This window comes from Mercenaria mercenaria, chromosome 16 (genome assembly GCF_021730395.1).
Source record: "Mercenaria mercenaria strain notata chromosome 16, MADL_Memer_1, whole genome shotgun sequence".
Taxonomy (NCBI): Eukaryota; Metazoa; Mollusca; class Bivalvia; order Venerida; family Veneridae; genus Mercenaria; species Mercenaria mercenaria.
The window spans coordinates 33,580,917-33,632,564 of NC_069376.1; the positions used below are offsets into that span (position 1 = coordinate 33,580,917).

At 35.8% G+C, this 51,648-nt stretch overlaps 2 protein-coding genes across 3 annotated transcripts; one reads left to right on the plus strand and one right to left on the minus strand.

Annotated features, from left to right (window-relative positions):
• Positions 1-2,246: 2,246 nt before the first annotated feature.
• On the minus strand, positions 2,247-18,267 carry LOC128549604 (14-3-3 protein homolog 2-like). Its single transcript, XM_053526652.1, has 5 exons — positions 17,877-18,267; positions 10,673-10,796; positions 9,064-9,227; positions 8,337-8,432; positions 2,247-6,494 (listed from the first exon to the last, which is right to left on the minus strand). The coding sequence occupies exons 1-5, from the start codon at positions 18,177-18,179 to the stop codon at positions 6,444-6,446; spliced, it is 738 nt and encodes a 245-aa protein (XP_053382627.1). The 5' UTR covers positions 18,180-18,267; the 3' UTR covers positions 2,247-6,443.
• Positions 18,268-18,474: 207 nt separating this feature from the next.
• On the plus strand, positions 18,475-47,026 carry LOC128549605 (mRNA turnover protein 4 homolog). 2 transcript variants are annotated; one of them, XM_053526654.1, is made up of 7 exons: positions 18,475-18,526; positions 33,095-33,153; positions 33,704-33,807; positions 35,385-35,534; positions 37,676-37,904; positions 46,038-46,158; positions 46,904-47,026. In XM_053526654.1, exons 1-7 carry the CDS (start codon positions 18,478-18,480, stop codon positions 47,011-47,013), a joined length of 822 nt encoding a protein of 273 aa, XP_053382629.1. In that variant the 5' UTR covers positions 18,475-18,477; the 3' UTR covers positions 47,014-47,026. The 2 variants fall into 2 exon arrangements, with proteins under 2 accessions (XP_053382629.1, XP_053382630.1); XM_053526655.1 differs by lacking the exon at positions 18,475-18,526 and adding an exon at positions 29,444-29,583.
• Positions 47,027-51,648: the final 4,622 nt, after the last annotated feature.

Sequence of the window (51,648 nt, forward strand, 5' to 3'; positions counted from 1 at the left end):
AATTTTTAAGTACAAAAAGGGCCATAATTCTGACAAAATGCAGGTTAGAGTTATGGTTCTCGGCCTCCATAGTCATCTAATAATGATAAACAAGTTGCAAAGTTTCAAAGCTGTAGCTCTTATAGTTTTTGAGGGAGGCGGGCCAAAACAAAAATTTTAACCAAGAAACTAAAATTTTCTAAGTACAAAAAGGGCCCTAATTCTGACAAAATGCAAGTCAGATTTATGGTTCTTGGCCTACACAGTCACCTAATGAGGATAAACAAGTGTACAAAGTTTCAAAGCTGTAGGCCTTACAGTGTTTGAGAAAAGGTGGACCTAAACGAAATTTTAACCAAGAGACTCAAATTTTCTAAGTACAAAACGAGTCATAATTGTGACAAATTGCATATCAGAGTTATGGTTCTTGGCCTACACAGTCACCTTATGATGATAAACAAGCGTGCATAGTTTCAAAGCTGTACCTCTTACAGTTTTTGAGAAAAGGTGGACATAACAAAAAAAAAATAACCAACGCTGTTGCCGACGATCAAGTGACAATACCTCGTACATCTTTTTCAAAAATCAAACGAACTAAAAATGGTATGGATCGAATAGGAAATATTACTATTTTACGTCTTTGGGTGTCCCTGGTCTTGGACCTGGCGAATTAGATCATGTGCATTGCACGTCCTCTTGATGAGGTAGGGCCTAAACAATTGCCGATACTTTTACAAGGCAATGGCTCACATGAGTAAACCAGATGACCAAATTTACAGAAAATTCCGACTGGGTTGATGTTGATCAAGTAGAAAATGCGACCTCTACAGTGTTAACAGGGTTGATCTATTGTCATACTTTTTGCTACAACCTGGCCTACATTTCACTGTGGTAAAAAATGACAACGGCCAAAAAGTCATCTTTCTTAGTTAAGCTGGTTAGTTGAAAATGTAGTTTCTCAATGTTAAGCAAAGTTTTTCTACGATTTGACCTAGTTTTCTACTTTTCAACCCCTCATGACTCAGTAAACAACTCGTCATTATTTTATAGTAAACATCTGAACTTTCATCCAGAATGAGCTGAAACTGTGACCTCTAAAGTGTTAGCAGTTAAACTACTGCTAACAGATGACAGTAGACAAAGGGCTGTTGCAATAGCACATATTAAAGACTTCCTACTTGCATGAACTCGAAATCCTTCCAGGGTTTTAGACGATACTTAACTTTATATGACCTTTGACCTCAGTGTGACCTTCACCTAAGACCTAGTGACTTCCAAGTGTGACCTTGACCTTAGTGATTGCACTCTAGACGTCTGAAATATTAAGAGATGAACAACTGATGCTAGTTTTCTAAAATCTTAAGCAGGTTTTGACATAAAATGTGACCTTGAACTAGTCAAGGTTGTAAGAATATACCATCACATTACAGTGTCTAAGAAATAATATGTCCCAGGCAGTGATTAGGTCATGAATAAAATCATTGTCTGGAGTTCAGATGCAAATGCGCGAAGGAAATGCATCAAAAGGCTGCAACCAAAGTAACAATAATAATATGAACCTGAACGACAATCTATGATTTCCTTCACGAGTAAATTACTGTTCGCGTTATATTATATTCACATTCTAATCCTTTGAAGATATTCAGAAAAGAAATTGCCCGTTCTGTGGTTTTCTTTTCCAGTGCTATGCTTTGACATTATATCGATATATAGACACGACATGAATTACATTACCATTTTTAATAATAGTTTCATTTATTTAATAAGGAGACAATAGATTTGTGTTAGAGTAGTTATTTGTAATCCAGTTTTCACGATAAGCCTCAAGAAACGAATTGCACCAAAAATCACCAAAGACTTAAACATAGCCTCCATGTACAGTACCCTTAACCCATATCATGCCGAACACATTCTCTCAAACCAGAGGTCTACCATGGTTCCCCGGATGTTCGTCTCGGGATTTTGACGAACCTCTGATGGCCGAGAATGGCTGGACATGATTAATTCTGCCTTTGCGACCAGTGTAGATCATGATCAGCCTGCACTTCCATGCAGTCTGATCATGATCTGCATTGTTCGCCATTCAGTCAGTATCTTTTTGGTAAGCACCCCCTTTAACAATAAATAGTACTGTCCAAATTAAAAGATGGACAAGTTCATTATAGAAATTTAGCAGGGTAAGGGTTAAATACATTGTATATTTGGGGTAAAGTAAGGGATCTTATGTCATCAGAAAGGACGCTGAAAGTATACAACAAGTCTAAACATAAATGGAGAAATGTTTTATTGCATGTCCATACAATTACGAAACTTAAAATACCAAACTAGATCTATATAAAGCTTGTTATTTCCATACTACATGACTAAAACATGGGCGAAAAACTAAACTGGTAACAATGGCTTTCTGCCGCTACACTGTCTATTAAAATACAGGGCTTCACATGTTACCAGGCGATTTGTTTAATAATCCGGCCACTCTTCAGGTGAAAAAACGTACATAGCACTGCGAAATCTTCAATTCGGAAAACCGGCATGCCTGAGCGCATGTTCACGCCACTTATGCTGCTAGTAAAACTATCAACATTGAAATATAAATATTGTCCCTGTGGAAAATAATGAAAAAGAAAGACTGTTTTCAGGTTGGTTTGTAAAACTGATGATAGAAATTATATGTCTTTGACAAGAGTGGAATGGAAGTCACAGTCTATCTATCTAATCAGCCAAAAAACTCGTCAGACATCAGAAACTTGCAACATGAAAAACCCTGTCCTTTCCCTATGTGTTCACATAGTCTAAAACAATCATAAAAAATAAGAGTTTAAACTCCTTTCACATTGAATCATGTTATAAATCACAAGTGTTATGGTAATAACTTCTTATAAAATTATGTCCAATCTCCATCAAAAAGTAAAACGTACACGTCATGTGACATTACATAAAAATACTTTTGTGTGCCTAAACATGGAATTTGGTTTAAACAGCATTATCTAAACCCCTTACTGCCAAGAAAATCCCTTTTACTAATACCAAATTGTTTTTTTAAATTTAATCCCTCCCTGGTCTTAAACTGGCTCGTTAAATACGTGATCAAATTATTCACACTACCAATTTCCTTGTTCAATGTGGCACCAGGATACAAGGTTTAAAAAATAACAGCATTTTTCTCATATCTACTGCTATGTGCAGATTGAGACAAATACTACTTTTTTTTGCCTAAAGAATCCCTCGAAACAAAAGCAAGGAAACAGACCAACAATCACACTTGGTGGGTGGGGTAACAATTCAAACATTTATACTACAACAATGCAATACCGATGTTGAAAACGTGTTTGCCAGTATATTGAAGTTTAAAAACTACGGCATGCAATGAACCAGGTTAACTTCTATTACAAAAGTTATTTGTTAATACCAATAAATAATGAAAATATGACCAGACATCTGAAATTTTTTATGTATTCTGGAAAATTGCATTCAGAATTTCTGATTTGAAACATATCTGTTTTATTAGAAAATAGTTTGTTCCATATAATGTGTACTCGACATCGTTACACATCTATTTCATTCTATCAAGAATCATTTCATAAAATTCTAAAGCGCCATTTAAATTTGTATTAAGTTATTTTCAAATAAAATGTACGTACATACAGCTGGAACTTGGTACTTAAATTTTTTTACATGACTGGACAAGATAATCTAAACTTGACTTCAAGAAATGAAACAAGTTTAAAAGTATGCTAAATGTATACAGTTTTTATACTGCTAGTATTAAGAAAATTGAAATGCAACTTGATAGAATATGAAATCTTCTTCCAGATAATCAGAATTTCAAGACAAGTCATTTCGAGATACCAAGCTCCAGTTGTTCTGTACAAACTAGATAGGTGAAAAAATATATCCTAGCACTCAACCTTAGACAAAAGCACATTCTTGCTTAACACATTTCATGCAGTGAAACACATAAAATCAAAAAAGCGACAGACTTCATTCCTTTTGTATATAGAAAATTGCTTCTAACATTCTATCTTCTTTCTTACTATCAGTAACAACTACTAGACAATTTGTTTATTCAAGCTTTTAAGTATTGATTACATTGAAAAGTAAGTAAATTTAATAACTCAGGGCACGAGTATAAGCTTTTTAGCATAAAATGCTAGTGATGTGAAAAAGTTCAATTTAATTGATTTCCCAAATCTAATGTAATCTTTCAAGTATACATATAAGTAACTTAACTTGCAAATTCTTTTACTATACAAAATGTGTCAAACTATAGTTTAATAAAGCAATTTTTTTCCTACAATGCCTATAATCACCAAACAAATTTTATCAATCTTCAAAAAAAAAAAAAAAAAAAAAAATCCGATAAAAGTATTGAAAATACTGCATATAATTCTCAAACTATGCGAAAACGTCTTGATTAAATACTATCTAACATGTGATACTGCTCTATATAAATTATAAGGAATGAACATTATGCCATGACATTGTGTCTTATAGAACCTGGACAAGTTAAAGGGGCATATGCAACGTTTCCACTGAGATAGCTTCAAAGAAGACTTTAAAACGGTAAAACACGATGGAAATCGGACCACAAACAAATAAGATGCAGGCTATTAAATGTTTACTATGTTATGAAACTGCAGCCCATATAACCAGTGATTCAAACATATTGAATATTTTTGTGTTTGTAGGCGGACTACCATAATTTTTTTGCCAGTTGTTATACTTCACTAATCTCTTTCTAATGAGAAATGTTTTCAAATGATGTGCATATTCCCCTTTAAGGAAAGAAAACAAAATGCAACCACAGGTATGCAAATATTTATTTCCAATCTAACCACTTCATCCTGTAAACCCCTATTTCATGAAATAAACTCTTTCAAGTTTAGTTCTCACCTGAAAACTTCCAGTTCTCACAAAAGTTGTTTTTATTAATAACATTGGTGGTCTAAATAATCAAAATTTCTGTTACAAAATGCAAAATTGTTATGGAAGTTAGCATCTTTTGACTTCATATAGAAATTTTAACATGTTGTTAGTCTCTTTTTAAAACATTTAACTTCATGTAGAAACAAAATAATTTTTCAAAGGGTTTAGGCCCATTGGAAAATACACTAAAAGAATTCCTTTTTGTGACAAAATGGCCTTTACAGCGGAGTAATCTGAATTAAGGGGAGGTAATAATGTATGTTTTCAATGATGAGAAAATTTATATAAAAAGCTAGCGAAGGGTGAACATAATGTGAAATGTGGCTTTGAAGCAAATATCGAAAATTAGATCTGTTCACCACCTGATGAGAACTGTATGGATCACACAACACAGATAAAAGAAGCTTAATTTCACAACAGCTATTTTGATTTGAAAAAAAAAAAAAAAAAAAAATTAAAAATAGCCACACATACCAGTACTCTTTTACGGCTGCTGATAATTAATATAAAAGTATGTTTTTTTACATCTACAAGTAGTTACCGATTACAACATTAACAACAACACATGTATTATATAAGGCTGGTCTAACACCGGATTAACCAGAACATACATTAACAAGTCTTTGATATATATGTCATATGAGAAACGTCACATCAAAACTGACCATTGTGTAGAATGGATGCATTTTTTTTTCCTTTTACAGAACAAATGTTGACCAGTTATTCGACATGGCATTGTTCTTTCACAGTCAATTCACAGTTAATTCTTGAAAACGCAAGAAAACGTGTAACAACTGACTATTTTCTCACAAAACAATCAACATCAAATTTATGAAAAACGGAAAAAATATCAAAAGGGTCCTTTTCGAAGTGACGCTTCATATATCTTAAGCAAACTATACCTCGTATATAATGTTACAGAGAATAGACAACTTGACAAGGTAATAGGAGACATTAACAAGAACAAATAGAAAAAGAAAGTCGCATCAGTAAAAAGACAGCTTCAAATCACTTATCAAGTACATGAAACACACGGGATGAGATTTTTTTTAATGCACAAGGGCTATCTAACTTAACATATCCTGCAAAATGATAAATGGAAAAACTATATTCTGTAAGCTTAACGTCTTGCCTCTACTACGGTATGTACTAAATTCTGAATTCAAACTTAAACCAAAAAAAAAAAAAAAAAAAAAATGAAATCCCTCATCTAACAGAAAAATTAACTAGAAAAACATATGATACATTGAATTACTGTACCTGTAACAAAAAAAAAAAAAAACACGAATATTTCAACTGCTACTGAAGACGCCTTTTAAGCAGCGATCACTTCGTTACATGTCACATGACTTCTATTAATCTACGTGTTCCCGTTAAACATGAACTTAACTAGCACTATCCTCATGCTAAGATGGATAACCCTTGTTAACTAAAATGTCAAGCTCTATGACGTATGAAAGTGTTTCAATATAACAATGATACTAGTAATAAATCAAATGTTCACTAGTGTTTAAATAGCGACGAGCTATATTCCTCTATCAGTTATTGTCATCTGGTTGGTCGTCGCCTGCTGTATCTGACGTCCATAACTGCAATGATAACAAATATATATGTAAGTATCACATGCAGATGAGGTTGACTTCATTTTTCAAGGGTTCAAATTAAAAACCTTATGCCATACATAAGTGTGTGATATTTCATATATATTTTCATATGATGTGGGTGATAAGGTGGAACAATTATTTTAAGTTTGAATCAAATCCATTCAGAAATAACTGAGATAGAGTGAAAGTGCATCAAAATTTTAACCTGGAATTCTATGGAAAAGGGGGCATAATTCATGAAATATTGGTACCAGAGTTATGGACCTTGAGTCATATGATGTGGTTGATAAGGTGGAACAACTATTTTAAGTTTGAATCAAATCTGATATAAAGTGAAAGGGTATCAAAACTTTAACCTGAAATTCTTAGTAAAAGGGGGGATAATTCATGAAATATTGGTGCAAGAGTTATTGCCCTTGTGTCATATGATGTGAGTGATGATGTTGAATAACTATTTTAAGTTTGAATCAAATCCATTTAGTAATAACTGAGATAAGAGTGAAAGTATGAAAACTTTAACATGAAATTCTAGGTATAATGGGGGATAATTCATGAAATATTGGTGTGAGTTATGACCCTTGTGCCTTATGATGTGGGTGATGATGAGGAATAACTATTTTAAGTTTGAAACAAATCTATCATGTAATTACAGAGATAAAGTGGAAGTGCATCAAAACTTTAACCAAAGTGCGGATGCGGAACGACGCTGGACGCCGGGTCGAGTAGGACAGCTCTCCATACTTAGTATAGTCAAGCTAAAAATCACTGGACTGCAACACCTAGATAATATACGCATCTCATCTTGATAGTTAAGCTGCCTATGAAATATGGCTAAATTCAAACCAGTGGTTGCCGGGACAAGAATTGTACTATAGTATATTACTCAATTTACTGTAGAATAATCAAAGGGCAATAACTTCACCTGACTGGAACATGAAGATGGTATGTGCATCTCCTCTTGATAGTGAAGCTTCCTATGAAGATTTGCTAAATTCCAGAGAAAAATACTCCGGACAAGAATTGTACTATAGTACTATTGTACTAAAGTATACTATTTTTGAATGATCAAAGGGCAGTAACTGGGTTGAAAACCAACCGACCAGAACATGAAGATAACAATATGCTCTCCTGTTGATAGTAAAGCTTTCTATGAAGTTTTGCTAAATTTCAACCAGTGGTCACAGGTGGCTAAGAAATACTCCAAACAAGAATTGTACCTTTAGAAGTATACTACAGTTGAATAACCAAAGGACAATAACTCTGTGAAAAAGCATCCAACCAGAACATAAAGAAAATATGCCCATCTCCTCTTGATATTGAAGCTTCCTATGAAGCTTCGCTAAATTCAAACCAGTGGTTGCTGAGAAATACTCCAGACAAGAAATGTGGTACGGACGAAGCTGAGACCATAATTATGCTATTTTATTTTTGAAAATGGGGAGAAGGGCACAACAAGAAAATACAGATAAATCTGACGGATGCTTGCTGAAGTATAATTATTGTATATTAAAGCACAAAAGAGGAATTCATCGATTGGGCACACACCTAGTCTTAGTAGTGCAGCTTTCAAAGAAGTTTCTTAGAATTCCAGCAAGAAGTTGTTGAGAAAAAGCACAAACAAGATATGATATCCTAAGGTAAAGTTACATCAGCCAGTGGTTGCTGAGAACAAGCATTCTGGGATGGACAGACAGACGAAGTGGCCATGTATATGCTTCCCCTTTCGGGGGGGGGCAGTATAAAAATTACAAAACTGGCACTTAAATGATGAACCAAAATTTAACTTAAACAGCTCAATTCATAGAAAGATGTGTGAACTATACATACAGTAAGGTTATCTCTAAGAAGCTGCATGATCAGAGTACTGTCTTTGTAGGACTCTTCATTTAATGTGTCCAATTCTGCTATAGCATCATCAAATGCCTGAAATATACAAAACAATATGAGAACTTCACAAAATTAGGAACATACAAAAACTATATACACTACATGATTGTGCACAGTTTTTCTAATAGTGAATCTGGAATCATCCGTTCCGCTTTAGCAACAAATCCATGTGAATTACAAGCATTCCACATAAAAAATGGTATTCATGTCTAGAATCAGCTCAGCTTTGTCCACTGAAGTCTTGCCACTCGTAAAGACTGCAGCTGCAACATTTCTGCTTACAAATGTATACAAGTTTTTTGTCAAATCTTACTTTTGGTAATTGTTTTCTCATATTTTTGTCAAAACATTTGACTATTTGTCCTATCGTCTATGTCGGACCTCCCCATTTTTTGTCGGACAGGTCCAACGTTCCGACAGGATTTCACCGTGACTGCCGTTCTCAAATTTTTTTTTTACTTTTGATACTTACAACCACTTTTGAAAGATCAACTGCATTTGTAACATGAAGTTATAAAGGTCCACATCACAGACTCTACTAAAAATGGTGGGTTCATTTCTCAACCTTTAGCAATACCCACTGAAAACTTCAAGCTGCAATTCGTAACAACTTTTTTTTTTAGAAAGCATATATTATATATTTCATTAATGAAACTGTATAACATACCTTTTTTGCCAATTCGCAAGCCTGTGTTGGACAGTTTTTAATTTCATAGTGAAATACAGAGAAGTTTAAGGCCAAGCCTAGACGTATAGGATGTGTTGGTTGCATTTTTTCTGTAGCAACAGCCATTGCATCTTCATATGCCTGACAAGATTTGTTTACAACTTCTGTTAAAGAGAAAAGTGTAATCAGTTAAATCAGTAAGTTTACACGTTTTTGACAAATTTATTTTTCTTTAAAAAATCTGAACAAGTTGCTCACCTACCTTGTAGAGATAGTACCTAAGTTTTTCAAATCATAGGTTTGGAGTTAAAAAGCTTTGAAATGAAGAGAAATGTCCATTTCCATTTCTCAAAAACAGAAATATAGACAATATTTTAACCAGAAGTGCGGAGTTATGAGCATTTAATATTTTCATGATAACGAAAATTTTGTGATCAAGGAAATGTAACTCTTCTTGAACATGGAGAGCATAAACATCAAAGGGACATAATATAGTCAATATTTTCTAATTGGGTGCATTTGATTTAACATTCAACTTTGATCTGGATTGCTAAATACTGATCCATGATACTGTGTGCTAAAAATTTAGAACATCTGGAACAGTCTATTAACAGCAAAACTATGCTTTAGCAGAATCTAAATAGTTAAGCTCTAACTGGGACTCGAACCCAGGACCTCTCACCCCTAAGGCAGACACTCTACCACTTCCCTATAACAGCAGTAGCTAATAGCTATGCAGTTTAATTGCTGGATTACATTGCGTGAACTGGAACAATAATCGGTGAACTCCGGATTATCGGCGTATTCGCTTTGTTACCTAACGGCAATTTTTGTGTAAAGAAAAAATATAATCCAATGCTGCCAACGTCATAATTGGTCAAATCTGCCCAAATTTCTCTGACCTGTTGTTCAGAGTATGAACTTACTAACTGGCAGTACCAGTGAAATATTACTTACACTGAATCTTTTATATTTGCCCTTTTTGCAGCTGCCGAACGGCAAAGACGATGAGATTTGTCCAAATATAAGTAATTATTTTACCAGTTTTGAGAGGATTTCAATTGATGGGAAATTACAGTTACAAACTAAATACCTTTCTGCAACACATGGAGTCATTAGCATTCACTGTCAATCAGTATTATGACTGAGATCGACTGTCATTCATTCATTTCAAAGTTTCATAGACAGAGTCCGTTGTTTACATTTTTATCGTAACCGGTGCACTTGTAAAAATCACTTTAGTTTGAAAAATCAAAGTATGCGAAGAGCTATGGTACGGTCTCTATACCTTGCCTATTTGTAGTATTTGACCTTGAAGATATGTTTGACACACGGAATAATGAATGGCAACAATTTGTGCTCGGTATAAACTAGACCTCTCACTAAAGATAATAAATACCCCTAGACATTGTTTTGATACAGGGAAAATAAAATTTTGTTATCTTGACATTAGATTTTTATGTGTGACCTTGATCATATACCAAGTGACCTGGGTTGATTTTGCACGTTTTCTTGAAATGGTTAACAACTGATTCTTATTTTATGACATTCATTCTGTAGTACATGTAACTGTTTAAAGTATTATCATTTCTCAAACAAACATACATACCCTCTCTATTTGAGGACTGGCTAACCTCAGCTAGGTATCGGTGATAATCTCCCTTCATTTTCAGATAGAAAACTTTACTCTCATCCTGGTTTGTTTTTGGTATTAATGTGTCATCAAGTAAACTCTGCAAACAGAAAACACAAATTTATCAGGGGCGATAACTGCAGACTGAAGTTCAAGCTTTAACCTGCTAAATTTCTGTAATGGACTTGTCCATCTTTCAACTTGGGACAGTACTATTAACTGTTTAAAGCGATGCTTACTAAAAAGATACTGACTGAATAACAAACAGTGCAGATCATGATCAGACTGCATGGATGTGCAGGCTGATCATGATCTACACTGGTAGCAAAGGCAGAATAAATCGTGTCCAGCATGATAAGGGTACTGTTAAAAAAGACAGTTTGGAAAGCCTTATTTTAAAACATACTATCACTACCGTCCTCTCCTGTACTAGGATGTGCAGTATTACAGATATAATAGTACACATTATCAGGGCTTCGGAAATTTGCCGGTTTGTCGGTTTTGGACCGATTTTTGACTTTTCAGACCAATTCGTGAAGTGAAAAAACGAAAAAAATCGGTCCCGTAAAAATGGAGAAAAGGATAAATTTCGGTCTGATATCTCAATACACGATCACCTGCCAAGTAGGAAATTGTTGGTCGCACCTTCAGATAATCAATAAACGTGTCAATCGGTCTGATTGTCACTTTGATAATCAGTCCTTAATTAGCGTGTGACGCAATCAGTGCTCGCGCGGCACATCCTTTAATGTTTGCAGACAGCCGACTGCGGTGTATTAAACATTTTTGACTGGTATCCTTACGTTTCTGACTGGATCCAAATCATTTCAACGGGATCCACTTCTTTTATTTAGAATCCGACGGATGGTTTATTTCAAAAGGCTATGTTTGACAATGGTCGCTGCATTTAATCAAAGAGCTATAATTGTACATTATAGGTCTTTGATTTAATGAGACATCACACGGAAAACCGATAAAAATAATTTTTATAATTACTTGATTTGAAAAAAATACATGATTCATTTGTTGGGGCTCCAGTTGAAACAAATGCAGAAAACCGTCTTTGCAACATGACTGTACAAAAAAGAAAAAAATGGACGGGCAACCACGAATGATAAAGAAAACTGGAGTGGCACTGTTTATCAAATCGGTCTTTTAAAAAACGTTTCAAAATGAAATTTTGTTTACATCAGAAGAGAACATATAACTTTATAAAATGTAGTTGCTTATTGAAGTACAACGTAAGTGAAAAGAAATATCCGTGGCCAACCCGCGTGACGTTTTGCTACTATACATGCGGGAAATTCGATCTCAGCGTTCAAATAACGTACACATTCGGTCCGGGGCAGAGTATTCTTTAAATACTGAGGCTGTTTAGCAGAGAATATGTGTCGTGTAACTCACTTTGACGCATTGTATTTTATAGAATTCCGTCAAAGAATGAGGAAACATCACAAAGTATCTGCCGTGTATACGGTATCGAAGTCACGTGCGTTGGCTTTTAGACTAGTTACGCACACGGTGTCAATGCCTCGTATTATCTCGGAAAAACATCGAAATTTAAACAAAGTAACGATCACACATAACACTGAATAACTGTCTTCATTGTATGGTAACGCGCGGTGACTGGTAACTCAGTTTTAATGCATGACATGCTTATTTCTTTACCCTATCACGTTTTACAAAATATGTAATATTGGGAATGCGGTGGGTGGGGTAGCGCCGATGTCAGGATTTTTGTTTCGGACCGATTGAGTTACCAAAATTTCCGGAGCCCTGCACATTATGATCTGCTATAAAAAGATCCGCATCACTTTTTAACCTTAAGCCGATTTTGCCTTTGCTACCAGTGCAGACCAAGATCAGCCTGCACAGATTATGGTCTGCACTGTTTGCTGTTCAGTCAGTAAATTTTCAGTGAACACCCCTTCAAATAATAAATGGTATTGCCCAAATTGAATGATGGACCAGTCCATTTAGAAATTTAGCAGGGAAAGGTTAAATTCTGTTATTACGCATTATTTCATCAGTATGCAACCGATAATCGGTTGGAGTTCTCCAATCAATGTCCCATCACTACCTTAACTTGTCTTTTCTTAATCACTATTCATTTTTCATGACTGTACTTTCCATCCTCAATTGTATCAAACATCACACTAAAAAATGTGTGGGATTTTTTTTTTTCATTTTCTACATCCTGTGATTTTTTTAGTGTGGGACTGGGCCATAATTTGGTCCCAATTAAAAGACAGTCCTGAAACATGCCTCCAAACATATTGTATGTAAAATTTGCTCTAAAGCTTCAAAATAAACAGTTGACAGACTGCTGAAAGATGCTGATGCAGTGTTATTATAGAAACTTGCAGATCTAGCCCAGTATCTGCCTTCTGGGAAAACACTATTGATTCATCAATACTGCACAAAACACGCTTTATTCACAGTAACAGAAACCTCGAGATCGGTCTGTTCCCTGCAGTTTGTTTGTCTCACTTCTTTTAAGGTAACTCGAAGATGATGATACATGCATAGCTCTAATGCTATGCCCTTTCCAAACACAACCACAGACAGATTTTACAGCCAATAATCAGTCAAATTCCCACTAGGTCAAGGTATCTCCCCACCCCATAAATTTGTAATGATATATTTTTATTACATTTCTGTGTCTGCAACTGAATAAGAAATCAAACAAGATCTGCCCGGAAGACAGCCAATGCTCGACTAAAAAAATTTTGTCCCAGAAGCAGGAATATTACCCTAAATGTTAAAATATCTATAGAGTTTCAATCCTGTTTCTGCATTAGTTCTGGAGATAGCAACTTGCATGTAAACTTTAACCAGAAGTTTTTAAATGTGATAGGGGACATAATTTTGCAAAATACAGGTCAGAGTTATGGGACTTGATGCTATGACATAGGTTTAACATGTGAATTTTCAATTTTATATCTGCATTAGTTTTGGAGATAGTAACTAGCATGTAGGACTTTATCAACCAGGATTTTCTAAGTCCAAAAGGGGAAACAATTTGGCCAAAATGCATGTCAGAGTTATGATCCTTTGAGGTTTGCTTTTGTCCTAGAAAAAGAGAAATTAAGTTTCAAAGCTACATGTCAAGAGTTATGGGACTCAATGCTATCACCTAGTTTTATATCCCTGATGCACATGTGATGTTTCCATTCAATATCTGCATTTAGCAAACCTTTGAGCAACTGACCTCAAAATCAACAGGGGCCATCTGCTGGTCATGACCAACCTCCCTATCAATTTTCATGAACCTAGGCCTAAGCGTTCTTTAGTTATCAGCCAATTGGTCTACGGACCGACCGACATATTTTTCGCTGAAAATATAAGTATTTTAAACATGAGCTGTCACTATTAGTATTAGTGACAAATACCCCTGAATGCTACAGCCGGGATCAAATTTAGTGGTCACTAACTCACGAAATTCGAGTAAGAATCAAGAAATGAGAGTAGGAAATCATGGCACTTGATTATTTTCGAAATCACGTTCGAAAATTGATGAATTCGCTCAAACTGTCCTTTGCTCTTTAAAAACTCCTTTAGGGTAGTTATTTTACCGATAATCACGTGACCGCTTGTAGTCGCTTTATACGAATGTTATCGGATATCTAAGTAAGTGTCTAGACGATATTTGTTTTCGTTTTGGTTGGTGATTCGCAACTGCGAAAATGGAAAGGAAAATAACAAGTTTCTTCGGGCGTAAATGGCCGACCGCAAATGCTAGCGACACAACCGGCAGTGACCTGAAAGAACTTAAAACTTCCAAATCAACCAGAAGTCCAAAGAATCAGTGAGTATTTTGTTCGTACTTCCGAAACCAGAAAGTCTCGGCCTGTTCAAGCCTTGAAAAAGTGGGAAACAGAGCTGAAAAAACACTGCCTGGTAAAATTTAAGTCCCTCATGATATATTAACCGATGAAACATGTTTACATTTTGTACCTGACTCAGTTTAAACAAGTGTTCAAAGTTTAAAAGCCATATGTCAAATAGTTTTGACAAAACATGGACTTGTATGAAAACAGAACCAATTTCAAAATCCAAAAAGGACCATAATTCAGCCAAAATAGATAACAGAGTTATGTTCTCTTTCCTACAGATAGAGACTATTATACTAAATAAGTGATAAAAGTTTCAAAGCCATATGTCAAACACTTTACTAAATATGAACTGGTACGAAAAACTTAACAAAGATTTCTAAGTCAAAATGGGCCATAATTCAGCCAAAATCTTTGATGGAGTTATGTACTCTTGCCTATAACTGGACATGGTGATGGTAAACAGGTGTTGAAAGTTTCAAAGCTTTATCTCAAAAGACTTTGTCAAAATATGAACTGGTACAAAATATTAACCCAGATTTCTAAGTCAAAAAGGGCCATAATTCAGCCAAAATCCTTGATGGAGTTATGTACTCTTGCCTATAACTGGACATGGTTATGATAAAACAAGTATTGAAAGTTTCAAAGCTTTATCTCAAAATATGAACTGGTACGAAATATTAACGGTGGTAGCAACCCCAGGTCATTTTTTGCACTAACTTGTTTTATAGAGTAATTAATTGCATTTGACAGGGCTAGTTTAGAGAATTATGGCCCTTTTTGACTTAGAAATCTGGGTTAATAATTATTATTAACCCAGATTTCTAAGTCAAAAAGGGCCATAATTCAGCCAAAATCCTTGATGGAGTTATGTGCTCTTGCCTATAACTGGACATGGTGATGGTAAACAAATAATGAAAGTTTCAAAGCTTTATCTCAAAAGACTTTGTCAAAATATGAACTGGTACGAAAAACTTAACCATGATTTCTAAGTCAAAAGGGGCCATAATTCAGCCAAAATCCTTGACTGAGTTATGTGCTCTTGCCTATAACTGGCCATGATGATGGTAAACAAGTGTTGAAAGTTTCAAAGCTTTATCTCAAAAGACTTTGTCAAAATGTGGACTGGTACGAAAAACTTAACCCAAGGTGTGACGCCGACGCCGACACTGTGGTGAGTAGGATAGCTCTACTTATTCTTCGAATAGTCGAGCTAAAAATAATCGACACAACCTTCGTGCTAATAACGAAAATTATCACCGATGACCGTCAAGCGGATAGCCTTGGTCAGACCAAATTTCTTCTGTACTGTATGCTAGTCCAACTAATTTGACACGATCCTAGGAAATATTGAGATAATTTTTTTCATATATGGGCAGGGTTCTCGCCAGGCTATTATCACCTGTCGCGTGCGACATACCTTCAGACTTTGAGTTGTATATTCGACATCCCTTATTTCCCCAGTCAACCCTTAATTGCCGAAGCGACATGTCATAAAATCCAATAAACACCCCGATTAATCCGTTAGTTTATTCGAAAAGCTTCCACGTGCTTACCGGATAGTTTAGGTAAAGCGATGCCAGTTAAGATAACCGATAAACCAATGACAGCTTCCTATGTCGAACGTGTGACGTAAATTTCATCGTAGCTCCGCCTTTAAATCCTTTGACAGGCGGTATCTTGTGATGTGTACACGAAAGTGACTGTTTTCGCAAGTTTTACGATTATACATGTCATTAGATATAATGATAGATGATTCAACAATTATCACCTGAATATTTTTCGCAATCAAGGAAAGACAATGTAAGGAATTAAGTCAAAAATTGTGCAACACGGTAAAATGCTTTGAACAATAATCGACGAAATATTAATGTTTTTCACATGTATGAAATGTGTTTTCTCGGGCGGAATATTGAAAAGACAATGCAAGAATTAATGTTTTCTGTCGTCACTTTCAAAATAGAACTTTTAGAGAAAAGTTTGAAATACCCTCCGTGCATTATTTCATCACGAACGGACACTTTGATAGAACCACCGACCTTCCGTAAGCCCTCACATGAAGAATTCAACGCCCGAGTGTGGCTCGAACCCATATCGATGAGGGGCAAGTGATTTGAAGTCAGCGACCTTAACCACTCGGCCACGGTCACAATTTCAGAATCCCTCCCAGCCACGCCGAATGGCCAAAGGAAATCGGGCATTGATCCAAAATGGAAACCAGCGTTTCCCTGGACGACAGTCTCAGATTGTGTTGTTTTACATGTATGAACAACAAACTGTGGACATTTTCAAAAACTTAAAATGGATAAGTTTTCAGCAAATAAACTCCACAGGAATAGAAGACATAAACTTTAAACAAATAGATCTGTGTGCAGTGCTAAAATTGTGTACTTTTATTTACAATAAATAGTAAACGAACATTTTTAGCAACTTAAAATTGATGAACTTTTGTCATTCAGCAAATAAACTCCATAGGATCTTTTATGACCCAATATATTTATTTGTTCTTGTTGTGCATGTAAATGATGCTTATAAATCACTGAAAATACCAAGTGCTATGTTTTTCACTCTGAAATGCACCAGAATGAGTTGTAATAACACAAAATTTTCTGGGGTAACCCCCATGCCCACCCCTTTGTTCATCAAAAAATATCCTTCTGCAACATGCCTTCAAAAAATCCTGGCTAGAACCCTGATGGGCAATATCCCCACTCGCGTCAAACACTCGAAAGACCAAAATAGTTGAAGCAATTTCCAATGAAATTTTCATAGCTGTTTGATTTATGTAAAAATTATCAAACAATATCCAAAATTATGAATTTTCTGGTGATTATGTATGTACTGTACATGATTAACGTTTACCGTGTTAACACGCCAGTATGCTCAAGCGATAAAACTTTACATGACTGTGTACTGTGATTTATCTTCCATTATCATGATTATTTTGGTCCTTCGTAGTTTTGACGTTTAGATTGCCAGTCACAAATATGAAAGAATCTGAACATCGAATTATTTTGACTATACCGTATGCTTACCGAATCATTTCAGTTCGAAGGTTTCAAACAAAATTTTAGCTGTCCCACATGCAAATTCAAGCAGTAAAATTTAGATTTTGTTAGTAAAAAATTGTGCCAAAAGAAGAAATTCAAGAAATCAAAAAATGGTTATGTATTGATTAAATTATCTTCGGATCTGTAATGATGTTGTTCAATACTTTGTTGTATTAGGCCAAATTACAGACCAGTGCCGGGTCGTAGTTGGTCCAAACCCCAAAGTGTTTGTGGCCTTGAGATGCTGAAATTATACGGATGATTCAGTTTATGATCTTGACCCACTTAGAGACTTACCAATACTTCATTACATATTTCTTTTAATTCTTCCTCTATTTTCTCTCTGTATTCTTTTGCCATTACAGATTTCTTTTCTCCTTCATTACTTTTGGATTCTATGCTCGAAATAACTCTCCATGATGAGCGACGGGCACCAACAACATTTTTGTAAGCGACTGACAGTAAATTTCTCTCCTCATTATTTAGTTCTTCTTCTTTTGAAACTCGTTTTTTCATGGTTTGAGCCATATCATCATACCGCTCTGCCTGTTCGCTTAGTTTCGCCTGCTGCACTAAACTTTCCTTGCTTTCAGTAGACATTTTAGATTTTTTTTTGGAAAGTTGCGAATAATCACGTTTTGGATGTCGTTCCTTTCCAAGATGGCGATGCAACGGACGAAGTACCTGCCAAATATATTCATACGCCGGTGACTAATACGTCCGTGTCTGGTTAGGCACTTATAATCCCAAAAAATGTACAAACGGCATATTATTTTGTTTAAATTCTCTCTTGGTTAAAATATTTGTTAACGTTGTTTGATAGCTTGAGAAACTTTATTCTTCTATCAGAACTATTTTTTCCCGTAAAAAATAGTGCAAACAGAGTTATCTACTCCTTATGGAGGCGTTCCCCAATATTCCCGGGGAAGACCGTGACGTCATTGTCGGTATGGAAACGGAATTCATTTAATATATATATATATCTTTATTGAAATCAAGGATCTGAAAGGTAGAACAGGTAGATTATTCTGTAACAGGTCCGACTGGATGCCCGATAAGTAATTCCAACAAATAGAGCTCTAGCAGAGCTACTGGAATTTTCTATGACTAGACAGGCTAAAAAAAAGGCTAAAAAATCGATAGAAGCATCTAGGCGTAGCTACCTGTACACAAAATAAGCATCATTCCCAAAAATTGGAAACAGAAAAGTTTAAAAAACTGCAGTTTAAACAGGAGTTTAAACACGGATACCCTATGGTGGACCGACGGTTTTCTTCGTCATTTTGAGACAGATCTAGTTCCGATCTGTTACTCTAGTTTAATACCTCCCCTAAAGGTCCGTTCTTACGAGTTAGACCCCAAAAATCAATTCTGATTGTTACTGGAAGGCTGTTGTCAGGGACAGACTGTTAAAAGATGAGCAAGCGTAGGCCTATTGGGTGCAAAGTTAAAAAGAACTACACTAATAGCCTAACTAAGATTAAAAGCATACATGCAGATTAGATCGATGGTTACAGTTGCCATGGCAGCTTGTCAGAGAATAGAACCAAACTAGGGCTGGACTGTGTAGGGGGAGACCATTCCAGGAACGAATTGTTAGAATGGTATTGAGTATTGAGATTATGGGATCAAGTAATTCAGGTTCCATAAGTTGTGAGATAGTTATGGTCAACTGCAATAAGACTGTAGATCTACTTTATTTAAAATTTAAAAAATATATATACAATAAGAGGCTTTTTATGCGGCGTTGTTCAAGAGATTGCCAGTTGAAATCTTTAAGCATTTGAGTGACGCTGTTTGTTTGACCATAATTGTTACATGTATACGTATTGAGCTTCGTTCAATTTTGTATACATGTGAGGGATTTTTGCTAAGGGTGCCATATAGAAGAATAGTATTCAAGCTGTGGGCGGACATAGGTCTTGTAAGCTGTTTCTTTTGTAACTTTTCTGTTGTTTGTTTTGACATTTCTTTTGATGAATCTACGTGAATTGTTTGCTTTTGATGCTATGGTATCAATATGTTTGACCAACTGAGATCTTTACTTAATTGGTGTGACGCCCAGGTATTTAGCAGCTTCTGTAGTTTTTAGTGCTGTATTATGGAGTGTATAATTGCAGATGATAGTTTTTTCTTTCGAGTAATCCTCAATACCTCACACTTATAAATACGGGTTGAGCTCCATTGACTAGTCCTTTTCCCAGGCTTCTAGGGAATGGAGATCATTTTGTAGGGACTTGAAATCAAGAGAGGATTTAACCGTCAGATATTTATAGTGTCATCTGCAAAAAGTCGTGACTTACTTTTGATGGACTCTGGAAAGAGACAGCTAGGGGCCAATGACTGATCCTTGTGGAACCTCAGTCAGAACAGGACGTTCATCTGAGGTGAAGCCATCCACAAACTACTCTTTGGGATCGGATCGGCGATATATGACCATTCTGTGTCGATTCGCCGTAAAACCCAACTCGCTTACTCTTTGGGGTCGGTCCTTGAGATATGACTTGATCCACTGAGATACTAAAGGGTGGACTCCCACAGTACCGATCGAGCTTAAGTATCAGTTAATGATGGTTAACATTGTCAAAGGCTTTCCTGAAGTCCATTTCGATGACGTCAGTTTGTTGGCCATTCTCAAGATTGTCAAATACCTCTTGTGTGAAATTTTAAGTTGTGTTTCACATCTGTGCTTTGACCTGAAGCCATGTTGATACTGGCTTAAGAGATCATTTCTATCGAAATGGAACAAGCTTTCTGAGACAAGAATATGTTCCATTAAATTATTAAGAGGCAATACATGTTAGGGATATGGACCTATAGTTGCCAGCCTTGGATTTAGGACCTTTCTTGTAGCCGGGTGCAGCGATTGCTCTTTTCCAGTCGTTTGGGACTTGACCTGTTTCAAGAGATAGTTAGAATATCTTTGTAATGAATGGGGGCTATCTAGAGCTTGGTGAAGCTCTTTTAGTAATCTTGGTGAAATTTCATTTTGACCAGAGGCTTTATTTGGATTAAGCCCCATTAGTAACTTGTCCACGCCCCAACAGTTATTAGGATCGTTGGCATCTCTGGTGCTCATTTGATTACATGTATATGATTTTGGGTTAGTCCTACATTGAATATTTAGACCTATACATTCATTTCTTCCAAGGTCCTTGTTCTTACTCCCAAAGTGTTTCCTACTTAAAAAGAACACTTAGATCCATAAACATATCTAAATCTATACTGACGGAACCGTAATGCAAAAGGTGTTAATCGGACACGCTTTGTATCAACGCTTTGGTATTGGTATTTTTTAGTTGAAAATTCAAGCAATAGCACATTCTACAGAGTATTTAAGAAATCTTTTGGTATTGAACGTTATTTATCCAAACTACAACCCTCTTTATTATATAATTTCATTAAATTTAGAACAAAGAATCATCGCTTACCTATTGAAACGGGAAACTGGTCAAGAATACCAATAAATGAAAGAACTTGTAACTCCTGTAGAAACAAAATTGGGGATGAATTTCATTACTTATTCGAATGCGAACAGTTCTCCGATGCCAGAAGACAGTTTATCAAACCATATTTTTATCGACGTCCGAATATGTTTAAATTAGAAAAAATAATGTGTACTAGCAACAAATCAGAATTTTTGAAGCTTTGTAAGTTTGTAAATGTTATCCAACGAATTGCTAGAAATTAGAATGTAATCTCTTCTCCATATTTACAGATTATTCTTTTCTTTAATATGAATTGTGCATATCATACGTTTAATATTAATTGTTTATAACTAATATACTGTACCTTGATGTTTTTATATATGGTAGCCTCGTAATAGATCATATTGTCTATTGTAAATTCCTCATATTTGCATGTGTGTACATGTATTGAGAGAATAAAAGAGATGTTCTGTTCTGTTCTGTTCTGTTCTGTTCGGTATGATTACCGTATCAACCTTTCCGGCACACTATGTTAACCCTAACCCGAACCTTTAGTCAGTGTATTGTATCTGCCGAAGAGGTTGATACTTTTTGTCTGAAAAAATTGACAAAAGATTTCCGTTCGTGCTGCTTCGTTAGGAATGTCGTCTGTCGGTAATTTTTCTAGCATACAAGTAGTAGGTCTAAATGGTTCACAATTGCAACGGGTCAAACTAGGTCTTTGCCAGTTACTAACAAAGTTTATTAATCATCTTCATGTCTTTGAATTGTAGGGGATTGTATGGTAAAATCTATTTTTGTTTAGACAATAATGCCAATGGGTTTTGTTTTATTCTGTAAAGTCTAGCCGTTTTTCGTAAAGTTTTCTAAAAATAAACGGAATTGTGAAATGGAAGTTGGAAAATCACAGGTACCCTGCGGCTTGACATGTAGCCGCCTTGTTGACTACCCGTCTTGATTTGACCGTTATTTCGCATATTTAAAATTCTTTTCATTTATAGTTACCAATTAACCGACATATTTCGATTAAAATGCTTCTTAAAAATATCCATAATTTGCCGATCATTAATTAATATTATCAATATGAGAAATAACGATCAAATCACGGCGGGTAGTTACCAAGACGGCTACATCTCCAACCGCAGGGTACTTATGGGGAAAATGACAACTTTCTCCCATGAAAGCATGCCTCGTTAACATAAAATGGAGATTGAATTTCAAGCACGATACCATTGGCTATTCTTGCTAACGGTTACCTGCTTGAAATTTCCCTAGAATAGACATGTTCTTTTTTCAAAGTCATAATTATTTAAATTACAGTAAATTTGCTGGGTTTTTTTAAATGCCATTATTAGATATCTTAGGTTCTGTGTTTGTAAATTATTTTATTCATGAATATCAACGTAAAATCAGAAAAAAAATCAGCTATTACAAAGTAACAAAATGGTATTTAATCACCAAAGGCGACCGCAGGCTGTAGTTCCTCGGTAAAGGTAATTTGATCGTTTTTTTCTGTTTATGAAGCGTTAATTATTCTCGGTTTCTTGCGGCCTGACATTCTGAAAATAGATGTCTGTGCATGCGCCGAGGTTAGTTTTGTGCTTAAATCGTGGACGACAGTTAATGGTTTCGCGGTATCTCCCATCGAAATCTTTGAAAGTATGCCAATTTTCACTGCTTCAATATTGAAAACAAAATTATTTGACCACGAACAAGTGGAACGGTTTTTTTTTCTTCTGTACAACCACACATGATTTTTTTTGTATTTTCTATCTAAATAAAAGCCATATATTTTGTTTGCAGATTCTAGTGCGACTATTACTGACGATAAGCTCTTCTTACAGATCTATTTTATGTTGTTAGTGTTTAGCGCTGTGAATCAAAGTCGATTGTAAAAGCTCATAAGAGCTTATGTTGCTTGTTGTAGCCTCACTGACTGAAAATAAATTCTATCTTATGAAAATTATCTGTTATCTGTTAAATGTTACTTTCAAGGTTTGTTTCAACATGATACTTTTAATACGCCTTAACTTACTTGGTATACGTCTGTTGTAAACGGGGATCAAATGACATAGAGGATAATTGTTGGTTTCGGTGTAATATCACGTTATAATTTCACCGAGTGGGCACCAGAAGTGATATTTTCACGAGTGGCGCAGCCACGAGTGAAAATAACAACTTTTGGTGTTCACGAGTGAAATTACCGTGATATTACATCGATACCAACAATTTTTCTGTTTATTTTATGTCTAAAACTCTACTTTTGTTGTGTTTATTTCAATAAAATGTCGAAATTTGCGGGAAATTTTATCAGGAAGCATCGCAAAGATGACGTCATTTTAACGACGTCATCGTCATATTGTTTCCGGCTTTCAGTACGCTCGGTAAACTTTTTGACATTAATCCGGGTATCAGATTTGATAATTTTCACTGAGTGGCCAGTGAGTTTATCAGGATATAATTCACCGTTATATTTCGATAAACCACCGAAAAACATAAAATAAATGTTATTCATTCATGCTACTTTCTTTAGAAATCTTTAAAATATTTTGCATGAATTGATTGCAAGATCCTGGAACAGATATCGTAGAACTACTTCCCCGCTACTAACTGATTCGAATGAAATCAGTTAACGGATGCGAACGTGAGGTTACTGACCTTTCAGCACACTTCCTGCAATGTCCACACGGCCTTCTTTGCCTCTTCGTTACATATGATTAGATTAATTGTCAGGAAAGTTAATTGCATGGAGCAAAGACTGGAGCACATTTTGCGAGCTAGCTGGCGTTCTTAGCAAAAAATATAGAAACGACTGTATAATGTATAATACTCTTCTAAAAATTAAAACAAATAAAAAATTAAATTTTGAATAAAAAAAGAAAAGAAAAAGAAAACACACGCTAGATCTGCATTTTTATTCAGGGTCAAACTTTACTAAACCGATTCCTCAAAGTGAGTGCGGTTTTGACACATTAAAATACAATGATCCTGTTTTGAATAAACGGTCGGAACTCATGTGGAACTGAATTAAAGTATTCTACATGTTCTGCTCTTTTGAATTCCCATTCGAGCATCCCCATATTTGACAGTATCGTTAAGAATGTTACAAACATCTACATAAACTATCTGATAAAATTCCGAATCGAGTATTATCATTTCAAGGTTTCAAATATAAAATGAAGCTGGATTCCGTAACGGCAATTCCTCACTGTCTTCCACTTGAATATCGGTGAAAGCCTACATAAGGAATAGATAACTCTGTTGTACTCTTCTTACGGAAAAATAGTTCTTATTTAAAGAATAATGTTTATTATGCTATCCAAGAGCGTTAATAATAGTTCTAACCAAGAGAGGATTATGTCGTTTTTCCTAATTTTTGGCAAATAAATTCCTAATCTAATAGGAAAGTATTAGTTATCTGCCGTTGAATGGGCACTAATAGGAAAGTATTAGTTATCTGCCGTTGAATGGGCACTAATAGGAAAGTATTAGTTATCTGCCGTTGAATGTTCACATGTTGGCCCGCTTTTGAAAATGTTTCTTTGGTGACCGTTTACGATGATTTTTCCAGTTATTCCGATTTGCCAGGAAACAAACAAACAATCATTGCTACGAGAACTTAAATTTCCAGACAACATCTCTTTAGGAATAATTTTACAGAGACCATCTACGTATGAGAATTCATATTATTTGTATATTGGACCATTGTTAAGCAAGGTCACTGTAGAACGTAAAATGAAATATATACCCAAATAGAAAATATGCAATACATCATGTCCCATCGCTGTTTCTACCCTACACGTCAAAGCAGAGAACTATACATTTCCTTGATGACAACGAAAATACTAGAAGGTGTTTTTGTCACAAAAACATATGTCTCCCCTTTATGTATACCTTTAGCTCTGGCGACCATTTTGTGCAGCGAAGCGGAACGTGTCTGCGATATACACAACTAGGCTTGGTACTGATCACTTCTGTGACGTTTCGTCGAAATCCAGCTAGCAGTTTGACCTGTGAAAGCTGGAGAAGATTTTTCTATTTTTAGCTCTGGGTGACCATTTTATGCAGCGAAGCGGAACGTGCCAGCGATATGCACAACTGGGTTGGTACTGATTACTCCTGTGAAGTTTCGTCGAAATCCAGCCAGAAGTTTGACCTGTGAAGGCCGAACAAGAATTTTCTATTTTTAGCTCTGGGGCCATTTTATGCAGCGAAGCAGAATGTGCCGGCGATATGCACAACTAAGTTTTGTACTGATCACTCCTGTCATGTTTCGTCAAAATCCAGCCAGCAGTTTGACCTGTGAAAGCCGGACACGCTTAATGCTGACGGACGGACGTTAGGACAATATGTCTCCCCCATAATTAAATGCTCACAACTATGCACTTTCGGTTAAAATATTATATATACATGTATATTAATTTTTGAAAAATATATGGACATTTACATGCATTTCAAAGCTTTTTAACTTCATGCCTATTTTCCGGAAGAAAACGTTCTGTCTCATTTAGACTTGCACCAGTCGTTAGAGTCCTCCAAAATAAATATCTCTGTCATTTAATCCTCTCACATAGCACTTCCTGAGAAAGAAATACAATATCTTTTATCTCTGACTCTGGGCAAATGCAAACTGAACTAGGCGGCTTTTAGCCCAGCTAGTAATTACCATCTCATTAGAGATCATTGCAAATGTGTTTATGATGTAACATAACCCCTGGTTGACTCCAGTGCCATAGATCATAGAATCCTAAATGGCTTTCAAAGTCTGTATATTGAAGTGCTTGCCAATACATACTTTTTATTACCAGCTGAATAGGAGAGGTGTTAATCAACTTTACTTTGATAAACTTTAATAAATGTATAATCTGTAAAATGTAAATAAAGTAGACATGAGTAATCCTAAGCATGTTATATAAAGGGTGTAATTATTTAAAACAAGAAAATATTTATAGTTTATTGTTATGTTAAATCATGTTGTAGATGCAGTTACAGTAATATCCTGTAACATAGTTAATACTTGACCTGTACGTAGAAAAAAGATTGATGATAACACCAACCAAATATTGATCATTAATAGGAGAAAGTTTCTTAATGAAATCACACAATCGATCAAAACAATAACTGGCGGTCATTATATTTGGTCACTTTCATAAAATAACTGAATCATACTTTTGCACTGTCATAATAATTTCAAGAGAGGTCGCTATGTTCGAATGGTAAAGGTCGCTGACTTCTAATCACTGGTCTTTCGAAACCTCACATGAGGCGTTTGAATTCTTCACGGGGGTAACCGTTATGGTGGCTTATGGAATGCCTGTGGGTGTCTGGCCATGCCTGAAACAATACCTGTAGGTGCACCTGGGGTCTTCCTCTACCATTAAATGTCGCCATATGACTTAACTGTGACAGTGTGACTCTACCACCATCCCACACCCCAAGAAATAAAGAAGTGTTTCAAAAATATCTAATTAAAACAATCCTAAGCTATTAATTAATTCAACTTTCAAATTCAAAATTTATATCAATGAAGTCTGTGTGAGACATTGAAAGAAGGGAGATGTCTAATTATTTACAAACATATAATCTATTAGATATCATGAAATTAAAATGAAATTTTACATGTTCCGTCAATTATTATATTTCTAATGTTTTCATAAATTGCATCTTAGGGTATCCAAAACACGTGCATGTTTAGATTGATCACAAAAAGTTTATATTATTAGTATTTTCATCAAATACATCTTAGGGTATCCAAAACATGTACGTGTTTAAATTGTCCACAGAAGTGGTTATGCTGTACTATTTATTTGAGATTTTAAATTGCACAGAATGTCTGGCTACAAAGATTGTGTCACTATCACAAACCAGAAAATAAATTGATAGTATGAAAATTAACGTGTGCTTTTGTCAATCAATTTAATTACATGTAATCGTTAGTAGTATATTTTGCAACTGTAATCCTTGAGTAGTTTTATTTTTTCACCAGATGATAAAGGCAGGTGTTGTTAAGGTATCCGATCCACAAATAGGTAACATTTCGATGCCTGGAAACCCCATATTTTAGGTATCATTTGAAAGAGTTGTGTCTGCTGAACAAGAATTAGGAAATAAGATGACCATAAACAATAAGCAAGAATTATTACAGACATCTTTTTGACTGCGAAATGATAAATCTTACACAGTAATTTTGTGTTGAGATATCATTGAAGACTATAAAGTAAAAAAAAACAAAACAAACAGTAACATAGTGTTGTCGTGTATTTTTTTTTGTATGGACAATACACCTTCAAATGATTCAAAAATATATGAGCTTACCAGGCATCAATATTTGATATATCTTAATAACATTGTTATATAGAACTTGCTTATTTGTTGATCCTGTTACTATATAAATCTCTAGTACGCCCACATCTAGAGTATGCCTCGGCCATCTGGACTCCTAAATACAAAAAAAAAGATGCGATAGTAATAGAAAATGTCCAGGGAAGAGCAACAAGAGCGCTGCAGAGTCTCAGTGGACTAGATTACAGTCAGAGACTTAAACATCTGGGCTTACCGACTCTTGAATACAGGAGAGATAGAGCAGACCTCATAGAGGTTTACAAACTCATAAATGAGTTAGATATAACAGCAAAAAGTCTCTTGAAATTTAGTCACAATGTTGTAACTAGGGGGGAATAACCGAAAACTGCAAAAGGACTATGCTAAACATAAAACCAGGATCAGTGCATTTAGTCATAGAGTGGTTAGAAACTGGAACAGCCTTCCAAATAAGGAAATAGAGACACCAACAATAGACTCCTTCAAAGCAAAACTGAACAAACACTGGTCAGGAGACAGCAAGTTTCAAGCCAAATGTTACACCCCCTATGCAAGAATACAAGGAAATAACTACATCAAGAGAAAATGATTATATGTGATTTTGTGCAGGAATTGCTCTGCCGAAAAGTACAGCAATAGAAATATTTTAATAGTTAAAACGTACAGTTGAGGTTGTGCAGGAATTTTTCTGCCAGTATCAAAATATCATTTCAGGAATGAAATAGTGAACAACCATCTGTTGTGCAGGAATTGTTCTGCCGACAGAAAGGACAGAATATTAGATAGATGTTGGTAGAAATAATGGCTATACTATGAGTAAAAATATGTGGAGACAGTGCAATGTAAATACAAGCAAAGAAAACTAGAAAGACTAATTAAAAAAAAAATGACTACTAAAACTTAGTAAAAGAAAAAAGAAACTAACAAAATTAAAAGATTTTGGGTGCCATGGTATCAGAATACCTATAATAAGGAAGACTAACATTGAATGCAACGAAAAAGAAATTATTAACTAATCTAAAAAAAATAATGTACCAATATAGATAAATCGAAAACACTAAAGGGCCTAAGATGCTGTAGCTTAACACCAGAGAATGGAGTTCTGGGGCCGTATTCATAAAGCATCTTAAGTATAAGTTTTGACTTAAGTTGAAAATTTTACTTAAGTTTGTGGTGAATTCAGCTTAAGTCTAAGTAAAAACTTAAGTCCTATTCAAAAAGCAGCTTAAACTTAAGATACGTAAGAAATGACTTAAGTCAGAAAACAAAATGGCGCCGTGAATACGATTAAAGTGTTGTTTTTCAGATAAAAGCACTTTAAACATAATTGTACATGTTGTATCTGTCTGAAATTAATGTTGTTTTTTTTTAAATGTTTTCGTCCACAATAAAAGCCAAAAATTACTTATTAAGTTGTTTTATGAATAACAAATATACTTCAGTAAAACAAATTTTTTAACTAAGTAATACTTAAGTAAATAATCAATTTCTTACACTTATACTTAAGATGCTTTATGAATACGACCCCTGGTCTCGATTTCTACATGGACTACATGGAATACCTTAACGGCAACCTTGATCCTATGCATCAATATAAAATTGTTTTGAAAAAGTACTCTCCATTTATAAAGATTTCATAAAGTCTTACTAGCGATTTCAAAAACAGTTCTAATGAAATATTTTTAAAAAAGCATTTTGAAGGACATGAATGTTAAAAAAAGTTTAACATCAGCTATTCAGCAACTGTAATAATGATCGAACATACTTTTATAATGTGGTAAAGGCTTTACTTTCTTTCATTTCTAAAGAAATATCAAACATCTGGTACAGCTAATTTGAAATAGTTCATTAATCTTGTTGCAGTCACTTGAGGGGGGCTATTGACTTATGGTACTATAATCACTCTTCCAGAAGTTATATAACCTCGGAATCGCATTTAATAAGTCTGTTGAGATGAGCATATGGAGCAAAGGGTTTTCATAGAAATTATCAGTGTCATTATGAAGAAGGAAATAAACTTTATTACAGATTAATTGATCTCAATAGACTTTGTTAGTCTATGTTTCTTTTTGTTATTTGTTCCGTCCGTAGGCACGATTTGTCAGTAACTCGTTCCGTTATTACACAGTCTTTGACAAACTTCCTGTTCCGCCGGAACCACATGTTATTTATCACAAATAAAAACAAAAGTATATTTGATAGAAAGGGTTACTAAAAACCAGTGAAAATGCCAAAATCTAAAAGAGATAAACGAGGTATGTTATACCGACATAAACAACAATTTCCAATTATTGTAATTAGTAAAATGCGACATTCATTTGAAGTGTTATAGTAGCCGGATTGCCACAAACAAAATTTGATAAGAATAAGTGCATGGAATGATTTGTGTACAAAGAATGAATGTTCTAATGTTTTCATCGATCAAAACAGATTAATTTCATTCACAAACTGGCTCAAGGAGACTTGGGAATTTCCAAACTGGGTGATAACTGGAGTGGAAATAGGAAGTGTTTGTCGGCACAATGGTCGTGCTGATTATTTTTATATTGGAAGTGGCTAGGGGTCCCAAGCTCTAGACAAACCGTACAGGGCAGGCTAGAGGTCCGGTAATCAATATGAATGCTGAGAACGGTATTTACAAAGAGCTAGGAGACTATATTTTATCTTTAAAAAACAGGAGATGATTTCAAAAATATGTTTTCATATTTTCTCGTTTTAAATGGTAGGTCACAGATAACAGGAGTATTAATAATTCTTTAATCCCAGGGAAAACACGACCGCGAATTCGACAATTAATTAATAGCAATTTGTACGCCGTAATCAGAAGCTTTTATTGTTTTTCTCGGGACTGATGACTTAATTTTTTCTTTAGTACCATAATAATTCTATTTATAGCCCATGCTCTAATAAACGCCCAGTCCTGACTTTTTGTAAAAAAAACGGCCTTTTTTTAGAAAAAAATAAAAAATACGATGTTATCTAATAAGCGCCCAACCTATGAATCTTAGAAAATAATCCTACCTTTATCAGTTAAACAGCGAGTTTTCTTATTTCCCTTCTGATGTAAGATCGTACATCACTTTTCTTGTCTTTAATTCCAAATATTTTATATGAACACGATACTTTTCAGGTTCAAATATGCATGTCGGTATAGTTCCGAAAGGATGATTATTTTTATGAACATAACCTTTTATGGCTGCTTTAACTGAAACGAACACACATGCCACTATATCTTATATACATGTAATGTGTATTGACCTAGTGACATGTGTTAATGCAAAGGCGCGCGCTTTTCGTAATTACGTCACGTCATAGTCTGGCATTTCGAGACAGGGGTTCCGTAAGGGAAATTTAATCAATACTGGATTCAAGGCGCTTTGATCTAAAACAATAGGGTGCTGTTTGAATTTGCTTGAAATTGACAGAATCACGAACAAAAATACTTAATACTATATTTATGACAGAATAAATTAAATTTAATCATGTATTTTGTGAGTTTAGCTTGGCCGGTTATAGTACCGATCTAGTATGGCCGTTATCGATTTTTGTATGACTGTCACATCATTACTTTCTTACAGTCACCTATATGTTCGAAAATAAATATTGCATCAAGATTTTGAATGTTTGCTGGTTATTTGTCTCTAATATTCGCCCATCCCTAACTTTTGAGCCAACCATGTTTCTAATAAATGCCCGGGCTATAAATAGAATTATTACGGTATTTAAGACATGGATTGTGCTCATGAACTGTTGAATTCGTTTTACTGCATAAAGTTTATTATCTTTATTCATCAGTCCCGAGATAAACAAGAAAAAACAATAAAAGCTTCCCATTACGGCATACAAATTACGATTAATTATTTGTCTAATTTGCAAAATTTTGAATATTTCTGTTTCCTGTGACTTACAAAAATACCATATATTTAAAACAATAAGAAACTTTTGAAATCATCTCCCGCTTTTAAAGGTAAAATATATAAACTATTCATATTGATTACCGGACCTCTAGCCTGCCCTGTACGTGTTGTCTAGAGGTCCTGTTACCGTACCCCTAGCCACTGCCTTTCATATTGGAAGTGTCTAGGGGTACGAATCTGTACCTCCAGACTCTTATTCTAGATGTATGGTTCCTATAAGTGGTTGTCAAGGGTAACGGGCCTCCAGATGTTTTGTGTTGTTTACATTGATTATTTTGTTGGAAATAAACTATCATTAGTATCAAGTAAGATTTAACTAATATTCACTGAAAACTTAAATCTAAATGGTTCACAGGCAGACACCAGCATTCACCCGATTGTTTATATTTACCTGCAAAAGTTAGTAACCAAGGAACACCAAAAAAATCACGAGGAATCAAACTGACACAAATAGATTAGACAAAATAATGTTGAATTACATTGTGACAAAGTATTTTAATAATAAATGAGTATTTGTGTTTTCTGCACATTCGCTGACCATTACCATAATGAAGGATAATCATGAAACTTGGGTCAAATGATTACCTCATCAAGATGATGTGCAAAATTCATGAGTCAGCCATGTCAGCTCAAGGTCAAGGTCACAAAATAAGGTCAAAGGTTTGAGCCTTCCATTTTGTGTCCGCTCTGTATCTCCTAAACCCCATGAAGGATTTTCATGAAACTTGGGTCAAATATTCACCTCATCAAGACAATGTGCAGAACTCATGAGTCAGCTATGTCGGCTCAAGATCAAGGTCACAACTCTGGGTCAAATGTTTGAGCCTTCCATTTCTTGTCCGCTCTGTATCTCCTAATCCCCTTGAAGGAATTTCAAGAAACTTTGGTCAAATGATCACCTCATCAAGACGATGTGCAGAACTCACGGGTCAGCTATGTCGGCTTAAGTTCAAGGTCACAACTTGGGTCAAATGTTTGAGCCTTGTGGTCGCTCTGTATCTCCTAAACCCCTTGAAGGGTTTTCATGAAACTTGGGTCAATTGATCACCTCATCAAGACGATGTGCAGAACTCATGAGTCAGCCATGTTGGCTCAAGGTCAAGGTGACAACTCAAGGTCAAAAGTTTGAGCCTTCCATTTTATGTCTGCTCTGTATCTCCTAAACCCCTTGAAGGATTTTATATGACTTGGCTGTAATATTCCCCTTATCAAGACAATGTGCAGAATTCAAAATTCACCCCTGCCAGCTTAAGGTCAAGGTCACAACTTTTATGTTTAATGGTTCCACCCAATACCATAAACACTTTCAGACTGCCTTGTTCAAGCTTTTGACTTGAAACTTGGCATATTGGTAGTTTGCGATGAGACAATGTGCATTATGCAACAATCCACATTACCACCCCACATCCCACTCCTAAACACACACACCGTTGAAAGATTCTTGTGCCATAGTATTCCAGCACTGCCATTACACAAAAACCCTCCTGCCCTTATTACCACCCACTGCCACATCAACACTTCCTTGCCATGCTCCACACTCCTACACCCCCCCCAAAAGATCTTTAGCCTTTAGCCTGCTGGCGGCAAGTGATTCTGCCTTTGCGACCAGTGCAGACCAAGATCGGCCTGCCAAGATGGACCAGTTCATTTTAGAAATTTAGCAGGATAAAGGTTAAAATTCACTTCCTCCTCCTCAGATATAAAACTTCAGGCATGTATTATTCAGCTTTGCAGAGCTCTTGTTTGTTATTTATTACTATAACATTTTTGTTTTTCAGCAGCTTTGTTGCATAGCATCATAATGTTTCTTGTTATACAGTTCTCAAGTTTTCCTTGAAATCTATTTTAGTTTCACTGACACAGACCAGAAAGAAAGGACTGGAACTGAAACAGAAACTGATAGAAGATGTAAGATATTCTTTTTATACAGTGCTGTCATCATCTGTCATGATTCTGATGTCTTAACGCTTACCATGCTGGACATGATTGATTCTGCCTTTGCACGTTTGTGCAGATCTGATCATGATCATGATCTGCATTGTTCGCCATTCAGTCAGTATCTTTTTGGTATGCACCCCTTTTACAGTTAATGGTACTGTCCAAACTGAAAGAAGAAATTAAGCAGGGTAGAATTATTCAACCTTTCTTTTCTTCTCTGGTAAATGGACCCTTTCTAAATGTGCCTAAAACTACCAATTTTCCCAGTTCTGCATACAGGTGAGAATATGTGTTTACATGATTTCATTGAGCGTGGGAGATCACAAGCCTTGTTCAATCCCTGGCTGCAATAAAACAGAGATTTAAAAGAAAATGGTACTCTTAGGTAGTGTTTGTCATTTGATCACATGCAGTCAATGTTAAGTAATTTTTTTCTTTCATCTTTATTTTTGAAATAAGATTTATGTTAATGACATTTCAGTTCTTGGTCCCAGCTAAAGGAATTCCTCTTGTTTTTCAGATACGTGAAAATGTGGACAGATATGCCAGAATTTTCCTCTTTTCAGTACACAACATGAGGAACACACATTTAAAAGATGTCCGACAAGATTGGAAACACAGCAGGTTATTGATTCAGATCTTTACATGATTGTAAATGTAACATTCTAAAAATGGGTTTTAGTTCTTCAAAAACTTATATAATTATTACTTGTCTTAAGTCTCATCTTTCCATCCATCGTAAGCTTTTACAAATACATTTTACTCCAATTTGTACTTAAACTTTACCAGATTATTACTTAGGTGGTCTTCGTTAAAGTTCATAGAAATGGAGCTAGTACTTGCAAAACTCCTGTTGCTATGGCAACAGAAAGGAAGAATTTCCTATCTGAAACAGTTATAACTTAGATATTTGGTATGTGGTGTAATCAATACAAATCATAACCAATGAAATTGGTTCAGCTGAGCCCATTTTATTGACTTTTACATGAAAAACTTCTAAAACCTTCTTCTATGAAACCTCAGTATTTGGAGTGTAGATATTTGGCATGTAGCAGCAAGTAATTTAATAGACTTTACCGAAACAAAACAATACCAGAAAAGCAATGAAGCTAGGAAGGTCAGAAAAGCATGAGGCCATCATGGACCACTTGTTCAACCTTTAGCCTTCTGGCGGCAAGTGATTCTACATTTGCGACAAGTGCAGACCAAGATCAGCAGATCAGCAAATCAAACCCCAAATAAAAGAGTCAAAGAGGTTGCATATAAAACCTATGTTAGACCCCAGTTAAGAGTACTGTTCCACCATATGGTATCCATGGCAAAAATACCTAACCCATAAAATTGAGCAAGTTCAAAGATCTGCAGCAAGATATCATGTCTAATGACTACAATTACACCAGTAGTGTCTCCAAAATGATAAATGAACTAAACTGGCAAACCCTAGAACAATGCCGTAAGATCAGCTCAGTTACTATGTTATACAAGATCCAACAACACCTTGTTTTTGTTGACCACAGTCACCTTAGACCTACTAGAAACTTAAACTACTTGATACCGTATTCAAAGACACATTATCATGCAAACTCCTTTTTTCCCAGAAGCATACGTCTGTGGAACAGTCTCCCTGTGTCTTTGCAAGCTAGTCCCAACTTAGAAGTATTTGTTGGGCAGCTAACACACTTCTATCAGTTCTAATTCAACTTCCTGCTTTTACTTTTTAACCTGACCTGTAAAATAGTTCTTTTACTAACTTTATCTTTGAGATGCACATAATCTCTGTATTCTTATATTTTTAACAGCTATCCCTGACAAAGCACCTGCTAGTTATAATCGATAACGATTGTTAAGCAGTATAACATAGACATAGATAGACTGTTTGCTATTCAGTCAGTATCTTTGTGGTAAGCACCCCTTTTAACAGTTAATGGTACCGTACTGTCCAAATTGAAAGATGGACAAGCTCATTACAGAAATTTAGCAGGATAAGGGTTAAAATGGTAGTGTTTGCTGCAGAAACAGCATACTATATAAGTTGAGGAGTGAATGGCGACCTCTTGCTAAGGGCTTGACTGGGAATAAGTTTTTCTGTCCATTTCAAGCAGGGCCTTTTGTCGCCAACCAAATTTAAGTGAAAAATTGTTTTAACTTTTTGAGGCGGTGTTTGTAATGATTGTAAAGTTTGTTGTGTTTTCTGTTTTCAGATTTTACTTTGGGAAGAATAAAGTTATGTCCCTTGCATTAGGAAGAACACATACAGACGAGTACCGAGACAACTTACATGAAATTAGTAAAAATTTAAAAGGACAAACAGGGCTGCTTTTTACTAATAAAACTAAAGATGATGTTATAGAGTGAGTATGGATGGCATTTAGGATTAAATCTTTTTATGTACATGTATTTTTTGAAAACGGCAGATTATCCTTTTGATTCCGTGCTTTTGGTGTTCATCTAAAAGTTGTCAGCTGTGGGACTGGAACATTTAGAAATTTAACAGTACCTCAAGTAGCACTGCTTCAGCACTTTACAAAAGATATTTTACCCCAAAAAGTGAGGCATATGTAGTTAGTAATCAAACTTCCATTGGTTTGTCTTTCCCTCTAAAACACTGTGTCTAGCTTATAACTTAACAACACTTGAGGGAATTCCGATGAAAAACAGTGCAGTGTAAAGCAAGAGGTTTGCTATGCAGAAGAATAAATGAGGTCAGTATCTTGAAGGTCAAAGTCACATGCACCTCACAAATTACATCTCTTGCTTGCATTCTGAATTTCATTTATAGATGTCTATATAGCGCAGTATTTTTATCTTGTGGGGACGGATTACAGCACTGCTAGGGCTGTCATCGATAGAAACGATATCGATGTATCAACGATTTTTTTTTGTCGATCGATTATCGATTCCCATTTTCAAAAATCGATATTTTACAGGGAGAAAAAACTACCCAAATAAACACTCAGACCCTAAAAAACAACTTAAGTTCACAAAGTTGTAAATTTGGATGAATGCAAAAAAGGAGTGAAGGCAAAATAAAAATGAAAGATGTTATTAATTTTTATGTATTTCTTTTATTTCTTAAATACAAATACAACACAATCAAACAGAAATATGGAAAGTAGGCAATAAAACTTAAAATAGCATTTACAGGAAGGTATATAGTATTATATGAACAAATAGGTCGTTAATCTAACTTAATAATCAGTATATCGATGTATCGTCGATATTTGTCTCCTGATATATCGGTATCGTCGATACGCCTAAGACCCAATCAATGACAGCCCTAAGCACTGCTGATAAATAACCTCCGACAGTGCGATATGCAACATTACTTAGTATTTAACATGTTGCATATTTCCCTGTCGATGCGACATTACTTAGTATTTAACAGCCCGCCCGTTTAGCTCAGTAGGGAGAGCGCAGATCTACACATGTGGGGTTGTGAGTTCGATCCTTTGGCGGGGCATATGTTCTCCGTGACGATTTGATAGAAGACATTGTGTCTGAAATCATTCGTCCTCCACCTCAGATTCATGTGGGGAAGTTGGCAGTTACTTGCAGAGAACAGGTTTGTACTGGTACAGAATCCAGGAACACTGGTTAGGTTAACTGCCTGCCATTACATAACTGAAATACTGTTGAAAAATGGCGTTAAACCAAAAAAAAAAAACAAACAAAAAAACAATAGTATTTAACAGGCTAATTTGTATAATGATTAAGAAAATTTCACTGTACATTAGAAATATAGGGAGTGTCTCTCTTTGATTTATTACATTGTGTTACTGTTTTATAAGAATGTTTACTTATACAACAAACTTTTGCTATAGACTTAATAATGAGACTGTTGTAAAACAGCAGTATTTCGTATTTTTCCATCGACAGTCTGTCCTGTCTATTATTGTTTGCAGCTTGACAGTAACATTTATGAATTATATTTGGCTAACAACAATTATGGGACTACTTAAGTTTGTAAATATACTGCCCAGCTTGAAATGTGTGAATAATAGTATTTGACAGTAAACATAATAAACCTTTTGAATGATTGAATCATTTGCAGTGTTCCTAAACCCCTGAGTACCGGTAGTTGTTTTTGTTCGGGTTTAAAGTTACACCGACACAATTATTGTAGGTTATATGGTGACTTTTCGGCTTTTGAAGGTGGAGGAAGACCCTAGGTGCTCCTCCGTGCAAAATTTTATCTTGAGCGGGCATCTGTTTAGAACCACCGACCTTTTGTTAGTCAGCTGGATAGCTTTTTCACATGAAAAATTCAACACTCCGAGCGAGGCTCGAACCCACATCGGTGAAGGGCAAGTGATTTGAAGTCAGCATCAGTAACCACTCGGCCATGAAGACTGGGAAATAACCTGTAAAGACCACTTTTAAGTAGAGACTTCTTCTTAGCTCTCCAACATGTAACCTGTATTTACATCTTTGGCTGGACCTTACTATAACGCCGGTACATGTATTATTGTCGGGTCTTTCTTCTGTATTTTAGATACTTCAAGAATTTCCGTGTGAGTGATTATGCGAGAGCTGGAGCGGTGGCCACACAAACAGTTATATTAGAAGAAGGCCCCTTGCCAGAATTTTCACATTCTATGGAGCCTCAGTTACGGCAGTTAGGTCTGCCAACCTCACTGAAAAAAGGGGTGATAACTCTAAACAAAGAATACACAGTTTGTAATCTGGATCAGACACTTACGCCAGAGCAGGCCAGAATATTGGTATGTTACGTTTAATACTGTGAATTTTTGTGAAATCACTTGTTTTTGGGGGGGGGGGGCGTAGAATTTAATGGTTTCTGCAAAACTGGCTATTAACATGGTAACATGAATATTTAGATTTTAACTGAGAAATGAATAATAAACTCGAATTGTATTTGTTTGTTGTCATTGAATTTAATAGATTGGCAATTTGGCATAAACATGGAATCCACAAAAATAAGTCCCCCATCACTATTAATGATTTCTCCCCATCACTATTAATGGTTTCTCCCCGATCAATTTTAATGATTATTCCCCCATCACTATTAATGATTTTTCCCCCCTCAATATTAATGATTTCTCCTCCATCACTAGTGGTTGAACATATTTATTTTACATCTATTATTGAGAATACAATAATGTCTGCACTATAAAATTACTACTCTAGTGTTCAATTTTTGCCCCATTATTTGAAGAATAGCAAGAGCAATGCTACGTATGTTGGTGTCAGCGTCTCACCTTGGTTTTAGTTTTGTGAAGTTTGTATCTTGGTAACAGCTTGCATGTATTGGAATGAAACTTTACACAAAGCTTTATAGACATCAAGCCTACTGGAATAATCAAGTTGGATAACTTTTGCTTGAATTTGGTACAATTGTGGACCTTTTTTTGGTTTGTAGATTAGGGCTGTCCGGGCGGATGGGAGGGCGGGCAGATGAGAGGGTGGGCGGATGGATGGGAATAATGAGTCAAATGTTAACCTTTTTGTGAACCTTTTTGTTCATTTAATATCTGGACAAGTATTTCACCTAGGACTTTGAAACTTCATAGGTGTGTTGGTTTTGATGTGTACATGACCCCCAATTGATTTCGGGGTCACCAGGTCAAAGGTCAAGGTCACATGGATCTGAACATTGAAAATATTTTCCACTCAATATCTGGACAAGTATTTCACCTAGGACCTTGAAACTTCTTACGTATGTTGGTCTTGATGTGTACATGACCCCTATTGATTTTGGGGTCACTGGGTCAAAGGTCAAGGTCACAGGGACCTGAACATTGAAACTTGTTTCCACTCAATATCTGGACAAGAATTTCACCTAGGACCTTAAAACTTCATATGTATGTTGGTCTTGATGTGTACATGATACAAACTGTGGCCTTTTTAGCTCACATGTCACAAAGTGACAGTGTGAGCTTTTGTGATCGTGCAGCGTCCGTCGTCCGTCGTCCGTCCGTCCGTGCGTCCGTCCGTGCGTAAACTTTTGCTTGTGACCTCTCTAGAGGTCACATTTTTCATGGGATCTTTATGAAAATTGGTCAGAATGTTCATCTTGATGATATCTAGGTCAAGTTCGAAACTGGGTCACGTGCGGTCAAAAACTAGGTCAGTAGGTCTAAAAATAGAAAAACCTTGTGACCTCTCTAGAGGCCATATTTTTCATAAGATCTTCATGAAAATTGGTCAGAATGTTCACCTTGATGATATCTAGATCAGGTTTGAAACTGGGTCACGTGCCATCAAAAACTAGGTCAGTAGGTCAAATAATAGAAAAACCTTGTGACCTCTCTAGAGGCCATATTTTTCATGGGATCTGTATGAAAGTTGGTCTGAATGTTCATCTTGATGATATCTAGGTCAAGTTCGAAACTGGATCAGCTGCGGTCAAAAACTAGGTCATTAGGTCTAAAAATAGAAAAACCTTGTGACCTCTCTAGAGGTCATACTTTTGAATGGATCTTCATGAAAATTAGTCAGAATGTTCACCTTGATGATATCTAGGTGAAGTTTGAAACTGGGTCATGTGCCATCAATAACTAGGTCAGTAGGTCAAATAATAAAAGAACCTTGTGACCTCTCTAGAAGCCATGTTTTTCATGGGAACTGTATGAAGGTTGGTCTGAATGTTCATCTTGATGATATCTAGGCCAAGTTCGAAACTGGGTCAACTGTGGTTAAAAACTAGGTCAGTAGGTCTAAAAATAGAAAAACCTTGTGACCTCTCTAGAGGCCATATTTTTCACAAGATCTTCATGAAAATTGGTCAGAATGTTCACCTTGATGATATCTAGGTCAAGTTTGAACTGGGTCATGTGCCATCAAAAACTAGGTCAGTAGGTCAAATATAGAAAAACCTTGTGACCTCTCTAGAGGCCATATTTTTCATGGGATCTGTATGAAAGTTGGTCTGAATGTTCATCTTGATGATATCTAGATCAGTTTCGAAACTGGGTCAGCTGCGGTCAAAAACTAGGTCATTAGGTCTAAAAATAGAAAAAGCTTGTGACCTCTCTAGAGGCCATACTTTTGAATGGATCTTCATGAAAATTGGTCAGAATGTTCATCTTGATGATATCTAGGTCAAGTTTGAAACTGGGTCACGTGCCATCAATAACTAGGTCAGTATGTCAAATAATGAAAAAACCTTGTGACCTCTCTAGAGGCCATATTTTTCATGGGATCTGTATGAAAGTTGGTCTGAATGTTCATCTTGATGATATCTAGGTCAGGTTCAAAACTGGGTCACATGAGCTCAAAAACTAGGTCACTATGTCAAATAATAGAAAAAAAACGACGTCATACTCAGTTCAAAACTGGGTCATGTTGGGACAGGCGAGCGATTCAGGACCATCATGGTCCTCTTGTTTTTATCTTGGAAAATTTGTTGGAGGTTTTGCATGCAAATTGTTATCATTACCATAATAAGATTTGAGTTGTTTCAAATTGTAATACATAAGTATTGTCAAGTTATGGCCCTTGTTTGACTTAGAAGATGTGAAATAATCAAGCATACTGTTTTATGGACAGCTCTTGTTTAATATATGTAGTGTATTTAACCTGTGAACAAAGAAAAGTTTTGGAGTCGAACTTTGTCCATTTAAAATTGTAGAGAAATGCCATTAAAATGAAAAACAATAAAATTATCATATGAATTGGCTAAGTTTGAATTTGATGTAATAGATAATGGTCTGAAAATGATGGCTATCTCAGTTTTTAGCTCGACTATACGAAGTATAAGGAGAGCTATCCTACTCGCCCCAGGGTCGGCGTCGGCGGCTTTCCGCGTCCCCACCTTGGTTAAAGTTTTGATGCACTTTCTCTTTTTTCAACTTATCTCTGTAATTACTTGATGGATTTGATTCAAACTTGAAATACTTATTCCTCATCATCATCCACATCATCTGACATAAGGGCCATAACTCTGGCACCAATATTTTAATGAATTATCCCCCCTTTTCACTTAGATTTTCAGGTTAAAGTTTTGATGCACTTTCACTCTATCTCTGTTATTACTGAATGGATTTGATTCAAACTCAAAATAGTTGTTCAACATCATCACCCACATCATATGACACAAGGTGCATAACTCTGGCACCATTTTTTCATGAATTTTCCCCCCTTTTTACTTAGAATTTCAGGTTAAAGTTTTGGTGCACTTTCACTCTACCTCTGTTATTACTGAATGGATTTGATTCAAACTTAAAATAGTTGTTCAGCATCATCACCCACATCATATGACACAAGATGCTTAACTCTGGCACAATTTTTCATGAATTATTCCCCTTTTTACTTAGAATTTCAGGTTAAAGTTTTATGCACTTTCACTCTATCTCTCTTATTACTGAATGGATCTGATTCAAACTTAAACAATAGTTCAGCATCATTACCCTTATCATATGACACAAGGTTCATAACTCTGGGACCAATTTTTCATGAATGATTTCCCCTTTTTACTTAGAATTTTAGGTTAAAGTTTTAATGCACTTTCACTCTGTCTCTGTTATTACTGAATGGATTTGATTCAAACTTAAAGTAGTTGTTTAACATCATCACCCACACCATATGACGCAAGGTGCATAACTCTGGCACCAATTTTTCATTAATTATTCCCCTTTTTACTTAGAATTTTAGGTTAAAGTTTTGATGCACTTTCACTCTGTTATTACTGAATGGATTTGATTCAAACTTAAAATAGTTGTTCAACATCATCACCCACACTATTTGACACAAGCAGCATAACTCTGGCACCAATATTTAATGAATTATGCCCCTTTTTGCTTAGGATATACTTATATAGTGTTTTGATACATTTTATCTTTACCTCTCTTATTACTTTAAGTTGATATTTTTGACATAGACTCAGGCTGTTGTGCAATATCTTCATCCACAATTGGAGTCATTAAACACTCCAGTGACAGCTCGAGTTTCCTCAGATGTGCCCAGTTTCACTATCCAACATCGAAATAGTCGAGTGTGCTGTCTCCTGTGACAGCTCTTGTTTTCTTTCTTCCTTTTTAGCTCACCTGTCACATAGTGACAAGGTGAGCTTTTGTGATCACCCTTCGTCCGTTGTCCGTCGTCAGTCCGGGCGTCCATCCGTGCGTCAACAATTTCTTGTCTGCACAATAGTGGTTTCATTTATGATTTTATTTTAACCAAACTTGCACACAACTTGTATCACCATAAGATCTCGGTTCCTTTCTTGAACTGGCCAGATCCCATTATGGGTTCCAGAGTTATGGCCCCTGAAAGGGCCAAAATTAGTTATTTTGACCTTGTCTGCACAATAGCAACTTTATTTTTGATTTGATTTTTACCAAACTGGCACACAACTTGTATCACCATCAGATCTTGGTTCCTTTCTTGAACTGGCCAGATTCCATAATGGGTTCCAGAGTTATGGCCCCTGAAAGGGCCAGAATTAGCTATTTTGACCTTGTCTGCACAATATAGAGATAGTACCTAAGTTTTTCAAATCATAGGTTTGAAGTTAAAAAGCTTTGAAATGAAGACAAATGTCCATATATTTCTCAAAAACAGAAATATAGACAATATTGTAACCAGATGTGTGGAGTTATGAGCATTTAATATTTTCATGTTAAAGAAAATTTTGTGATCAAGGAAATGTAACTCTTCTTGAACATGGAGAGCATAAACATCAAAGGGACATAATATTGTGAATATTTTCTAATTGGTTGCATTTGATTTAACATTCAACTTTGATATGGATTGCTAAATAATGATCCATGATACTGTGTGCTAAAAAATTAGAACATCTGGAACAGTCTAATAACAGCAAAACTTTGCTTTTGCAGAATGCAAATAGTTAAGCTGTAGCTGGGACTCGAACCCAGGACCTCTCACACCTAAGGCAGACACTCTACCACTTCCCTATAACAGCAGCAGCTAATAGCTATGCAGTTTAATTGCCTGGATTACATTGCGTGAACTGGAACAATAATCGGTGAACTCCGGATTATCGGCGTATTCGCTTTGTTACCTAACGGCAATTCTCGTGTAAAGGAAAAATATAATCTAAGTCTGCCAACATCATAATCGGTCAAATCTGCCCAGATTTCTCTGACGTGTTGTTCAGAGTATGAACTTACTATTAAACTGGTAGTACCAGTGAAATATAACTTACACTTAATCTTTTATATTTGATCTTTTAGCAGCTGTCGAACGGAAAAAACCGTGAGCTTTGTCCAAATATAAGTATTTATTTTACCAGTTTTGAGAGGATTTCAATTGATGGGAAATTACAGTTACAAACTAAATACCTTTCTGCAACACATGAAGTCATTAGCATTCACTGTCAGTCGGTATTATGACTAAGATCTAGTGTAAATCATACATTTCAAAGATTATAGACAGAGTCTTTGTTTACATTTTTTATCGTAACCGGTGCATTTGTAAACACTTTAATTTGAAAAATCAAAGTATGCGAAGAGCTATGGTACGGTCTCTACACAATAGCAGCTTCATTTTTGATTTGATTTTAACCAAACTTGCACACAACTTGTATCACCATAAGGTCTTGGTTCCTTTCTTGAACTGGCGAGATTCCATTATGGGTTCCAGAGTGATGGCCCCTGAAAGGGCCAGAATTAGCTATTTTGACCTTGTCTGCACAATAGCAGCTTCATTTATGATTTGAATTTAATCAAACTTGCACAAAACTTGTGTCACCGTAAGATCTTGGTTCCTTTCTTGAACCGGCCAGATCCCATAATGGGTTCCAGAGTTAAAATTAGCTATTTTGACCTTGTCTGCACAATAGCAGCTTCATGTATGATTTGATTTTAACCAAACTTGCACACAACTTGTATCACCACAAGATCTTGGTTCCTTTCTTGAATTGGCCAGATTTCTTCATGGAGTCCAGAGTTATGGCCACTTAAAGGTCCAAAATTGGCTATTTTGGCTTTTGCAGCCATATAACGGTGACTTTTTTTGCCCTTTTGGGAAAAGGTCCAGTACCAGATTAATTGGGAAAAATAGCGGGTTTTTTACTCAGATTGAGAATTTTTATAGTTAATTAATAACATCATTTAGAATGCTTCTTCCTTTAATTCCATGTAAATATCATCAAACAAACTGTTTGAATGGTTAAATCATGGTGAATGTCAATGTAACTAAGTTTTCCTTCCGCAATCATCAAAATGCAAACTTAATTCAGTCATTTGGGGGAATTTTGGATGATAATTGAGAAAAAAGATTGCATTTTTCAATTGGGAAAAGGTCCTCTTAGGGGTACTTTATAAAGAAGGAAAATAATCGCTGTATAGAGACTTCATTTATGGTTTTATTTGATACAAATCAGATCCAATTGTAGGTTTCAGAGTTATTTTATATCTGATTACCTCCCCTGATGGTAATCAAAATGGATTTATATCAGTAAGTACTAATAGGACTTACTTGAAATTTCATTATTGTCATTAGTTCTATGGACTGATTTTATGTCAAATTACCTCCCTTTATTTCAAATTAAAATGGGTATATCTCCGTAACTAATGAAGCTACTGATCTGAAATTTCATTTATGTCAACAGATTTATTTGGCAGATCCTTCTTTTGTTCACTTACAATAATTTTTTTTAATTACTTTCCTTTTACGTTACTATAAATAGCCTATTTTTAGTAACTTTTTTATTATTGGCCATAGGGAAAAACCGAGACCACTTTTCTGTGGTACAACATGGATGGTACCTCCAATTTTTAGGTGTATTTTGACATATCTGTACCTTTTAAGAATTGTTTTTTCTTTTTGGTTAAATTCTTCTCTTTGTTGTTCCTGTCCTTTGCACTTAGATATTTTTTCTGAGGACCTTCTTGGTCCTCAAGTGCAATGATAACGGGTGAGCGATATAGGGCCATCATGGCCCTCTTGTTTTTTTGACTGATCCAGTGAAATAAGGAAGTCTGTCTCATGTTTTCTCTTAGATGGACCAAATATCACTTTGGCTTGAGAACTAAAGAACACTAAGAATTTAGCTTTATGCAAGTAAGCTTCTTAGAGTTATTGCTTGTAGACTCTTCTTTTGGGGTCAGTAACATTGAGATTGAAAACTGTTTCTGACCAGTGTTTCTGACCATTTGATGGAGATAGCTTGGGCCTATGGTTGTAGGTCTTCTTACGATTATCGCTTGTAGTTAGATGAGCCCTGTTGATTTCGAGGTCATATGGTCAAAGATCAAGGTCACGGTATACAAAATAACATATCCATCTGACTATTACAAGCCATCATGGAGGGAATATGCATTTTACAATCAACTTTTGTTTATATTATATTTTATATGGGCAAAGCATTAATTATCGACAATTTTATAGAGCAATTATAGTTAGACCTAAGTTACTGTTCCTTTACAGGGGCCGGCATGACTGAAGGGTCAAGGTCACTGACTTTGAATCACTTGACCCTCACTGATATGGGTTCAAAAACTCTTTTTAGGGTTTAGAATTTTTCATGTGAGGAAGTGGTCAAGCTGGCGTATGGAAGGTCAGTGGTTCTACCCTGGTGCCCACCTATGCTTGAAACAATACCTGGTGGGGCACCTTGGGGTCTTCTTCCGCCATCAAAAACTGGTAAAAGGTGCCATATGACCTAATTTTTGTCGATGTGACTTTAAACAATGTGATATAAATGAATAAATTTATTAAATTATCAATGTCAGGAACTAGGTAAGCTAGTATCTCAGTTTATGAAGACATTACTAGTGCCAAGGTTGTTTTGATTTCAAATGTTTATAGCAGTAAAGTTCAAACTTCCAAAGATTATAATACTGGGAAATAATTAGATTTCTTGGGCATGAAAATTTAGTACAGTAGTTCTGCCTAGAGTCAATGTTTAGGTTTTCTTTTTTCTTTTTCAGAAACTGTTTGGTCATGAGATGGCAGAATTTCATGTAACAGTCGAAAGTGTATGGTCGAACAATGGAACTTTCCAAACAATAGAGTCAGGATCAGAAACGATATCACCGACAAAAGTTAAAGGTTTGTTTCCTACTGTTATTTATAATTCTAACATTTTTCTTTTTTTCTTTTATATAAACAAAGAAGAATTTTACAGTGTACTGCCGATTAAAACATGTTTCGCAAAATGACCTACTCTTGGCTATTGCGCCTAAAAAAGGATTCCAGATTAGTATCCCTTCCTGGTGTAATTCGAACGTGTTAGAATGGAAATAGATTTTAGTTTTATGTGCTTTGTTGGCAGATAAAACACGTTTTTTGGTTCAGATGTGTCGTAATTAATCACTCAGGCTTTCAAAATCGTGTTTTATTTGCCAGCAAAGCACGCAAAAATAAAATCTATTTCCCAAGTACATTGTATATTATAAAGCTCATTGCCATCAGTCAAATGTCAAGGTCACATTAATTTTGTAGTTTAAATGCCAAATAGCTTAATTCCATGTTAGCTGCATATGGTCTAAACCACTTGGAAGATTTTCATTAAAATTAGCATATTAAGTTATTTACCTCATCAAGATGACATGCAGAGCACAATGACCCAGGTCACCTGATCGAGGTAAAAGTTCACACTTGGTTTAAAATTGTGTCCATCCACTAGCATCACTTCATCTAGACGACCTGCAGAGGGCACAAGTGAGATCACTAAGTCCAAGCTGAAGGTCACACTTGATCACAGCATTGATTTTACCTGTACCAAAGTGCAAGCTGGGGATATTGATTGCCTTAAGTGATAGCTCTAGTTGTTTTTCTTGTTTCTTAATTTCAGTTCGGCCCAAAAAGAAAGCTGAAGAGGAAGAAGTTAGTGACACAGAAATGATTGATGATGATGATGATGAAAGTGATGATGAAAGTGATGATGATGAAAATGATGAATAAATTTTGTGTTAGACACAGTTGTTGGTTTTTCATTGTGCATGTTCTGAAAAATGTCAAGCAATAGTTTTATTGAGGTTTACACAAGCATTTAATTTTGGAATATAATGCTGCAGGAAGGGATAAACGTTAATGAGGAAGGATTTGTTAATTTATGATCGATCATTTTAGCTTAATACTGAAAAAAGACACGGAAGTTATATGAATTGCACTTCAGTTTCCTGCCTGAGAAAAAAGCAGTACTGGCTTCAAGATTATGAAATTGAGTTTTGAAACTTGTCTCGAAGTTAGGTGTGTACTGGCTTCAACTTGTCTTGGAGTTAGATGTTGGATTAGTTGAATCCCAAAACAGATGATAAAGATTTGAGACATGTCAGGTAGCTTTGGTTTTTAACCTCAGACCCTTGAGTCTTGAGGTACACAGCTCTTCAAGTTTTGCCACCACTCGACTAAGACAAGTTATTTCTAAAGATATTTTTTGAAATTTAAGGCAAAAGTTTAGAAAAATGGAAAATACTGGCTCCATACTCGTGTTTTATATGTAGTTAGGAAATCAATTAATTTTTGCAAAATGCAATGCTCCCGAGGGCTTTAATTTAGTGTACATGGAATTTTTAGCTCACCTTAGCCCAAAGTGCTCAGGAATAAGCTATGTGATGACTCACCATCTGTTGTACACACATCTGTTATCTGTCCAGACTTTTTTTGCTCCCCCACCCCCCCACCTCCCCTCTCAAACTTTTGGGAAGAAATCTGATTTGCCCTTGTCCATACTGTCCGTCTGTCTGTCCATCCAGTATAGTAGGATAACAGTAATTCTATTCATTTCTTTTTTTTTATTTGGCAAAATTTCTTTTATACGGCTAAAAAGAGAGAACAAAGGAATAGCAATATAAATACAGTAGGTAAAAATGTCCGTCCGAATTGTTTGATGCATATCTCGGAAAGTATTTGACCTAGAGTAATTGAACTGCTCAAGATTGTTACTCATCATGTAAAATTGTGCAACTGATATTTATGCCCCCCTTCGAAGAAGGAGGGTTATATTGTTTTGCAGATTTCGGTAGGTCTTGTGGTCAGTATGTAGACCAATCCGTTTCAGGATGATAACTCAAAACGCTTGGGCCTAGGATCATGAAAGTTGATAGGGAGATTGGTCGTAACCAGCAGATGACCCTTTTGATTTTGAGATCAGTAGGTCGAAGGTCAAGGTCACAGTGACCTAGAACAGTTAAATGGTTTCCAGATAATAACTCAAGAACGCTTAAGCCTAGAATCATGAAAATTGACAAGAAGGTTGGTCATGACCAGCAGATGACCCCTATCGATTTTGAGATCAATAGGTCAAAGGTCAAGGTCACAGTGACACGGAACAGGTAAACAGTTTCCGGATGATAACTAACGAATGCTTTGGCCTAGGATCATGAAAGTTGACAGAGAGATTGGTCATGTACAGCAGATGACCCATATTGATTTTAAGGTCAGTAGGTCAGAGGTCAAGGTGACCTTGAACAGTTAAACAGTTTCTGAATAATAATTCAAGAACGCTTGGGCCTAGGATCATGAAAATTGATGGGGAGGTTGATCATGTCCATCAGATGACCCCTATTGATTTTGAGGTCAGTAGGTCAAATGTCAAGGTCACAGTGACCCAGAACACATATGGTTTCCGGACGATAACTTGAGAATGCTTAGGCCTAGGATAATAAAACTTAATAGAGAGGTTGATCATGATCAGCAGATGACCCATATTGATGTTGAGGTCAGCAGATCTAAGGTCAAGGTCACAGTGACCAAGAACAGTTAAACGGTTTCTTAATGATAACTCAAGAATGCTTGGGCCTAGGATCATGAAACTTAATAGGGAGGTTGATCATGACCAGCAGATGACCGCTATTTATTTTAAGGTCAGTAGGTCAAGGTCACATTTACCCAGAACAGTTGAACTTTTGTATACAATGACCAAATAATTTCTGTTCCTTGTGCAATTACTGAATGCATCAAGGGGGGCATTTCCTGTTCTACGAGCTCTTGTTTAATTTGGATTTCACCAAACTAGACCAAAGTTATGGCCCTTGACTTAGTGAAAAATGTGCATAGAAAGGGCCTTAAAGTTATGACTTGTGTATCTCAAAAGGTATTTGATCTAGGATTATGAAACATTCCTCTTTAAGTCATGTTGCACATCTGGGGTTTTTGTTTGAGAATACAGTCAGCCAGACCAGAGTTATGGCATATTGCTTATTCGGAAATATGCAAAAAATGTGGTGTAAAAATTTGTCTCACGGATCTTGAAACGTATTTGACACGGTGTAATGAAACAATAGGAATACTATTCAGCATGTGAAGTTGTGCACCTGGGGTTTTGTTTTGGTTATCAGTTAGTCAAGACCAGAGTTATGGCCCTTTAGTCAGAAATATGCATGAAGGGCATACAAGTTTGTGTTGCAAGTATCTCAAAAATTATTTGACATACAGTCATAAAATGGGATTGTTATATAGCATGTGAAGTTGTACACCTAGTGTTCTTCTGTTTGGGATTCCACTCGGCTAGACCAGAGTTCTGCTCCTTGACTTAATGAGATATAAAGTGCTTAAAAGTTTGTGTTGCATAATATGTTAAAAAATATTTCATATAGAGTCATGAAACCATGTCATGTACATTGACAGGAAATAAGGGCAATGGTGTCCTATGGACACACATAACCTCTCCTCTGAAATGATTTGGAAGAAGTTGGCCTGGATATTCGTTGCCTATCTACCAAGCTTATTCAAGAAATTTTATTCAATGCAAAATTCAGGTTGTGATGGCATCAGAAAAGAAAACCTTTTAAAATCTTCATGGAAAGTAGCTGGATTTCAAAATATTTTGCCAAAACTATTCCTTGGGTGATTTTACCAAAATTACTGAAATTATTGTGATAAACTTGCTGATAAACTTGTGGCACCTGACACTTTTTAAAACAATCTCGCAAGGCAAAAAAATTGACAACACAGACAATGATGTAAGACAACTGTCTGCTTTTCGTACACAGGCTAAATTTGAAAATGAAAGTCACATTTGTATTAATCTAAGTTCATGCACAGGGGTTACCCTGTCTAAAAGTTAAGCATATCGACATCGTTTTTAGCCCACCAGAGCACAAAGTGCTCAAGGTGAGCTTTTGTGATTGCCATGTGTCTGTCCTCAACAATTTGACTGTTAACACTCTAGAGGTCACAGTTTCGGCCCAATCTTAATGAAACTTGGTCAGAATGTTACCCTCAATAAAGTCTTGGACGTATTCGATACTGGGTCAACTGGGGTCAAAAACTAGGTCACCAGGTCAATTCAAAGGAAAAGCTTGTTAACACTATAGAGGCCACATTTATGACCCTGTCTTCGTGAAACTTGGTCAGAATGTTTTATCTTACGGCCTCTAGCCCAGGTTCGAATCTGGGTCATGTTGGGTCAAAAACTAGGTCACCTGGTCAAATCAAAGGAAAAGCTTGTCAACACTCTAGAGGCCTCATTTATGATCCAATCTTCATGGAACTTGGGCAGAATGTTTATCTTGATGATCTTTAGGCCAAATATAAATCTGGGTCATAAACTAGGTCACTAGGCCAGATCAAAGGAAAATCTTATTAACCTTCTAGAGACCCCATTTTAAGTTTGAAACTCATGAGAATTGGTCAGATGAGGTCAAAATCTAGGTCACCCAGTCAAATTAAAGGAAAAGCTTGTTAACAGTCTAGAGGCCACATTTATGACCCTATCTTCATGAAACTTGGTCAAAATGTTTATCTTGATGACCTCTAGGCCAATTCGAATCTGGGTCATGCGGGGTCAAAACCTAGGAGGGCCACATTTTTTATTAGCTCACCTGAGCCAAAGGCTCATGGTGAGCTTTTGTGACCGCTCGATGTCCGTTGTGCGTCGTGTGTCAGTCAACATTTTCTAAAAAAATCTTCTTCTTGAAAACTACTTGGCAGAATTACACCAAACTTCACAGGAATGATCCTTGGGTGGCCCCTTTTCAAAATTGTTCAAAGAATTGAATTCCATGCAGAACTCTGGTTGCCATGGCAACCGAAAGGAAAAACTTTAAAAATCTTTTTGACACAGTGTCCAAAACTACAGGGCCTAGGGCTTTGATATCTGGTGTGTAGCATCATCTAGTGGTCCTCTACCAAAATTGTTCAAATTATCCCCCTAGGGTCAAATATGGCCCCGCCCCGGGGGTCACATGGTTTATATAGACTTATATAGGGAAAACTTTGAAAATTTTGTACAAAACCACATGGCCTAGGGCTTTAATATTTGGTATTTAGCATCATCTAGTGGTCCTCTACCAAGATTGTTCAAATTATCCCCCTAGGATCAGATATGGCCCTGCCCCAGGGGTCCCAAGTTTTACATAGACTTACATAGGAAAAAAAGTTTAAAAATCTTCTTGTCTGAAACCACAACACTTAGACCTTTGATATTTGGTTTGTAGCATTGTCTTATGGTTCTCAACCAAAATTGTTCAAATTGTACCCCTGGGGTGAAAAGAGGCCCTGCCCTGGGGCTCCCAAGTTTTATATAGACTTATATAGGAAAAAACTTTAAAAATCTTCATCTGAAACCATACGCCCTAGGTTTTTGATATTTGG

Excerpts from the sequence above, each read along its gene's own strand:
- LOC128549604 (XM_053526652.1), bottom strand. The coding sequence starts at position 18,179 with ATGTCTACTGAAAGCAAGGAAAGTTTAGTGCAGCAGGCGAAACTAAGC. Across the intron at positions 8,433-9,063 it reads CTTGCGAATTGGCAAAAAAG|GCATTTGATGATGCTATAGC; the intron begins GTATGTTATACA and ends TGTATATTTCAG. Across the intron at positions 6,495-8,336 it reads TTCTTAGAGATAACCTTACT|TTATGGACGTCAGATACAGC; the intron begins GTATGTATAGTT and ends TTATCATTGCAG.
- LOC128549605 (XM_053526654.1), top strand. The coding sequence starts at position 18,478 with ATGGAGGCGTTCCCCAATATTCCCGGGGAAGACCGTGACGTCATTGTC. Across the intron at positions 18,527-33,094 it reads AGACCGTGACGTCATTGTCG|TTTCACTGACACAGACCAGA; the intron begins GTATGGAAACGG and ends AATCTATTTTAG. Across the intron at positions 46,159-46,903 it reads ATCACCGACAAAAGTTAAAG|TTCGGCCCAAAAAGAAAGCT; the intron begins GTTTGTTTCCTA and ends TCTTAATTTCAG.